This window comes from Peromyscus eremicus, chromosome 20, assembly GCF_949786415.1.
Source record: "Peromyscus eremicus chromosome 20, PerEre_H2_v1, whole genome shotgun sequence".
NCBI classification, from domain to species: Eukaryota; Metazoa; Chordata; class Mammalia; order Rodentia; family Cricetidae; genus Peromyscus; species Peromyscus eremicus.
The window spans coordinates 5,184,227-5,255,465 of record NC_081436.1 but is presented as its reverse complement, the minus strand read 5'-3'; the positions used below and the strand labels follow the sequence as shown (position 1 = coordinate 5,255,465).

Here is a 71,239-nt window from a genome sequence, read left to right as displayed (position 1 = left end):
GGAACTCACAGAGATCTGTCTGTCTCTGCCTTTCAAGTGCTGCGGACCACCATGTCTGGCCTAATGGGTAACTTTAAAAAAGATATTTCAAAGATACCATCCTATTATTTCCTTGCTTGATGGACATTTCTGTTCTTCAGAAGTCAGTCTGGTAGTTAAACGTCTCCTTCTCTGGAGTTGAGAATTTTCCTTTTACATTCTCCCACTACTTTTTTAATGTTTTCTGACTTGACTTCCAATACTGCATTTGATACGATAAAATACGGACATTTTCACTTATTATAAACCTGCTGTGTGTGTTTCAGGTTATTTTTCAAAAATAAGGAGTTTTGAGTTCAAAGGTGCCATTTGTACCGTTCCTAAGCTCCCTCTTTATATACGTGATACTAAAGTCAAAATGCAGCTTCTAGCCGGGCGGTGGTGGCGCACGCCTTTAATCCCAGCACTCGGGAGGCAGAGGCAGGTAGATCTCTGTGAGTTTGAGGCCAGCCTGGGCTACCAAGTGAGTTCCAGGAAAGGCGCAAAGCTACACAGAGAAACCCTGTCTCGAAAAAACAAAAAAAAAAAAAAAAATGCAGCTTCTGAAGCCAGCAGGATGTGCCCTCCCAAGAGATGGCTACACCTTAACCTCTGAAGCCTACAGACATGCAAGAAAAGGTCCTGCCATGGGAAAGGGACTTTGCAAATGGCATTAAGGTTACAGGCTGAGGGAGAGGGAACAGCAGCTGCACACAGACTCTGGCCAGCTGAGGGCAGCCAGAATGTGAAATCCAGGGATGTGAAGCTCTGGAGATCTCTTTCCTCCCTCCTCTAGCCCAAGCTGAAAGGGTTGTTGGTGAGGCTGAGCACTCCCCATCCCTGCTGTCCTCCCCCTGGCTCCTGCTTCTGAGGCTGTGAGGGGAGGCTGCTTTCTGAGTCCTGTACCATGCTGCTCTGAGGAGCTGAAAGGCCCCTGTAACAATGGCCTTACAGGAATCAAGTTTCAGGATTCTTGGAATGCACCAATAGGATTTCTCTTACATCATGCCTTCATCCAAATGCACAAACAAGAAATAGGTTTTATTTCTAAAGATAATGAAGGGCTGTGGGTAAACATTGACCCAGACCCAGATCTGATGAGTATTTTAGACATGTTTATATAGAGAAATGGGCTCAGACAGAGGTCATTCCTCTTTTCCTTCATCTGCGAGCACTTGCCTTCAGTCAGAAAGATATTCATCCCCAAGAAAAACGTCAACAAGGTTTTCTGTTTTATAGGAAAAGGGACAACAGATGTAACTCCAAAAAAAAAAAAAATGGAGAGGTGGACAGAACGCAAGTATCAGAAGCATGCATTGTGAAATGTGAACTGGTTAGAACTCCATTTTCTTTACAATATCACTTCTGGCAATGTGTTAACTCCTGCATCAAACTGAGAACTTTAGAGCGTGCCCTTTGTATGTTTTGTGGCATTGTAAAGACATTTCCCAATGTGACTTGTCATCACAGAGCTCTCTAGCAGGCCCAAACATGGCAAGCATGGCTCTGGCAGGTTCTGCCCACCCCCCTTCCCTCTCCCTTGCTAAACCGTTAGATTACATTCCTAAAGATAGCCCCCAAGGTCTAATCCCTTATTTGGCTACTGACTCATTCCTGAGACTAAACAAGGGGTCCAGCAACCAAAATTCATGATTTGTCTACACTGACTATCTGTCCAATCAGGACCTATCAACCCATCCTAGCAAAGACTCCCCTTTTTCTCCTTAAAAGCCACTTCTGCAGAAACACCTGCAGCTGCCTTTGCTCAGTCTAGAGGCAACCCCCTAGCTGGTCCCTCTGGGGTAATAAATCTCCTTCGTGCTGAGAACTTGGTGTCTGAGTGTGTTCTGTGCCAGCTCTGAAGGGCCGCCCCTAGAGAGCTTGTGTGGATTGCTCACAAGAGTGTTGGGATGATCTTTCTGTGCACTGTGTCTCGGTCCTTCCTCACCTGCCTATGGCACCTTCTGATTGGTTTAAGAAATACCTGAACAGCCAATAGCTAGGCATGAGAGGATAGGCGGGACTTCCAGGAAGAGATAGGAACTGTGGGAAAGAATGGGAAGCCTGGGAGATTCACCAGACAGACACAGGAGGTTCACAGCCAGACACAGAGGAAGTCAGACAAACAGTACTGAGGAGAGGTAGTGGGCCACGTGGCAGAATGCAGATAAATATAGATGGTTAATTTAAGTTTTAAGAGCTAGTTGGGAACAAACCTAAGCTAAGGCAAAGCTTTCATACTTAATAAAAAGTCTCTGTCATTATTAGAGAGCTAGTATCATAAGAAAGGCCTGTTATACAATAATACCTAAGGATAGAAATCTCTGGAAGCAGTTAACACTGTGTGTTAGTTCCTTTTCTGTGGCTGTGATGAATAACAGTGCCAAAAGAAACTTAGAGATGGAAGAGATCATTTGAGCTGATGGTTCCTGCAAGATAAGAGTCCATCCTAGCATGGAAGCGTGGCAGCAGCAGAAACTGAGAATTCATATCTCAACTATGAGTGTGGTACAGAGAAGACTGAACTAGAATTGGCATAAGGCTTCTTCTCTCAAACCTGGTCCCAGTGACATGCTTCACCCATCAAGGCTGCACCACCTAATAATAACCTCCCCAAACAGTGCCACCAACTAACAACCAAGCATTCAAATGCTCAAGACTGTGGGGGACATTTCTCATTGAAACCACACATCAGTTGTTCAGAGTATAATGACCAGTTTAACTCCTGTGACATTGACTTGCTATTAAGGGCTGATGTCTTGATGGTAAACAATGACGGATTGATGACCAGATGGTGGCTTGTTGCGGGCACCATTGTAAGTGGCATCCGGCTCCAGACTATGGATTTACTGTGGTAGCATTTTGATACACCAACTGTTCAAAATTCACTTGTATTCACTTGTGGGCGAGAAGAGTGGGACAGGGTTTTGCTGCCACTGTAAGTGGATCTGGCATCCAAGCAAGCCCTGTGGTATTGCTCCACAGGAGAGAGTCCAGAGTTTACAGTGAAGGACTATACCCTTCACTGATTAGTTAGAGTCAAGGGGCAGCAGCAGCGGATGATATAAAGTCACGTACGTGATGTGTTGACAGTACGCTAAGCATGAATAGCGATCGTTGTTGTGACATGGCATGTTGTCTGTGGTTGTGAGTTGTACTGGCTGTGAATGAAACAAATCTCCAGCTTACACTATTTTAAGTCTACCAGGTGGTACTCTGGGGATGAGGGAAGATACCCTGAAGTGGAAAGAAGAGAATCCTGTGGCAGGTGGGAAGCTTTGCTGGTGCTCCTGTAAAAATCACTTTAATGGTAGACATCGCTATTCTATTCATGACGTGATTATTGGCCTTCTTGGGGGTGAGCATTGTTAGGGTCCAAGAGAAGGCCCCAAGAAAGCCCATCAGTACGTATGCAATCAACAAGAGCATTTATTATTTCCAAGATGTTGGGGTGGCAAATAGTAACCCCGAAGGGAAGTCACAGGCTCCTTTTAAGCAGAGTTAGGGGGATTCCAGGGAGAAGGGATTAATCTGGTGCTGATTGGTGGAGGAAAGATTAGTCTGGGGGCTGATTGGTGGGAGGTCCTAGTGGTTAGGGACCTTCCAGCTGCAGGGTAGGAAAAACTATCTTTAGTTAACAGAAGACTGTGGGGGCGCTCCTGCTGAGGCAGCAGAAGGCTGGGGGGGGGGGGTGCCTGCTGATTGGTTGCCCCTGAGTTGTGATCTTCCCAAGAACAGCTTGCTCAGCTCCAGCCTGTACCAGTAAATGGAAACTAACGCCTGATCCCTGGTAGGGCTACTAGAAACCTGTGATGGTTCTGGTCTGGCTCCCCGGCCCTCTCAGACATAAAGCTCATAATTGATATGAAGGAAATGATGTTTCAAAGGAGATGGGCTCTGGGCACAGCTCCCGGTATAAACTGTCTGTGATTGCAGTGGTAATCTGTAACCCCCAGTGGCAGCTGCAGTACCTGTAGGTAGTGTGTCCTTATTCTGTTAGCTTATGTCTAGGACACTGGTCCAACTTCTCTCCGCTCAAGGGGAAGACAGTGGAGGCTTAGCCAGCAATGGGAAGAGTCAGGATTAAATTTGATAATGAAAATGACATGGCATTTATTACTTTCCTGTTGTCACGATAAAACCACGACCCAAAGCGACTTATTGGAAGAGTTTAATTCATCTTGTGGTTCTAGAGGGATGAAAGTCCGTCATCATGGGGAAGAATGGCAGTAAGTGACCCGGCAGCTGGAGCAGGGAGCTGAGAGCGCACATCTTTAAAATGCAATCACAGAGTACGGAGTAGCGGAACCAGAGGTGACCTGCGGCTTTTGCTCTCAAAGCCCATCCCCAGTGATGTACTTCCTCCAGCAAGACTGCACTTCCCAAATCTCCCCAAACAGCACCACTGACTCGGGACCGAGTGTTCAGATGCCCGAGACTGTGGGAGCATCTCCTTCAAACCACTATAGATACAGATGTTGTGAAACTGATACAGCGGCAGACAAATCACCAGCCGCAGAACAGAGCACACCTTGGTGTAGTACTGAAGTCTGACTGGTTCATATACGTATATGTGTATACACGTCCTGAAGTTCACAGAAACTAATTTATCTAACGTCTCATAGCTAGAAATTTACAGACAGTCAAGAATCGGGTTTATCCTCAAGTTTATTCACCTCTAAAATATTTTGCATGGTACCTGCTTCACACACACATTAAACATGGGAAAGAACACATCAACTGGTTATCTAATGACAAATGGTCAGCCCTGAAAACATACATACAAGTAACATTATACACATATACACATATATGCATGTCATAACAGTGGATGAGATAAGCCATGAATTGGAAGAGAGCATGGAGTAGATATAGTGGAAGGCTTGGAAGGAGGAAAGGGGAGGGGGAAATGCTGCAATTATATCATAATCTCAAAAATTAAAAAATAAATGGTTTTAATACAGGGTTGTGTAGCCACTGTCACTTTCTGATTAAACATTGCCAAGTGAAGGCTATAAATGTGGCAAGACAGGAGAATAAACATTCCAGCACCTTCAGCCCTCCTGCTAGGCTCCCACTGCCCCCTAGTGGCACACCTTTAGAACGACAAGTTCCCACAATTACAAGCTCACTCTTCAAAGGGGTTTTGACAGGTAGTCACAGAAGCCATGTTAGCACACTGGAAAAACTAAGATCTTAGAGAGAAATAGACAGGGACACCGGCAGAGCATTGAAGAAGGTTTTGTTTTGGGTCCCCCAGATCTGTGCACGGAGAGACTGAGAAAATCACCTAAGTTGTGAGAGAACTTGGAGTTGAGAAGTCCCAGAACAGTGAGCAGCTCACATGTGATGACTGACTGTACAGAAAGACTGATGGACATTTACATCAGGTCTGGACAATAGGCTCTGTTCTTCTTGTGTTACATAAGATTCAGTGTGTGTGTGTGTGTGTGTGTGTGTGTGTGTATGTATGTGTGTGTGTGTGTGTGTGTGTGTGTGTGTGTGTAAGTTACTGGGCCTTTTATCACTCACTTTCCTTATTTATAGAATAGTCATGGTCATAGTAAGTACCTCACTGAATTTCACATTTAAATAGCATTTTTAAGTTCTTTTCCATGTTCCACGTTTTCAATGTTTTGCTTTGCCTTCATCTCACATCTTATATAAAGCACACAAATCTCTGAAGTACTACTGTTAGCAGCTCATATTCATTAAGTCACAGTTTTTAAGCCTATGAAGTTCTCTCTCATCTCAATCAAGGAGGACAAGCACATTTATTTAAGCATGCCAGGCCACAGTGATTTTTTTTCTAGGTTCTTGGGATATAAAGGCGAATGAGACAGGCCGTGCTTCTAACACACCTACCACACAGTGAAGAGGGAAAATACACTGACAGCTATAACTATAATGCTATGTAAGGAGTGTGTCGAAACTGTCATGTGAGCTCAGGGAAGGAAGATCAGTCTGTATCAGATGGTGAGAAAAGTCTATATACATGAACAAGTGTAAGGCAGATGGATGAAAGAAAAATCACCCAGGCAGAGACCATAGTTGAGTGTGCACTGTTAGGGGTCAGCGGTGTGGATGTCGGTGGTCAAACAGGGTCAGATAGGAATCCCATCTCCACTCCTCACCCTGTGTGTGACTCTGGGAAGCCAGTTTCCCGTTTCCTTGTCTAAAACATGCCTCCTATTGACAGGATGCTGTCATCATTAAGAGGACCAGTCAGCAAAGAGTCCTTAATGACTTGCTGACGTTTGGGTTTGATCCTATTTTTGGAACCTGAGTTCTTTTGTGTTTGTTTGTTTGTTTGTTTGTTTGTAGCATGTCCCAGGCACACATCGAACACCCCATAGACTGAAATTAAATCAAATCTGATCAACCTAGGGGCGCTTGGGATGAGAGATGGTCATTAGGACCACATACTAGAACTCAAAGGAGTGGGCCTTAAGCTTGGTACCAAATAGCGCCAAAGAAAAGTCTCTGCCTGGGTCTTGAGGACACCGTGCTTGCATTGGACAATACAAAACAAAAGCAAATGTTGCATCAGAATGTAGCATCCAAGAAGTCATCAGAAAGGCAAATTCTCGGACTCACTCTAGACCGACTAAACCAAGAACTCCAGGGCAAGGGTGCAGCAATCAGGGTTTGAGCATGGGATCCAAGACTTGGATGCTTCCTAATGACCTCCTGGGCTGGGCTGGGCTGGGCTGGGCTGGGCTGGGCTGGGCTGGGCTGGGCTGGGCTGGGCTGGACTGCTGCTACTGGCCCGAGAGCCGTCAGAAGCACTGAGCTTCAGAAGTCAAGCTTCTGTGCTATTGGCCAGGGACCAACAGGCACTTGGCTTACGTGAGTCTCTCTCTCTGGTGGAATAGGCAAGCCTGGCTCAGAGCTCCTTCAGGCCCTGCCTCCTCTGGCGTTAGCCCATCTTTCTGTTTGGCACTCTCTCCAGCCACAGTGGCACTAACCTTCTGTCCTGGAGAGAAACAACTGTGGTCCCACCGAGCATCATTAAGTAAAGGGCAGGATGCGGGGGTGCAGCTCTGTCCAGGTGTCTTGGGGTCTTGTTACCACAGATCCACATTGGTTTCTTCAGGCCTCAGCAGCTTCTGCCTTTGCTGGTAGGTCTCAGGGAGCCTAGCTTAAGGAGGCATGTGGAAATGCCTCCCCAGAGTCTCATCTCAGGAACAACTGCCAGGGACAAGGAGAGACTGTGTGTTCCCTCCCTCATCTAGAGACTTCCAAAGGAATTGGCCAGATGCCCACATTGTCTTCAGTGTCCTCTCATCAAAAGTTCCAGAAATGCAGAGAGAGAGTGGGAGATGCCCTGGGGGCTGTGAGTGAGCCTCCACTTGGAAGGCCACGTCCAATTACCTGTGCAAATTGCTGAAAGCCTCACTCTGAAATTATTCATGCTAACTGGGAGAATAGGCTGGGTTTAGGGAATATTTGTTGAGTGGTATAGAAGAGCCATTAAAACAGAAAAGCCCCGAGCTACCAACATCAAAATATTTGAGTTAAACATATACAGGATTTTATCACTAGGGTGGTAGAGAGGACAGGCTCGTTTGTGCAAACGCTCATCTGCTGCTGTGCTTCTGTGACCGCCAGCTGTGCCCACCTCCATCGCTGCCCCGTGCAAGCATTCACTGCATGACTCTCCCAAACGCCACTGGTGACTACAGAGCAGCTGCTTTCTCCTGCAGTTACCTTTGTCTCAGTCCAGTGTATACAGCAGGAGCTTAATAAATGCTAACAGAACAAAGCAATGCTAACACCAGCCTCCAGATAGCTGGTTGTTATTATCTTGCGCCTAACACTCTACATCTTCTTCACCGAGGCCACCTCAATTGACTTTTTTGTTGTTACGAAATACCATCCCTCATCTTTGTGACCCTTCATACTTAGGAAGGCTGAAATGGTTCAGTGTGTGTGAGTAGTACTTCTTCAGGATTCCAATATGGACTGAAGACCAGCTGAGACATCCAGCTTTGTGGACTGAGCAACTACTGGATTCTTGGCTTTTCTGTAAGGAGACAGCCATTGTTGGACCACGGCCTACAAGTCACTCTAATAACACACACACACACACACACACACACACACACACACACACACACACTCTCATCCATCAGTTCTATCTCTCTAAAGAACCCTGACTAATACACAGGAGCTTAGAGGGAGAAGTGAGGGTGAATACGATTAAAACATATTGTATAAAATTCTCAAATGAAAACCTAATACTATTGAAGCTTCCTAAAATATATTCATATATAAAAATGACTTAAATGGAGCTGCCATATAATAGGGGAGGCAATACCCCAACTAGATGTCCTATGCTACCAAATAAAAGCCCCAAGAATAAGAATGGGTTACATCTTTTTGATTCCTAGGCCAAAGGGGTCCCGTCAGGCCCTCACCCCCAGCTCTCCAGGATACTGGCACTGCTGGTGGTTTCCAACCACAACCTGATAATAAGACCTGATTGCTGAAGATGCCACCTACTAATGCCATCCAACATGGAGAGATTCAGCTGGTACTCGACTGGAAGCTTCTCCCCTGCTGGCTAGTGCTCATATGCTAGAAGGTCAGTAAGTCCTGTTGGAGGATAAAGGAGTCACCTATAGATGAACAAATGTTAAGGGTGTAACCCATCATGTTTTTATATTATTGGATTTAAGGCCATTTCATGAGATGGAATTCACACCTGACAATGGTAAAGTGGCCAAGAATAGGTCATGGTCTCTAGAGGAAAACCTACTTGTATTACTCTACCAAATGAACATAGCAATAAAATTACTCCCAATGACATATAGATCAGTGCCTCTCTCAACCCTCATCAAAGAAGCTACTTGAAGAAAATGGTAATTAACACAGAGACCCACATTTGATCAATGTGCAGAGAATGGGAGACTTTGGAGTGTTCATCCCTGACGGGATGTCTATCATATCTCTTCCTTCGGGGCTTAGGGATCTCTGTGGAGGAGAGGGCAGGAAAATTTTAAGAGCCAGAGGTGATGAACAATGATAAGGAAACCACACTTTCCAGACATAGCACAGAGGAGGGAACGTGGGCACAAATAGCCAAGAAGCTATTCACAAATAACAGCTGCTGTGAGAGAAGGGAAAATCAGTCTTCTTCACTGGAGTGAAACTGGGTCCATTAACCACACTCCAGGGCAGGCCCCATGCCCAGGAGCAGTTGGCAAGAATAAATCAAACTCATTGTTTTTTAGTAGGGTTTTCTTTATTTTTGTTTTTCCAGGGAGAGGAAGAAAATGAATTTGCATGGATAGGGAAGAGGGGGAGGATCCCAGGTTGATGTCCTAGAACAAATCTTCAACAGAACCACAGGAGAAAAACTCCCCAAACAAAGGAAGTATGTGCCCATTCAGCTACAAGAGACACAGTGAACACCAAAAGACAAGACCGAAGGGAAATCCTTGTGCCGTATTATACTTAAAAACTCTAAACACAGAACACAGAAAAAGTAGTGAAAGCGCCTAGAGAAAAGACACAATCATATGTAAGGAAACTCTATCAATAATGACAGCCGACTCTTCAACGGAAACTGGAAAAGCTAGAGGAGCTTGGAGCCATGCAAGCCCTAAAGGACCACACATGCCAGTCCAGACTACTGGACCCAGCAAAACTACCTGCCATCATTGACACAGAAAAAAAACTCTCCGTGATGTAAGAAGGCTAAAAGAATTCGTGCCCACCAAACCAGCCCCACGGAAAATACTGGAAGCAGGAATCGGCATAACCAGAGGCCACGCAAAGAAAACCAGCGACACACAAATGGCAGAGAAGAAACAAATGGCAATCAACACGAACCTTTTAATAATAACTTTCAACGTTAGTGCCCTCAACTCACCAATCAAAACCACAAGTGAGTTTAAAGAGTTGAGAAACTAGATCTGTTTGTCGCCTTCAAGAAACCCGTCTGACCTTAAGGATGGGCACCGCAATTGAGTGGACGGGCGGAGGAAGGCGGTGGGACCTTGAGACAACAGGCGACGCTATCCTGATATCTTCTGACAAGACAGACTTCAAACCAAAATTAACCAGAAAAGACAAAGGACACTTCTCTCTGATAAAGGAAAACAGTCAACCAAGAACACATCACAATCCTAAGTACATATGCACCAAACTCAGATGTTGTGGGAATTCACTCCGCCAATGACCTTGGGGTATCTGTCCTGATAGAGGCATGGTTTTTCTGGGTACCTGGCTGCTTAAAACTGAGGAGGGAGCGCTCTCTCTCTCTCTTTCTCTCTCTCTCTCCCCCCTCCCTCTCAGATGTTCGGAGACTGAACAGCTGGTTCCATTCACCCCTGGGCAGAACGGAGAATGTCGATGGCTGTTTACTTTGTTCTGAATCCATAGTTCTCCATTTTATATCTTAATAAATCCTTGTTATCCTTTGGCAGACTCTCATGTGTAGCTGGAGTTTTCTCCAGTCCCACTCAGACCCAAGTAAACACACAGAGACTTATATTACTTATAAACTCTATGGCCATGGCAGGCTTCTTGCTAGCTAGATCTTACATCTTAAATTAACCCATTCCTATTCATCTATAAGTTGCCACGCGGCTTGTGGCAGCTGGCTGCGTCTTCTAACTCAGCCTTTCACTTCCCATAATTCTCTTTTGTCTGTTTATCCCACCTATACTTCCTGCCAGGCTACTGGCCAATCAGACTGCTTTGTAGGGGCCACTCCACTCTCCCCACCTCCATTCCCTAGGGACTCCACAAAACCCTGCTGCAATCAGCTGTCCTTCCTCCCCCATCCCTTTGTGTCAGCTGCCTATATCTAGAAACACTTTCTGCCCTGGGTCCCCAGCAGGGCAGGGACTCAGGAAGTGAATCACACTGTCCTTCCCGTTCTCCTTTATGATCTCTCTGTTCATACCCTGGCCCTATAATGACCAGCTTACAGGTGCCCTTCCTCCTGCCCCAACTCCATTCGCTGGAGACTACAACTCTTGGTTCAGACTCGGAGTCCCCCTAGCCCTTTCATCCCTATTTCTCCAGATAATTCATTTCTTTACTGCAACCAGCTGTGGGATCCTCTCTTCCCACCACACCTCCAGCACCCTGTGGCCCCCATCTCCAGGTGTGAAACGATCCTCTTAGCTCTTTCCTGAAGGCCCTCTCAGCTCCTAGCTCTCCTCTTTCCCTCTCTGTCACCCACTGACCTACAGAAGTGTCCTCTACCAGGCAATCCTCAGCCATCACACTTTCCTAAGATCCAGAGAGGGCAGCAGAAACCAAGGAACAGAACAGCCACCCAACAAAGACAAGACCAGATATCAACATCTACAATCATATCATCATCCCAAAGTCTGATACCTCAACACTAGCCAAAAACGTAATCAGTAATAGGCAAGACAATATGTCTCCACCAGAACCCAGCAACCCTACTATAGTAAACTCTGAGAAATGTAATATAACTGAAGAACAAGACAAGGACTTCAAGACAACAATTATGAATATGCTTCAAGGACCTTAATAGGATATGAATAAACTCCTTAATGAAGTCTGTGAAAACACAAACAGTGGAATGAAATAATGAAAACAGTTAAAGACATGAAATTAGAAATAGAAACACTAGAGAAAATCCAAACTGAGATAAAACTGGAAATGAAAAATATAGGAAGTGAAACAAAACCTTAGAGGTAAGCCTCACCAACAGAGTACAAGACATAGAAGAGAGAATCTTGGGCATTGAAGACAGGCTGGAAGAGAGCCAAAGAAAATGTTAAGCCTCAAAAGCTCCAGACACAAAACATCCAGGAAATCTGAGACACTATGAAAATACAAAAGCTAAGAATAATAGGAATAGATGAAGGAGAAGAAACCCAGGTCAAAGGCACAGAAAAGATAGTCAGCAAAATCATAGAAGAAAATTTTCCTAACTTTGAGAAGGAGATGCCCATCAGGGTAGAGGAAGCATAAAGAACACCAAATAGACTGAACCAGTAAAGAAATTCCTCATACCACATAATAATCAAAACATTAAACATACAGAATGGAGAAAGGTTATTAAAAGTTGCAAGAGGGGAAGACCAAGTAACACATAAAGGCAGACTCATTAGAACAACACCTAACTTCACAATAAAGTCTCTAAACGCCAAAGGGGTGGATGGATGTTCTACCCACTCTAAGAGACCACAGATGCCAGCCCAGACTACTACACCAGCAAAATTCTTGGTCATAATAGATGGAGAAAGAAAAAATATTTCAAGATAAAAAACAAGTTTAAGCAGTATATATTTACAAATCCAGCTCTACAGAGGGTACCAGAAGAAAAACCTCAGTCTGAAGAGGTTAACAACACCCAAGAGAACACAAAGAATAAATAATCATAGAACAGTAAATCAAAAGGGGGAACCCACACTATAGTCTTGTTATAAAAATAACAATAATCAATAAACACTGTTCATTGAAAACTCTCAATATTAATGGCCTCAAGTCCCAATAAAAAGACACAGAATAACAGATTGGATTACAAAGCAGAATCAATTTTTCTGTTGCATCCAAGAAACACACCTCAACATCAAGGATAAAAGTCACCCCAGGGTAAAGGGGTAGAAGAATATATTCTAAGCAAATGGGCCCAACGAGCAACAAGATGTAGTCATCTTAACATCTGATAAAAATAGACTTCAAACCAAAACTAATCAGAAGAGATAGGAAAGGACATTTCATTTTTATCAGAGAAAAAAATCCACAAAGAAGACACTGCAATTCTGAACATTTATGCACCAAATGTAAGGACCCTCAAGTTCAAAACAAGAAACACTACTACAGCTTAAATTACATATTGATCCCTACACAGCAATAGTCGGAGACTTAGGTCACCCAGACAAAAACTAAACAAATGCTGGAGCTAACTAAATAAACCAATTGGACCTAACAAATATTTACAGATCATTTCATCCAAACACAAAAGAATATACTTCTTCTCAGTATATCCTGGAACTTACTTTAAAATTGATTACATACCCACAAAGAAAGTCTCAACAGATACAAAAGAGAAAACAAAAGCTGAAATAATATCACATACCCTATCTGATCACCATGGATTATAGCTGAATATCAGCAACACAGAAAGTATGTCAACTCATGAAAACTGAACAACTCACTACTGAATGAAAAAATGAGTCAAGACAGAAATTAAAACTTTTTAGAATTTAATGAAAATGGAAACATAATATACCTAAGAAGGTTCTAAGAGACAAGTTCACAGCACTAAGTGCCTACATAAAAGAAATTGAACAGACCTCATATTAACAACATAATGGTACATCTGAAAGTTCTAGAACAAAAGGAAGAAATAACACAAAAAAGGAGTAGATAGAAAGAAATAATCAAATAAACTGAAAATTTAAAAAAAATACAAAGAACCAACAAAAAAAGAGTTGGTTCTTTGAGTAAACCAATAAGATTGATAAACCCTTAGCCAAATTAACTAAAATATGGAGCAAGAAGATTCAAATTAATAAAATTAGAGACAAAAAAGAGGAACATCAAAAGGACACACTTTAAAAATCTGTAGTCTAAAAGAAATGGATAAATTTTTTTTAATATATACAACCTTCCAAAAATTAAATCAAGATCAGATAAGCAAATTAAAGAGACCTATAACCACTAGTGAAATAGGTCAGGAACTGAAAGTTTTCCAACACAAAAATCTCCAGGGCCAGATGGATTGGCACAGAATTATACCAGACCTGTAAAGAAGAATTAATGCCAATACTCCTCAAATTATTCCAGAAAATAGAAACTGCAGGAACTTTGTCGATTCTTTTTACAAGGCCACAACTATCTTGTTACCTAAACCACACAAAGACTCAATAAAAAAAATTACAGATTATTTTCCTTATGAACATAGATGCAAAAATTATCAATCAAATGACTTATAAACTGAATCTAAAACTATCATCCACCACAATCAACCATCTCAAAGATATAGGGATGGTTCAACATACATAAGTCAATAAATTAGATCCACCACATAAAGAGACTGAAAGACATAAACCATACAATCATTTCATTAAATGCAGAAAAGGCCTCTGACAAAATCTAACACCTCTCCCATGATAAAAGCCCTGGAAAGACTAAGGATACAAGGAACATGCCTCAGCACATTAAGGCAGTTTACAGCAAGACCACTGCCACTATCAACCCAAATGGAGAGAAACTCAAAGCATTTCCACTAAAAGCAGAAAGAAGACAAAGATAGTCACTGTCTCAATCCCTATTCAATATATTATTTTTAGTCTTAGCTAGAGCAATGAGACAATGGAAGGAGATCAAGGGGATAAAAATAGGAAAGACAGGAGCCATAGTAACTTTGTTTGCAGATGATATGATTGTATGCATAAGTGACCCTAAAAACTCCACCAGGAAACTTCTACAACTGATAAATATTTTCAACAAGGTAGCAGGATACAAAATTAAAACAAAAAATTAGTAGCCTTCCTATGTACAAATGACAAGTGAACTGAGAAAGAAATCAAGTAAATAACATCTTTCACAATAGCCTCTAGTTACTCTTGGTTAGTAACTCTAACCAAGCAAGAGAAAGACTTATGTAATCAGAACTTTAAGATAGTGAAGAAAGAAACTGAAGAAGATAGCAGAATGTGAATAGATCTCCAATGTTCATGGATCAGTAACACTGATATAGTGAACATGGTCATCCTACCGAAAGCAATCTGCAGAGTCAATGCAATCCCCATCAAAATTCTGAAACAATTCTTCACAGATCTTGAAAGGACAACTTTTAACTTCATAAGGAAATGAACAAACAAATAAAAAAGGCCAGTATAGCTAAAACACTCCTAAAAAAAGATGGCTGGATGTATCACCATCCACAAACTCAAACTGTACTAGAGCTATTGTCGTAAAAACGGTATGGCATTGGCATAGAAACAGAAATGATGATCGATGGAATTGAGTTGAAGACCCAGACATAAATCCACACTCCTATAGACATCTGATTTTTAATAAAGAATCCAGAAACACACACTGAAACAAAGAACATCTTCAACAAACAGTGCTTGTCAAACTGGATAGCTGAATATAGAAGAATGCAAATAGATCCACATTTATCACCCTGCACAAAACTCAAGTCCAAGTGGATCAAAGAGCTCAACATAAAACCAGACACACTGAACCTAACAGAAGAGAAAGTGGGAACTAGCCTTGAACACACTGGCACAGAAAAAGACTCTCTTATGTGGGGTAATGGGAATACTTACTAATCACAGGTGGAAGTGCAAACTTGTACAGCTACTGTGGAAATGAGTGTGGTGGTTCCTCAGGAAGCTAGAAATAGATCTATCTCAAGATCCAGCTATGTTGCTGGGCAGTGGTGGCGCACGCCTTTAATCCCAGCACTCAGGAGGCAGAGGCAGGTGAATCTCCGTGAGTTCGAGGCCAGCCTGGGCTACAGAGCGAGTTCCAGGAAAAGCACCAAAGCTACACAGAGAAACCCTGTCTCAAAAAAACCAAAAAAACAAACAAACAAAAAAGATCCAGCTGTGTCATTCATGGGCATATAGCGACTACTACATCTCACTACTGAGACACTTGTTCGACCGTGCTCATTGCCTCTCTATTCATAATGGCCAGAGATTGAAAACAGTCTAAATCAACAGGTGAATGGATAATGAAAATGTGGTACGTTTACATAATGGAATATTATTAAACTCTTAAAAATTATGAAATTCATAGGTAAATGGACAGCACTAGGAAAAAACATCCTGGCTGAGGTAACCCAGACCCACAATGACAAATATGGTATGTATTCTCTTATATGTGGATGTCAGCTTCTAAGCCTTTGTAGGCATGCTCAGATCTGAATAACCACAGAGGTGAGGTATAGAGTGAGGAACTGAGAGTCGAGCAGAAGCATCTTCCAAAGCAGGGGAAATAGCATATATAGAGATAAACAAGGGGGAATTGGAATGGGGGTCCTAAACAGAGGGGAAGAAGAGGAGTAAGGGGGGATGCAGGGAAGGACAGTTAACACTGAGGGCCACTTGAGGCTCATCTTGTTTGTGTGTTTTACCTGCCTGTTTGTGTTCTTCAGAGAGAAAGAAGGTGTGGTATTCGGAGGGTGGGGAGGTGGGGAGGATCTGGAAGGAGATGAGGGAAGGGGAAACAGTGATCAGAATTTACTATACAAAAATAATTTTGTAAAATAAAGTTTTGATAAAATAAAATTTCCATAAAAAATAAAATTTTAAAAAGACAAAAAAATTTAGAGTAAAGGCTTTTAAGTGGCTGTGGCTGCCGCATTAGATGGGGTTATAGGAAGAACCCTCTGTGGTTAGATGGGGTTATAGGAAGAACCCTCTGTGGTTAGACGGGTTATAGGAAGAACCCTCTGTGGTTAGACGGGTTATAGGAAGAACCCTCTGTGGTTAGACGGGTTATAGGAAGAACCCTCTGTGGTTAGACAGGGTTATAGGAAGAACCCTCTGTGGTTAGACGGGTTATAGGAAGAACCCTCTGTGGTTAGACGGGGTTATAGGAAGAACCCTCTGTGGTTAGATGGGGTTATAGGAAGAACCCTCTGTGGTTAGACGGGTTATAGGAAGAACCCTCTGTGGTTAGACGGGGTTATAGGAAGAACCCTCTGTGGTTAGATGGGGTTATAGGAAGAACCCTCTGTGGTTAGACGGGTTATAGGAAGAACCCTCTGTGGTTAGACGGAGTTATATGAAGAAGCCTCTGTGGTTAGACGGGGTTATAGGAAGAAGCCTCTGTGGAAATGTCATTTGAGCAGAGGCCAAATGAGTGTTTGGAAGAAGAATGTTCTGGGGAGAAGAGAGAAGTACACTCTTGGCACTTGGAGGGAAAAAGTCAGTGTAGATGGGAAATGAGCAGGATCTGGTGAGGAGGAAAACCCATCTGGATCCAGCCTGGGTATATCCTGGGCATGAAGCAAAGGAAACACAAGGTTTAAAGGCAGAAGTCATGTGATCTGTGTGTCGGGCAGAGCCCATTCTGACTACTGCAAAAATATAAAATGGCCCTGTTGAGAGGCTTTGGCAGCAGCTCAGGAAATAAACACGGCTTGTCTGGAGGCTATGAGAAGTGATCAGATACACACACACTTTGAGGTACAGCCAGTAGGAAGAGCCAATGCAAGACAGGAAAGGAGGGGGTGATGAGTCCCTGGCTTTTGACCTCAGTTGGCACATGCACCATCTCACGTGACCAGGGAGAATGGGTCTCTAGGGGGGTGGAATTAAGAATTTAATTTTGGATAGAGTAGAAGTTTCTGTTGGTTTGTGGGATATGTCTGGCCAAAAGGGATAAAGGTTTATATGATAAGGGAAGATGGAGGAGCTTGGACTCTATGGACACTGGGGTAAATAAGGAGGGCTATCATGAAGGGAAGGGTCCTGGTGCTCTGCTGGGTGACAGACTCTAATTAGACTCTTCTCGGCACTAATCCTATAAGCAATTCACACTAGTGGGGAGGTGGTGTTCAGATATTATAAAGGGAAGGGTCCTGGTGCTCTGCTGGGTGATAGACTCTGATTAGACTCTTCTCGGCACTGATCCTATAAGCAATTCACACTAGTGGGGAGGTGGTGTTCAGATATTATAAAGGGAAGGGTCCTGGTGCTCTGCTGGGTGATAGACTCTGATTAGACTCTTCTCGGCACTAATCCTATAAGCAATTCACACTAGTGGGGAGGTGGTGTTCAGATAGTCTATGGTGCTCTCGCTAGTAACAGCAGAAGTTCTAAAATCAACCCAGCCTTTTCCACAAATCCTGGTGGAAACAGGCATAAGGGTGACCAGATGTCCAAACTTCTATCGCCCGGGTCTGTCCTGCCATTTCATCACGGAGTTAAATGCAATGTGACTGTACTTCAAATTCCAGATAGATCTTTGGGGATTCTGCTGAGGCATCTTTGACTCTTTCCCACCATCACCTAGGAAGATGATAGGCTCTGGAATGCTCTTCTACCTCAGCTCCTGCCTTCCTGGACGCATGTCAAAGTTCCTACTTTGCTGGGAATGTCCCACACTGACACAGGGCTTCTTTGAGGCTGCTCCTCCTCAGGGTCTGATCACAGAAGCAGCAAGACCTTGGTCCTAATGCATCTTAGGATTTTTAGGCATATTAGCTTTATATTCATTATTATTCACCAGTTTTTGGTGATTTTCCAAGTCAAAACCTTCTGGAATTCAGAACAAAAATGTTTATCTTTACTGAAATCTTGAAGTCAGATTTTCCATGCCCTCTTTTGAAACTCAAAACAGAAGATCGATTCTACATTGGGGCTCACTCTGGGGATCAATGGATGTTTCATAAAATTAATAGAGGAAAACAAAGGAGCCAAAGTCTCCAGAAACTAAACCTAAAATTTTATATCATCTCTTCACTTCACCATTTTCATGCAGAGGTAAGAACACCTGAGGTGAGTCTAGGAGGGCGCCTATTGCCCCACATCTATGATGTCATAGCTGACGTCACAAAGTGTTGGGAGGGATGGGTTAACAGCAGGGGGTCTGCTGTGATATGGGGCTCAAAGGGGAGAAGGCTTAAGGGGGGAAAGGGTGCAAAGTGTGCCCAGGTAAGTGTCTGGGCTACGTGGCCTGGTCCCTGATGGTTTGAAAGATGAGGAAGGGTGTCAGTGAGAGAAGTAGAATGGGACCCATCAAAGTAGGGTTTGTTCCGTATCCAGATCTGGGCCTTACAGGCTCAAGTGTACTGACTACTGTTCTCCTTCCCCTTTTCGAAGCACTTGAAGGCTAGAGCTGACTGACCGCCACCCATGTGTCCACCCTCAATAGATGACTAATTTTGAATTTATCATATACTGTTTTCTGTCCTTGCCCTGGGTCCCAACTCAAGGAGTCTCTGGTCAGCCCCCTACATCTTAAATGTGAGTTCCTCCAGTTATGAAGGTGAGCTTTCCTAGGTCAAATGCCTCCTCTACTCACCTTTATCTTTCTTTATACATACTATACACACACACACACACACACACACACACACACATACACACACACACACACACACACACACACACTGACCCACTCAAAACAAGGACATTTCCTGGAGTACTTAAGCCATGACTCAGCTTCCTGCTCAGAGAGTAAGTGCTTTCTTCTCACCATCCATCTAAGGGAGTCTCCTCTTATTTATTTCAGGGCCTAAACGGTCTCCATCTTCAACTCCAAAGGCCTGGCCATATCAAAAACATAAGCAAGAATGGCATCTGAACAGCAGAGAAGGTAGGTGGGGCCACCAACATCCCTCCAGGGCCCTTTGGTTAGGTGTATCTATGGGAGGAAAAACGGCTCCCTGCTTCCCATCTCCATCTGGCTGCACCTAGGGTGGAGTAAACGGGGACTTTTTCCTGTTCCCCTTCTCTCCTTGGTAGAAGGGGCAATCAATAGTCTTTGCGTTCTATTCAAGAAGGTGGGCTTGTTATGCCAGTCCTCCAAGGGTTGGCTGAGTACGACATGCTTAGAACACTCAATCATTTCCAGGGCCAATGTTCTCTGAGTCTTTTATGTCCTCTCCAGTGTGAATCAAAGGCAGACATTCAACACCATGCTTCCCTTGGACTAGGATAATTTAAAAAAACAAAAACAAAAACAAAAACAAAAAACAGACATTTCTATTAAATAAAAGAAGCTAAATACAAGACCCAGAAAACATTAGCTAAAGTAAGGGGAGAAAGTTTGCTGAGAGCTTATATATCAGAAAAGCTTCAGAAAGGAACTGGAATTGACTTAAGTCCTTGAAGCACAGGACAGATGTGTCAAGGTAAGAGTTTGTGTGAATTAGGAGAGAGAGAAAGAGAGGGGGATCTCTCATCGGTTTGTAGACTGCCTGTCCTAAGTGCTCTCAGTGGTTAAATTTGTCTCAGGCCTGAGATTGCGCAAAGAACCGAGAGCCTGAATCTTGGCAGATGAGAAGAGTTGTCTTCTGGACAACGGCTGACCTCAAGAACAAAATGGTGACTCTCTTGTGATTTTATATGAGCAAGCACATAAGCCACGCAGACTCTTGAGTTCTCTACTAAGAACAGACTTTTTGTTTGGTTTGGTTGTGGCAGCAGACATGGACAAGACACTAAGGTAACACAGATCACAGTTATACTTGAAATGAGCTTTACTGTTAAAAGGCTTTCCATCATTCTCCAAACCCCAGAATTGAGGGCATTCCCCTTGCTGTATAGATGGGAAACAAACTCATCCAGGCAAAGGGACTTGACAAAAAAGGTTAGAATTCTGGCCCTAAATTCCATTCTTCTAACTGTAATATAATCAACTTTCCAAGAACTCAACCACAAAACAAGCAGGTTGTGGTGACTAACGCAGTTTACAGCAATCGAAAGCCTACGGTGGGATCAAAAGACCTGGGTTGGAATCCAAGCTTTTCCCTGTTAGCAAGCACGTGTCACAGCCTGAGTTTGCTGCTCAGCAGAGTAAGGCCACCCACAGCTGCTTCATGGGTGACAGAACATGGATCAGTGCCCAGTTCATGAAGGCTCAATCTTTTTCTGCCTTACGTTCAGGTAATTCTTCCATGAGTCTGCCTCTGTCCTGCTCCTGGTACACCTCTCTTCTTTTCTCTGTTCCCATCTCTGTCACTCTGTCTCCTGTCAATACCACACACACACATACACAGAGAGAGAGAGAGAGAGAGAGAGAGAGAGAGAGAGAGAGAGAGAGAGAGAGAATTTGTCCCACTATCCTTACCAAGTACAATTAGTCATTATCTCTGTTTAGAAGAATTTGGATTAAAAATCAACATGGGCTGGGGAAAAAAACAGCTCAGTGGTTAAGAGCATACACTGCTCTTGCAAAGGATCCAAGTTCAATTCCCAGCACCCATGTCAAAACAGCTTACAATCACAGAAACTCCAGTTTCAGGGTGATCTGATGCCTCTGACCTACAAGGACTCCCACACTTGCATGAAAAGACACACACACACACACACACACACACACACACACACACACACATCTACACATAATTAAAAACAAAATACCTCTAAAAACAAAGCCCGAGTGGATCCTACTTCTGTTCTCTCTCTATACCCCCTGGAGCAGATGCATAGATCCCCATGGGAAAGAATTGGGGGTATTTTATAATAAGGACCATGGCTTGAACTGGAGTGAGGAACATCTGTCCTCAGGTTCCATGGAGAAATAACAGTCTAGCTAGCAGAAGTCTGCCATGAGTCACTCGATGACTCCCAGGGGTATTTCTACCCTGTTCTATCCTGAAAACATGTTCATTAAGAGTCCTCTCTTAAGTAGCGCTCTTCTGGGCTCAACATCCTTTGGGGATCCTTTGCTATCCTCTGTGTTCCTGGGTTTCCTGGGGTTATAGGCCTTCATGCTGTCCCTTGGAAAGGCTACATTCTTGTGGCAGGAACAGTTCAAGCAGGACCTCAGATAGAGACCTCAGGGTCCTCAGGTTCTTAAACATGTTTTTCCCTCCATCATCTCCCCCTCTTCAAATCCTATCTGAGGGGCTCTATCCAGAGGTGCCTGAAACCTTGCCTCTTCCAGATCACTTCCAATCCCCTGGTTCTTTGGTATGTCATCCCTACACAAATCCCCATGTGGCCAGGAGACCTGAGATGAGTTTCTTTCCTTAGGAGCCAACAGAGCGGTAGCTAGTGATTGCCCATGATTCCCCCGTCTCCATTCCTCTCCTGTCTGCCGGTTCCTTACCCCACACTCATCCAACCCCTCTCCAGGGTGACTCTGGCTCTCTAGTAGTACTTAAGAATAAGACCTTAGTGGACCATTGATGTGCTACCGGCTTTTCACCTACAGCTCACTTTATTTTGACACTCTGCCCCTGACTTAGAGATGTCTATGCACTGTGCCACCCACTTCCCCTTGTATCTTCTTTCTCCAGAATTGTGTTTTCTAATAAATGGCACTTGAGGAAAACAATAAGACCTTCAGTTCTGCTTCCCAGAATAGCAAACTTTTTCAAGTTCTTCCTCAGCATGGCGCCTTGACCCCATCAGAAATCATGGAGGAAAAGTAGAACGCATTCCAGAACACAAAGGCAACAGTTTTATGACTGCATGTACTTCCTCAAAAGGGTCCTAGGCAGTTCAAAGACAAGAGTGGGGTGTAGCTATGATGGGCAGGAGGACGGTGAGGTGCCGCTTCCCCACTACTGCCCTGTAGGGCTCTCAAAGTTCTTTGTAGTAGCCATGATACCAAGAAGATGGAGTCCTGAGGGGGATATAAGAGGGGGGGATCATGACTTTTCCTAAAATTTTAGAATTCTCACTAGTCCAGTGCAATTAAGAGAAAACTTTGAATTACCTTCCCTGCTTCTCATCACATTTCGATCATCTTTCTTTCCAGTACATCTATTGAAGAGACAATAAAGGCACAGGTGGGTGAGACAGTCACATGTGTTGGTTTCTTGGTGGGGAGTGGGGGGAGGGGGGCTCCTGGATTCTGGGGAGAAAAGAGAAGAGGTGGCCCTGGTCAGGAGGCAGAAAAGCTGTGTGGCAAAGATTGTATCTTTGTGGCACATAGGTTTTGTGGTTCAGGAGCTTGAAAGGCTGGCAGGTCACTGATACCAAGGCCAGGTCATAATTCCAATGCCATTTCTATACATGACAGTCCCAGGGCAGGCTCCTGGATTTCGATAAAGCAGGTCAATGTAGACTGGGTGTTTATAAGGCTCTGCGCTACCTGGGGAAAAAATAGAGTAACTTTTAGAATTTCACCTCAGTTCCAAGAAATACCTTTTATTCCACCACGTCCATGTTACATCAGGTCAGATTCTTGGAGAGTTTGGATAATGTTGCCAAGATTTATCTTGCTATTTCAACAGGAAAGGGAGTTGGCAATAACTGAAACCCTGTGGGACCAGGTAAGTGCACAGGGTTGCTTTTGACAACACAGTGATGGGGGCGGGGCTAATTTCTCTTCCTTTAGGCAGATTAGTGCTGAAGGTCACCCCGTTCCCTGCTGTCTTTTTCTATCACTCTTTGAGCCCCAAATCCTCAAAAGCACCCACACCTGTACATCTTTGTGCCGCTCCCGACACCCACCAATCTGGCCCTGATCACAGTCCTTGTTTGCATTGTTTAGTCTCAGCTGTTGAACCCCTTAGGGCTGAGTGGCTGCCACAGACTTGTAAGAGCAGGTTTGGCCACTCCCGTGGGCTCAGTGTGATGCAGCGCTGTGCTGATTCTGCATAGTAAACACTAATGGGACTGCATTTCCAAGCCAGTTTAGAGAACTTCTTTAGATGTCATTCACTACCTCCATCTACAAGGGTTTAAGTGAAAACCCAGGGTGAAGAAGAACACTGCGGGTGAGTCCAGTTCTCTCCCTGCAACACTCCCCCCCTCACCCCCCCGTAACAGGTCGTTGGAACCCCGTGGAAAAGAAGCTCCAAAGTGTTTGGGATAAGGGTCAGGATATAAACTGAGTGTAGATCTTCTCCTCCTGGATCATGGATAGAAAATACTCCAGCTAGTGGTGTTCTGTATAGCAATGTGTTTGTGTACCACTATGTGGAGACTGATGGAAACCAATGTAGTTTTAATTTCCCTGAAGGCTAAAAATAAGTACTGTTTGAACTGTTTGCGGAATATTTTGTCCCTCCCTTTGAGACTCATCTGTTCAGTTTATTAACCATTGTTGATTGGAAGATTTGGGAGGGTGTGGTTCTTTCTAGATATTAGCCCCTTCCGGTGTAGAGTTGGCAAAGACTTTTCCCAGTCTGTAGCTGTCTCCACTCTACAGGCCCTTTCCTTTGCTGTGCGGATTTTGATGTATGTAATACCATTTGTCAACTCCTGGAGTTATTTTCTGTGCTGTTGGAGTCCTTTCAGAAAGTTTTTGCCTTTGTCTATTATGGTTTTTGGGTCGTTTGCTTTTTTTTTTTTTCAGACAGACTACTTCATGTAGCCCAGGCTATTCTCAAGCCCATAGCTTCTCATTAGCAATGCTAAGAGCCAGGAAAATGTGGAATGATACATTTGAAGTCCTGAAAATAAATAACTGCCAACAAAGATCACTACATACGTCAATGGTGTCTTTTAAAACTGACAGAGAAAAAAAGAACAGATCAAAATTCTTTTTATATTCATACTCATTTTATATTTATATAAGAGAAGGGGGTGGTCTTTTTGAGACAGGTTCTCTACTATGCATCTCTGGCTGTCCTGGAACTCTCTATGTAGACCAGACTATCATACTACATTGGTTGCACTGTAGTTTACAGGGTTCACAGCTGGGTAAGATTGTTGATGCCTTTCCCCTAGCAGCCTGTGTAGACTTTCTAGTACTGTGAAAGCTAGCTAGTGAGGAAGTATTCTGGTCAGCACCAACTTGACAACCCCATGTCATATGACCAAAGAATGTGGTCTTCAGCAATAGGGCTCTACCACCAGCTTCTGGTGGGCACTCAAGAGCAATGGTAATAGTTTTATTGTCTTGAGGGCTCCTGGGATGCCTCTGACCAACAACTTGGAGGGGTTACAGCACACCTGGCCTTGGGTTTTTAATCTGACACCTATGTCCTCTGGGAGAAGAATTATCCCCTGTGCAAGATAGCTCCCATTAAATTATTTTATACAAGCCCACAGTGGTGGTACAAACCTTTCATCACAGTACTCAAAGCTGAGGCAGGTGGGTCTCTGAGTTTGAGGCCAGTCTTGTCTACACAGAGAGTTCCAGGACAGCCAGAGCTGTGGCTGAGGTTCTGTGGGATGAGGAAGGCCCACTCAAATTCATGTTCACCTTTTCTCCGGGTCCCCTCAGGCAGATGGCAGCGGGGTTTTGTCACCAGAGACGCCCATTGTGCCTATTGTGGGGACTGCAACAGGTTCAGCCTGTGTCTCCCACCCCATGTTCTCACTCGCCAGGTGGTAGTGCGAGTACCGTTTCCTGTGCATTCCTCGGGACACTCTTAGCTTTAGGCTCTTGGGTCTCACTGATGCCAGTGCCTTGAGGCCAGAGCTGTCCCAGCCATCTTTCCATCTGGGTATGCCCAGCTTATTGTGTTTCCACAGCCTGCTCAGCCTCTCTCCAGCTTGATGTTTGTGGTGGTTTGAATGAGAACAGCTCACATAGGCTCATCTGTTTGCGTATTTGGTCCTCGGTTGGTGGAACTTGGGGGGAAGGAGTAGGGAGTGTGGATTTGTTGGAGGAGATGTGTCACTGGGGTGTGGGCTTTGAGGATTCAAAAGTCTATGCTATTCCTAGTTCTCTCTCTCTCTCTCTCTCTCTCTCTCCCTCCCTCCCTCTCTGCCTGCTGCCAGGCTCCCCACCGTGATGGTCTAACCCTCTGAAACCTTGAGCCCCACACAAATGATTTCTTCTATAAGTTGCCTTGGTCACGGTGGCTTAACACACCAATAGAAAAGTAACTAAGACATTACAGTGCTCCTGTCTGGGGATGGGGTGTAGGTTAGAGCACCTTCCTGGCACCTCTACTGACCTCAATGTTCCCCTCAGGCTCAGATATTTGAGTGTTTGGTTCTCAGTTGGTGGACTGTTTAGGAAGGATTAGGAGGTGTGGCCTTGTTGGAGGAGGTGTGTCTCTATGAATGGGCTTTGAAGCTCCAAAAGCCCATGCCAGGCCCAGTCTCTCTCTCTCTCTCTCTCTCTCTCTCTCTCTCTCTCTCTCTCTCTCTCTCTCTCTCTCTCTCTCCCCCCATCAGATATAAGCTCTTAGCTCCTGCTTCAGTGCCCTACCTGCCCGCTGCTATTCTCCCTGCAATGACGGTCCATGGACTCACCCTCCGAAACCATAAGCAAGCCCAATTAAAGGCTTTCTTTTAGAAGTAGCCTTGACGTGCTGTCTGTCTCTTCACAACAATAGAAAAACAGCGTCTACCCCATCCCAGTGTGATCAGGTGCCATTTGCTGGCTGGTGCCGGCTGCTTCTCTGCAGGAGATTTTACAGAACTTTGTGTGTTTCCGGTGCTCCTCAAGTTCTCTCAGCAGAACAGTCTGTTCTTATTCATCCTGACCCTTCTCCCTGACCTGTCGCAGAGAGGCAACTTCTAACCCTCCATCTTACCCAGAGGGCCTTAAAGGTATAGCTCAGGCTGACCTCAAATTCAAGATTCCTCTCCCCGCCCTCTTCAGCACTGGCCTACTAGCAGGCACCAGCATGGCCAACAGTATTCATTTTAATAGCTGTGCTCAGTTTCAACAAAAGAAGGACTGATTCAACAGAAATGAAATATTGAGTTTCACTAACATTCTCTTCAGGCCTCCTTAAATACATTACTAACATTCACTCACCACATGGAGCAATGGCCTAGAGATCTATGTAGAGTTGAAGTCATTGTGGGTTATTACTGGGGCTAAAAAGTCCCAGCCTGTTGGTGTTCACACTACACACAGTGGAGCAATTAGATCATGATATAAAATAATATACTATAAACTGGGAGGTTAGGTCACTTAGTGTTATACATAAGTTCCCTGTGTGATAAGGTGATAGTTTGTAATACTAATCTGTTCTGTCTGTCTGTTCTTCTTCTGCCAGGTGCTAACAGCCTTTAAGGGCATCCAAAAGGAGGTGAGATTAAGTTTTGACTCTCTAATTCCCTGCCTTTTAACATCAGTTTTCCTCCATGTTCTGCTGAGATGTGAACGCTTACCAAGGTGTTCATTTCAAAGAATATGACTGACTCGTCACCCCAGGCAACTGAGGCGAGAAGATGCCTAACAACTCCCTCCAAAGAATTATAGTAAAATACTAGGGTCAGGAGGGTTGAATTTACCAGAAATTCTCTCAACAGAATTCTTGATATAGTCGTATGACATGCTGATCAGGGACCACACTGACAGGAACCCTCTGAGTAGCATGATAAACGGCCTTGAGAGATGATGTGCCCGTTAACTGTGGGAAGATATGAATTACAGCCCAGGTCTAAACTTTTGTCCTCTCTGCAGAGTTCAGTTGGTTTTCTAAACACTGATCAACTATTTAAACATTTTAATGACGCAGATGCTATATTGCTGGCCTTTCCCCAGAGGCTGAGCTTGTCCAAAATGCGGAGGCGCCTCAGAGCCGTCAAGTACCTGCTGTGTGTCTGTCCCTTCCTCCCTCTCCCTCCCTCCCTCTTCTAGCCTTCTCCCTACCCCTTTCCTCTATCTATATAATAATATATATTCACAATTACCTATTAACAGACTGTTCGCATAGGCTACAATCAGAAGGAAACATAATTTTGAACATGTATAGTATCATAAAACAAATATCATATAATGAGGGCAAACAAGAAACTTCCTTACACACTTCTTTTGTTCCTCGAAGGAAGACATAACTTCATTAAAATTAGACTCTAAACACACTATGAGCCCCCTGGGGTCTTAGAACAATCGTCCTCTCTTCCTAGTTGGAGAGGAATACTGGCAAGGAGGCTGAGAAGGCACTAAAATATTTCCCTAATTCCCCATCACCTCTGGTCCCTGGAACTCGGTCCGGTACTGTAGTCCGGTACTCACACCGTGTGTCCTGCACAGTGTCTGGAACCGATTCTCCTGAAAGTCACAGCAGGCTTTGCTTCTGGCTAGGTAAAGCTAGCGCTGGACAGAGATCAGAAACGTCATAGTCCCGCCCGTTTTTGCCTCTCAGGTCAGGGCACTTTCTCCCTACCTAGACTTTTAGTTTCTTGAGACCACAGTCTCCTGCAGACAGAATCTGAGCTAGTGGAGGGGGAGATCCTTTTTTGTGTTGACTTGTAGCTTCTCGGGGTGTATATGAAGTTAACAGTCCATCTGCTCCCCGCCCCCCAACCTCACAGAAGGCCTCTGTGGTGCCTCCTCTTGGAGTGATACCGACATAGTCCCACCTTCATGTTGGTTCAGACTAGATCCCCTAGTCATGGTATAGGGGAAATTTTTTAACTCAAATATTAAGATGACAAGCAAGGTGCTGGAGAGACGGTTCAGTGATTAGGAGCAGTTATTGAGGTTTCCCAAAACCCACAACGCAGCTAACAAAACTGTAACTCCAGTTCCAGGGATACGATGTCCTCTTCTGGTCCCCACAGGTACTGCATGCATGGGATGCAGCCATACATGCAGGCAAAAAACTCAGTAACACATAAAATAAAAATCTTTTTTTAGAAAGGAGTCAAGCAAAAGAGAGTGTAAAAGCTACCTGGCGGTGGTGGCGCACACCTTTAATCCCAGCACTCGGGAGGCAGAGCCAGGCGGATCTCTGTGAGTTTGAGGCCAGCCTGGTCTACAGAGCAAGATCCAGGACAAGCACTAAAACTACACAGAGAAACCCTGTCTTGAAAAACCAAAAAAAAAAAAAAAAAAAAAAAGAAAAGAAAAGAAATTCACCAGGAGAGCCAGGCATGGTGACACATGTCTTTACTCCCAGCATTCAGGAGGCAAAGGCAGATGGATCTCTGTGAGTTCAAGGCCAGACTCTCTACATTGTGAGTTTCAGGCCAGCCAAAGTTAAATAGTGACACCCTATCTCAAAAGATCAAAAAGAAAGCTAGGTGGAGGTGGCACACACCTTTAATCCCAGCACTCAGGAGGCAGAGGCAGGTGGATCTCTGTGAGTTCGAGGCCAGCCTGGTCTACACAGCGAGATCCAGGACAGGCACCAAAACCACACAGAGAAACCCTGTCTCAAAAACACCAGAGAGAGAGAGAGAGAGAGAGAGAATAAAAGGTGGGAATTAGGACAAGCCTTATTTCCGATAAGACAACTAAGACCCACACTAGAGCAGCCATCTGGGTGCCTTACATGAGTTCAGTAGGACCACAATGAACCAGCAGCAGCTGTGTACGCTCAGGCACGTAGACGTGACCTGCAAAGGCCCTTCTCAAGTCTATAGGGAATCACTGGAGACACCATGAGGAAAGCAAAGGGGGGAAGAAAAACCAAAGCAGAAAAGCTAGGAGACAAAATAAGTCAGTTCTCTCTATGCACATTCGGGCTGTTAAGTAATGAGCTGCAGCTCCCATCTCTGTTAGCCACCATCTACTGGCCACTTGTTGTAGGGAAGGATTATCTGAAGCAGCCAGCTTTGAAAGATATAAAGGCAATACAAACTCTGCTTTTAGAGAATGTAGAGTTCCATCCCATATGTCTTAGGGTTTCTACTGCCGTGAAGAGACATCATGACCACAGCAACTCTTATAAAGGAAAACATTTGGTGACTTACAGTTTCAGAGGTTTAGTCCATTATCATCACGGTGGGACATGGCAGCATGCAGGCAGACATGGTGCTGGAGAAGGAGCTGAGAGTTCTACATCTTGCAGGCAACAGGAAGTGAACTGACTCACTGGGCGTGGCTTGAGCATACATGAGATCTCAAAACCCATGTCCACGGAGACACACTTCCTCCAACAAGACCACACCTGCTCCAACAAGGTCACACCTCCTGGTAGTGCCACTCCCTTTGTGAGCCATTTTCTTTCAAACCACCACACCATACATCTGTGTTCCACAATTACCTCTACTTCTGGCTAGTCTGTGGCCAACACACTGAAGACCTAGGGGTACCAACCTTGTAAGTCTCTCATCATGAATCCTCATTCTCTTTCAGCTTCAGGAAGATGCTCGGATTCGAGGTAAAAAGAAAGATGCCAAGGTTTGGATATGGGAATAAGGGGTGGAGTCTGAGAATAAGGGGTTTATCCCAAGTCTCAAGTGAAGATCGGCCATCTGGATGATCGCTGGACTCTGGCTTCCTTCACATCAAGCGGAACATTGGCTTTCCTTGAAGCCTCCATAAACACGCTTCTCTTCTCCATCCAGCCCAATGACCTGGTATCTTGGTCTGTTAACACTGTTGTCATAAACAACAGACGCTTATTTCTCATGGTTCTGGAATCTGGAAGATCCCAGAACAATTTGCTGGCAGATTTGATGGTTGATGGGGCCTAATCCTCTGTGTTAGCTGCCTCACTTCTGCTGACCAGAACCAGGCTACTTCCTGGATCATGGCTCGCCTTTTCACTTTTTTTTCCACCTTGGAGGTGGCATGGGAGTTGTTTTTCACAAGGACACTAATCCAATTTGTGAGAACTCCAGCTCCCAAAGCCCTGCTCCCAAAAATCATCACATTGGTGTTTCAATATGTGATTGTGGAGGGACCACAGCATTCCGTCTGTAGCCCTTGGACAGTGATGGAAGGATCTTGAGACAGAAGGAATGACTCCTGAGAGACTGTGAACTCTTAGCATTCAATTAGTCATGGCTCCTTCCAAGAGTGGAGAGACAACTAACAGAGCAGAATGGCTTTTCAGTTCCGTGGGAAGAAGGGCTTAGTAGGGATAGGGTAGTGGAGAGTTTACACAGAATTAGTGACCAAGTTGCAATTCTTTTTAAGGGGTGTGTGTATGTGTGTGTGTAGGTGCCCACAAGGGCAGAAGAGGTCATCAGATCTGCTACATGCTAGAGTTAGAGGTGGCTATGAGCCACCTACTGTGGGTACTGGGAACCGAACTCTGGTCCTCTGAAAGAGCAGCAATTGCTTTTAACCACAGAGCTATCTCTCTAACCCAAATTTTAGTTCCCAAAATATTCAAGACTCTGGAGTTATCATCAAAGCCACACTTGGGGTTCCTTCCTCTATTCCTGCCAGAACAGAGCCCATCAGTCATGGTTCATTCAGTGTTTGTACTTATTCAAATCATCCAAGTCTCTTGCTAGGAAGCAGGAGTCTTAGGGTGGGCTTGAGTTCTGAGGATCCAGATCTGTCTCTATCATGATGCCAAAGCTGCTGATCTGCCTGTCAGGATGAAATGAGATTAACTGAGGGACCTCAAAATGCCATTAGAGGGTTGAAGACACTTTGCCCGGGTACAGTAGGCAAAAGGGCAGTATCATGAATATTGGGGTGGGGGCCTTCCACAAAACAGAACTCATGGAAGTACAAATCTTGGGGATATTTAAATATGGGCAGTTCAGAAAAGAGTCCCTCTGATATGTCTTCAAACTTAGTCCATGACACCCACCCAAGTAAATACGTTCTGGTAGACTCTGTTATAAGACATTGTCACTGAAGAGTGTTTTCTTGGATAGTGACCTCTAAGGTCAAAAGGCAAAGGGCAACACTTACTCCTACTTGAAGGATGTCCTTCTCTATCTAAGCAAACTTGACTTCCAAAGAAGTCAAGGTAGGAACTTGGGAATCCCTCTATGAATGTCAACACTCTAAAAAATGTGGGTTTCTGATCTAACTGCTGCTATTGCAGTTCTGTTTCCTAAAGGGGAACCCGGGATCAGTTTTGAGTGATGAGAATATACCCATTTCTCCACAGCTTGGAATGTAGCTTACTGGTGACAGTTTTCATTTAGCATGCACAGGGCCCTGGCTTCAATACTTAGCATCACAAATGTCTATAATTCAAGCACTCAGGGGGCAGAGGCAGGAGGACCAAGAGTTCAAGGCCATCTTTGGCTACATAGTGAGTTCAAGACCATTCGAGGATATGTCGTATCCAATTCCAAGTATTATAAAATCCACAGGCTTGGGAGAATTCTGTCAGTAAAATCCTTGCCATCCAAGCATGGGGACCTGAATTCAAGCCCAGAATCCATGTTTTAAAAGCTGAGTGTGGTGACATGTGCTTGTAACCTCAGCGATGGGGCACTGAAGGCCAGTAGATCCTTGGGGCTTGTTGGCCTACCTTTACTTGGTGAGTTCTAGGCCAGTAAGAGATCCTGGCTCAAAAAGCAGTGTAGACAGTACCTAAGGAACAACATGTGTGTGAGTTCGACCTCTGGTCTACACACACACACCACACACACACACACACACACACACACACACCACTTTCCCATTACCCTCCCCAAAATGCTATAAAAAGGGCGAGCGTAGGAAATGGCTCCTCCAGTGTCTGAGCCTGAGGCAGTCGACTCAGCAGCACTGGTTACTCAGATCTCCAGGGCCACAACAGACTATGCTTCACAGCTATCTGGTGCCACATCCCACCTCCTCTGACCGGTTCTATGTTAACGTGAGTCTGGTCCCTCCCACTCTGCCTGGCTAGACCCGGAACTGGAGATAGGAGCTTAGCAACTGGGGAGACATTTCCAGACCCCTGTAACAGAATGTCTCCTTCCTCAGGCATGAGCAACCGTTCTGTGACATCCATGCCACCTGCACCCCCCAGGACTGGGTAAGTGACCCTATTCTAATGGTCTGAAAAATGGATGACATCCACCTACATGTGGGTGCTGTGACCTAGCTATGAGCCTGCCTTCGAAGCCTATAGTTGTGATACATGCCCTCCTGAAAGAGCATGAACTGGTAAGCAGAAGCCAAGGCTTCTTTCTCCACCCAGAACCCCCATCAGGAATTCCTGAAATCCCACGGTCAGATCTGGACCTCACTAGAACAGATTTTGGAAATTCCCCTTATTGAACCAGGGAGTGGGCTTGAGTTCTGAGGTTCTGTCTCTCTGTTTCCCATGTGATGTCAAAGCTAATGATAAGGACACATAGAAAGACACCAAGTCGGAAAAAAAAAGTCATGAAGAATGACAAGGAATCAAGGGCTTCCTTAGCAGGTTGTAAAATAAATTAATGGAAGCTTGTACTCCAACACTGGGCACAGACTAGAGGACAAGATTCAGCTGCCATCTAGAGATTTAAGCATCAGGAATGATTTCCAACAGTGACACCTGAAAGTTTTTCCATGAGTAGTGAAAAAAGACTACAGCATTAAACTTCAGGTGGATTAAAGATATTTTTAAAGTATCTGGTTGACATGTTTCAGGTATGGCCCTGCCTAAGCCAAGAACTGGAAAAGGTGAGCTCCCTAGACTCTATCTAAACATAATTTGTCCCTCTCAGAGCACTGACCCTACAAAATAAAGCCATTCAGCACTGGGGCTCGAACCCAGGCCTCTATGCTTGCCAGGCAAGTGCTCTACCACTGAGCTATATCCCCAGCTCTCTTCTTGTACTTTTCATTTTGAGACATGGTCTAACTAAGTTGCCCAGGCTGGCCTCAAACTCACTCAATAGCCTGGACAGGCCTTGAACTTGGAATCCTCCTGCCTCAGCCTCCTACATGGCTAGAATTACAGGTCTACACCACCATGACCAGCACACACATACCTTGTAAACAGATTGGCAATTACTCTTGATCAGTGCTGAACATGTAAGGAACACTGATATGTGAAAAGTTTTTACAGAAACTCTGAATTGAATTATCATAGACCTTTGCTATGAGGAACAACGATTGGCCAAAATTCTGCTAAAGCTATTGTCTAATCTTAATACTCCTCTGAAGCAAGCCAGAGGCATTTTCCCGATGAACATTTGGCTCTGATGAGTTATGACTCTTAATCCTAATGCCCAACAAGGGTTTTTTTCCTCATGGAATTGGAAGCCCAGAATCAGTGAGGCTCATTTCCACTGGGGTAAATGCTCAAAGACAGTAGAGAGTGTAAAGGGGCACAGGACTGGCATTTCCTTCCTTTATGATTTACCTTTCCTCTTATTTGGTACAGAAGCTTCAAGCCTCCAGATTTCTCTACAGCCCCAAATAAGGATCACAGGTCAACTCTGGAGAGTAGCCATCAGAAGCAATTCTTACAACCCAAGGATGTTAACTAAATGACCAGTCAACCTTCTACCCTAGACTCTAACTCTGTCATCAAGGAAGGACTCCCGTGTTTCTTCCAGGTATTTACTCAAATACCCTTCCCCGCCTACTCTTCCTGACTACTCTGCTATTTATAGCAGGAACCCAGACTTCCTAGATACTCTTAACAACATGGCAGAGGAAGACCTTAGCAAGCAGGGATAGTCCAGAGCAAAGGCTGAAAGAGCAGACAGATGAGGGCAGGACCAGCCCGTGTTCTTTTGATCTCTCTGGTCAAGACAAAGAACGAAACAGAATGTGCCAGCCATAGGTGGTTCTATATAGGAAAGAGTGTTCAAGAATCAGAGAAAAACAAGAGATAGAGATGGAACTGTGGAGAGGTTAAAATGCTAATGAACATGAAGCCCATAGTTTCCTTATAGAAAGTATCTTAGAAACTTGCAATTCAGTATCAAGAGTCAAACACTAGACAGACATGCATAATGGACTTCTTTTTAACTTTTATGACAATGTCACACAGCATATAACCCCCTCTAGTCTTTCCCCCACCTTACAATCTGCTCCTCCCTACATCCCCCTACATCCGCCTACATCCCCCTTCCCACATTCATGACGTTTGGTGTTGCTGTTGCTGATGTTTTGCTGAGACGGAGTGAGTTTATCCAGAGTTGTTCGTGTGATCACAGCTTTGGACTTATCCATTGCAGCCTGGTGGCCTCTTTAGTGTGTACAACACTGAAAAAAAAAATGACTGTCTCTCCCCCAGAACCCGTCGGCAGTTCAGTAGGGAGAGGTAGGGGTCCTATCTTCCCCAACCCATGATTGACTCTAGATTGACCAAGTCTTGTGTGGGTTTACTGTAGGTAGCCATAACTGCTGTGAGGTCATGGCCATACTGGCTGTGTCATATGGGCCCACAAGACAGTGTTTGACGGCCATTTCCCTGTCTTCCAGCTTCTACATTCTTTCCTCCCCCTTTTCTGCAACATCCCCTAAGCCTTAGCAGGGGTGGTATAAATATCCTGTTTAGAGATGAACACTCAACTGTCACATTCTCTTTGAGCACCTGGAGTGGCCATGCATCTTTTCATTGATCACCATTCATTGCAGAGAGACACCTCTGACTAAAGGTGAGAGTAGCAGTTGTTTGTGGGTAAAAACATAAATATGGAAAGGCACTCAACTGCCTTCAGATTCTTAATAATGCAGTTGAGTGTGGTGCCCCCTGGTGGACGCTATTTAACCAACAGGCCATTTCCTCAACACTCTTAATGCTCCTTTACCTTAAGCTCATCTGAGTCTTAAGCCCGCATGCAGGAGACTTCCTCAGTTGCTTGCCTCTCCATGGCTGCCTCTGGGGTTCTCAGAGAATCCTCCTCAAGACACAGCCTGCGTTATGGGTGATGGAAAAAAATTGACTTCATCTGCCTGAGTCTCAGAACAGGGACTATGTATCGTCTTAAGTGTCCTCTTTGAAATAGTTTATCCCATTTCCCCCAATAAATAATCAAAATACACAAAGATTCTAATATTCAAAATAAGACTACATCCTTCTAAAAGAACAACTTCAGTCAGAAAGCTTTGGTCATCTCTCAAAAACCTACTTTTGATTCGGATACAGAGGCAGAAATCTTTCCCATTAGGGCAGCAAGTACGCAGCACCAAGGGTGCTGAGCTGGGCCTGCTCCACCACACAGTCCATAGTAGTAGCTCTCTTCCCTTGACTTATGTTGGATGCCTGGATGGGAGCCTGAAGCTAGTCACATCACCACAAGCACGTCTTCCAAGTCACCTGACCAGTACATTATCTTTCAGGGCTCAACTCAGTTGCCTGATAAACAAAGCATACGAGACAGACATCCTCATTACCAGAGTCTACAGCAGCAACTGGGAACTTGGAAATCAACTGAGAGCCAGGGACATCTTAACTGCCAAGCAAAGAATCCATCAGATAAACAATGAAGCAAATAAATGTGATGTAAACAAGTGTCATCTTGGTTCTTCCTGGGTGGTGGGATGTGAGGACAGAGTTGATAAGTCACAGCACTGAGCGATGGGAGAATACCTGAGTCAGCTTGGGCACTCATCCTCTGTCTCTTGTTCTTTGTGGGGTTGAGTGTCCTTTTGTGTGCAGAAAAAAGGCATCAGGAGTGAGGACTGAAGACTCCTTTCATGTCTAACACACTGTGCCCCAAATAGTCTCAAGGTACCATTCCACCATAGTCACCCCCACCTATGGGAGGACGCCTAATCCAACAGAATTTCCTATATTATTTAGAATTTTGTGAATAGAAATACATATGCTACATGGCAAGAAAGACAGCTTTTATTTCTTTTCTAAACAGAATCTGAATACATGGAACACAACATATTCAATAACTATAGAGCACAGAATGTAATCCCAGGTATAAGAGCTTGTCACTGGACTGGCTGGTTTTGTGGGCCAACTTGGCACAAGCTAGAGCCATCAGACAGGAAGAAAGCTCAGTTAGGGAAATGCCACCATGAGACCCAGCTGTAAGGCATTTTCTCAATTAGTGATTAATGGGGGAGGGCCCAGCCCATGGTGGGTGCCATCTCTGGGCTGGTGGTCCTGGGTTCTATAAGAAAGCAGGCTGAGCAAGCCAGGGGAAGCAAGCCAGTAAGCAGCACTCCTCCATGGCCTCTGCACCAGCTCCTGCCTCCAGGTTCCTGCCCTGTTTGATTCCCTGCCCTGACTTTCTCAAAGGATGGACTATGATCTGGAAGTGTAAGCCAAATAAACCCTTTCCTCCCCAACTTGCTTTTTGGTCATAGTGTTTCATCACAGCAATAGGAACCCTAATAAAGATAGTCACACAGCCAGGACAACAATAAGCAGAATACAATAGAAAGATATAGTAAGTTCTTAAATTGTCAGCTCCTTATATACTGGCTTGGTATTAGTTAAAATGCAAATTTTAACTCATTAAAATAGAATTACTAGGTGACATCACATAATAATCGACAGTAATTGCTGGTTAAAAACAAAAACCAGATACAGAAGTTCTCTATTTTCATGTTAAACAGTATTTAAAATATGCTCTGATTCTTCTATTTCTAAAAGTGGAGAGTTGTCGAATATGATTTTAAGGTGTGTTACTTTTGTTTATGTTGCATTTGTTTAACTCTGTGCAGCTGTGTTACTGTGCCTGTCTAAAACACCTGATGGTCTAATAAAGAGCTGAACAGCCAATAGGAAGGCAGGAGAAAGGATAGGTGGGGCTGGCAGGCAGGGAGAATATATACAAGGAGAAATCTGGGAGAGGAGAGACCTAGGAGCGAGAGAAGGAGGAGGACACCGGGGTCCAGCCATCCAGCTACACTGCCAGCCACAGAGTGAGAAAGAAAGGTATACAGACATAGAGAAAGGTAAAATCTCAGAGGCAAAAGACAGATAGGTTAATTTAAAGTTAAGAAAAGCTGGCAAGAAACAAGCCAAGCTAAGGCCGGGCATTCATAAGAATAAGCCTCCATGTGTGATTTATGTGGGAGCTGGGTGGTGGGCCCCCTAAAGAGTAAAAGAAAATCCAACAGCAGTGGAGTCTAGGGACGAACTCTGAAGAAGAGGAAGGGAAGTGACGGTGGGGGGAGGGGGGAAGAGAGGCTTGATGGGGTGGATATGAGGAAAGTATATAACGTACAAATGCCATCGTGACACTCCTTATCCAATGAGTGTCCATGCTGACACGATTTTAAAGAAGTACCCATTTCAGAGGTTAGACAAAACCAAAGTCTTTTTCTGCAGTAAGAGAAACATAGTGTTTCGGTTGCATTAAAAAATGTCAAATATTCCTGAAAATAGAATCAAGTAACCAAAAAAGAATGAAAAAAACTATAGAAGCAAATTTATAAGTGACTCATATTGGAATTAGACTCTGATTTGTTTGAGAGAGGACAGAGCAAACAGAGGGTTTCTCTAGAGACCTGGAATCTACAAAATACAGGAAAAAGAAAACGTGAAAATATAATAGCCCAAAGTAAGCAGATTAGGAGCAAAAAGCGAAGCAGCTGAGAAAACTGTCGAGGAAGTACAACATACAATGACGAAAATCTTATAGAAAACAATAAAGGCTAACATATATTTAGAGGCTCAGAATAGATTGTGGGACAAAAAGTGCAATTTTATATAAAAGCCAAGGTAAACGTGAGCATAAGGTTGGTAGATAGATAGATAGATAGATAGATGATAGATAGATAAATAGATGATAGATAAATAGATGATAGATAGATAGATAGATAGATAGATAGATAGATGATAGATAGATAGATAGATAGATAGATAGATAGATAGATAGATAGATGATAGATAGATGATAGATGATAGATAGATAGATAGATAGATAGATAGATAGATAGATAGATAGATAGATGATAGACAGACAGACAGACAGACAAAAATAAGGAACCCGTGTGGTGATGCTAAGGTCATGAGTAACGGCTACTGCCATCAGGGCTGGGGAACCAAACTGATAGATAGACACCTGACACTCATTTCTAAAAGATTGTTTTATTTTGTTTGCTCTCTCTCTCTCCTCCTCCTCTCTCCTGCCTCCTCCCCCCCCTCTCTCTCTCTCTGTCTCTCTCTCCTCTCTCCTCTCTCCTCTCTCCTCTCTCCTCTCTCTCTCTCTCTCTCTCTCTCTCACCCTCACCTCTCTCCTCCCTCTCTCACCTCTCTCCTCCCTCTCTCTCTCCTCTGTGTGCATGTGAGTATTGGTGGCACAATAGCAAGAAGGCATCAGAAAAACGCTGGCACTGGAGCTCCTGGAAGCTGTGAACCAGCTAGCGTGGGTGCCGGGAACTGAACTCCCGTCCTCTGAAAGAACAGCACGCTCTCAACTGCTGAGCTGTCTCTGGGCCTGGACACTCAGCTATCAATCTGTGGAGCCATCATCAATAAAAAGTTCAGGGCATTGCGGAGCTGGAAAGGGACTCTCTTGCAGCTGTTGTTTCCGAGAGACGTGAGACAACTGGCGGTGGCCGTGCTGAGACACACGCCCAGGCTGGAGTGTGGTACCCAGGAAGCCTGATGGACTGAAGCGGTTGAGCTGTAGCTCTAACACACGAGAGAACCGGGGGTGCGGAAGTAGACTGGGTCGTGGGCCTTCATTTGTAGTTTATACTGGAGAACTAAGCAGCCATGGGTCTGCCTTGAAGGAGCAAACGCAAGACTAAAAATCTGTTTCCTGTCAAAAATAGCTTGGCATTTTTAAAACAAATCAAAGAAAGTAAATGTGAGTTGTAATTCTATACCTTAGAGAAAACAGACAAGTGTTTTGTGGGGCATGTGTGAGGAACTCCTTGGCCTCCACCAGAACCTGGTTAGAAACATCTCTCCCACTTCCCAGGTGGGCTATTCACTGCAGTAGGTTGCAGGAGGTGTCACAAAGGCTCTTCCGGGCCTCGTGGCCAGTGACTGGGGCATAGCCCAAAGAACAGGATACCTTGTCTTTAAAAAGCATCATCAATAAAAAAAAAAAAAAACTCATCATTAATTTTACCAAACTTTGAACTGTGTGTTAACTGCAATAACATGGCAGGATACACCACCGGATGAAATAGCGGCTTGGTTGTTCTGTAGTAACTAGCTGCTTTCTCGTTGGATTTAGAGCCCACTCCACATGAAGAAACTTGTACCTGGCACTACAGATATGTCCAAGACCCCAAGGTTGGGGAACTCAGAGCCCCCAAAGGCTGAACCCGGACTGGTATCAAACTTCTCTCTAGACTCACATCTCGTTAGCTCTAGATTCCTGCAGCTCTTAGACTCCATCAGAGAAGTTTCTTTGTGTGGTGGCTGATGGTTAACACAAACTCACAACTGGTTAAAGTGCAGAGAATAAAGAACTGTGGAGTACTAAGCCATAAGTGGGACATCCATCACACCCCTTCCCCGGGGCTAAGGCAACAACATCTCTAAAGAGGGGACAGAAAGATTACAAGAGCCTGAGGCAGGGGAGGATGAGAGATAAACAGTGTTTTCTGGACATGATGGGACCACTGCACTCTCAAGCTCTCGGCACAAGATCTACAGAAGATCAAACCAGTCACTATTCTATTGTGGAAGACAGAGGGAGAGGCTTAGATGCCCCGCCCACAACTGAGGATCTAGGAACAGCTGATAGCTTCTGGGGAAGCAAGAATCAGTTTTCTTTAAGGGTGTGGCTCCTGGCAGTTGACCAAACTCCAGTGGTCAGCCCGGGAGTATATGGGTTACATTTTTTATGGGTTACATTTTTTAAAGGACACAAAATCAGGGGTCAGGGGTGCAGGGGTAGATCTAGAAGGAGTTTTGAGGGAGTAGTTGGGGATGAAAATGATCAAAATACATTGTATAAAATTAAGAATCAATGGTTTTTAAACACCCTGCTTAGTTTTCTCTTTTCTGGCCTCCAAGTGTGCATTCTCCCTGGGTATCCACTCTGCACTGAGCACCGCTTTCTGGGGCTTCCCTGATCTCTTCAGTGGTGGATTAAGCAAAGGTGATGGGAAGAACTCATGGAAAGACCATAGCTGATGCCATCAATCAATGCCCATGGGCACCAGCCCACCGTCCTGCCATACTAGAGCATGGCTTTTCAATTGGCAGTGAAGAGAACTCCAACTTCTTAAACATGATGGATCACTTCTTCAGCCATGGTGCCAAGCATCACGGAAGACAAATTAGGAGAGGTCATCGAGACCCAGAAGAGCAAGGAGCGGAAGTAACACAAAATGGGTGGCATCTTGCAGATCACCAAACCCTGCAACCGTAGGCTAGGCCTCTCCTTCCCCAACCTCCTGATGAAGGTTCTTCAGAAAATGTTGAGGTCCATCGGGCCCAGTATAGTATACTGCCTGTGCCCTACAAGGGGGGTATCTGGTACAGCGAAGGCATGAGTGTGGATGAAGGCAAAGCCTTTGCTTCTCTGAGGAGACGGGAATGTGCTGTGTTTATTGTACCCATTGTGGGAGCCGAAGCTGGTGGTAGGATCAACCCCTAAAACTATTTGATGATAAATCAGAAAAGATCAAGAGGTTAAGTGTACAAGTTCATTACTTACAAGTTATGGTTTTTCTAACTATAGAACATAATTCAGCTAAACTTTACGGGACTATATATAGATGTCCTTTTTTTCCAGTGTCCAATGGAGAAAAAGTATGTCTGATCCAGGAACCTTAACATGCATAATCCTTCCAACTGCCTTCATAACGAAACAAATTCTTTAACCCAAGAGAAGCTGTTTTCACTGAGCCCATTTCAAACTGACCCTCATTAGAATAGCTCTGAGCATCCATACCTCAGATTCTTTAAGAAAATTCAAATCTTTTCTGCCTTGTGTTTCACTTCATCTGGTATTTAACCATTACTCAATTCTGATGCTACTAATAGAGTTTACGTTAGCACCCCACTTCTAATACCAAAATCTTCTATACTCATTTCTGTAGCTACTATAACAAGCTAACAAAACCTTAGTCACTTAAAACAATGAAAAAATGTCTTCTCTTGTGGTTCTGGGGTCCAAAAGCAGAGATTCAGCAGGTTTTGACTCCCACTGGAGATTCCTAGGTGCTGTAGTTCTATGCCTCCCCCAGCTTCTGGTAACTGTCAATATTCCGTAACTGGCTACATGCCCCTAATCTCTCTCTACCTTCATGCTTACGTGTCTTCTTCCCTTCCTTGTATCTTCTCTCTTCTGTCTGTTTCAAACGTCCTTCTGACTCTCCTTTGCAAGGACACTTGACATTATATTTAGGACTTACAGGGTAATCCAAGATGATCTCATCACAACATCTTTAATAAAGTTTTCCAGGACTTTTTCTAACAAGATAACAATTACAAATTCTGAGGATTGAGGTTTGGGTGTATTGTTTGGAAGCCAGCATTTACCCACTACATAATAAGATACAATAACATAGCTATTAAAATAGGATCAAATAGCATCTCATGTTAAAGAGACAGATTAGTACAATTTGAATCCATTCTTTTTTCAATGGCCATAACTTGGTTTCTTTATATGAGCCAAACTACAGTATATTGAAACAAAGCAGGAAAAGTTTTACTTTCATAGAGCTTGAAATGCTTTCATTTAATAAGAGGAATCAGATAATAAGATAATAATGACCAAATAAATAAGAAAAGTCTATGTGGTGGTTATTGCATAAGAAAATAATATTGAAGCTCAGTAATATGTCACAGTTCAGCTCACTTTGGAATCCCCCATGTGATCATGAAGAAAATAAACTTAATTGAGAATAAATTTTTCTAAGAAGATACCTCCTTATTCTTCCCTAATAATTCCTATCAACCTAATAAAAGTACTCTTCTAGGCTTTAAATTGTCTTAATTTAGAAAGTCCAAATACTCCTGTTCTTCCCATTGCTTTCCCTCTGGTTAATGAGGAATTGTGTAATTAGTGAGTCCAGAAATTGGCTTCAATCTGAGGCTTCAGGGGATATCAGCCCAGCATCCCCTGGGAATCAAACACAGCCTATTGATACATGAGCACAGATAGCCTTCTGATTGGTTCTGCTAGAGAATTCCTTAATTAATATTCTTAAAATAATAGCACTCAGAATATCACAAAGGAAAGAGATATTCAAATAGCCCAGAGAGATGGCAGTTCACTTGATCTGAGATCCTGTGATGATGTCTTAATGAAATATGAGCTTCTTTAGAAGAAATATTTGTGTTTTTCCTTAGTGTTTTGCACTACAGAATGACACCACTCTGGGGTTCACTCCAGGAGAGTAGTCTCAATGCTGTAGCATCTCAAGTGTTTCTAGAGTCATTCCAAACCCAACATTTGTTGACAGCAGGAAAAGAACTGTCTTCTCCCAGAGCAGTGTTCTTGTGACAAGGTGAGCATGCCCCTCCTCTCTCTCTCTCCTCTCTCCTCTCTCCCCAGGAAGACTTTACCTGTGGTGCATCGACTTCCATAGCAGAGCCGGAGTGTGAAGAAGTTGCCTCCTTCAGAAGACTCCAGAAGCATGGTCATATATGCCAGGACAGCTGATGCTCCTCCTAATTTTTCTCTCTGAAAGATAATAATTGTATTTTAATTTTGCTAACCATCCTTTCCTCCATCCCTGATTCATCCCAACAGCACTAGATCCTGACTGAATCTCCCATTCTGTCTATCCCACTTCCTTCAGGAGAGATGGAAACACCCCAGTCCTCAGGAAACCTTCTCCTTCCCTGAGTTAGCCCCTGCTTTCTGTTTCTAAATGCATCACATTTGTTCCAAATGCTTTAGACAGCTTCTCTCCCCTCACTGCATGACATGGGGAAGGGACATCTTAAAGCCCGTGCATAAATCTCTCCATGCTTTAGGACTCCAAAAGACTGCAGAAAATCTCCCACTGCGATGCAAGAATATCAAAAACTATTGGAGCTACTTCTCCACTTGCACAGAACCCTCATTAGCAAGCTTTTCTGTGATTAAAACTATCAAACTGTAAGACAGTTTGGATCATACGGATGAGCACAGGAGATGCCTGGAGATATCCTCATCCTAAGTCCTACAGTCTGCTCCCAGCTCCAAAGATACGCTAAGCTACCTTGTCCAGGCTGACCTTCTAAACCTACACTTCACTCACCTTCTTATTCCAAATACATCTCGAAACAACCAGCGGGCGAGAAACTATCTGGGACCCTTCTAAAATCCTCTCTTCCTAATTTTTACTCTTAATCATCCCTTCTTTCTCAGTCTTTTGTTCTGACCCATCTATGTATAAATCCAGCGTGAATCTAAGTGTCAGTATAAAATTAAGCCCAAATATTTCATTAAAATAGTGAGAGAAAGCTGAGATATTTGGCTTGGTTGGAACTTTTTATCTAGAATTTAGAAGAGTTTATATGCTATCATTTCTAGAATCTGACCTAGGCTGGTTCATCCCTTAGGCAACCTGGTGGTAGACCAATAGCCAACACAAAGTGAACTCAATGGCACTTTTGGAGATGTTTTGTCTCACGATGCTTTATTTGGATATTGTTTTAGCCTTACTGGTCTTTTGTTTATATATTATAGTTCCCGATGATGTGGTTTTCTGGGGTTTGTATGATACACGTGTGTATGTGGCTGCATATGGATGTTTCTTGTGTTTTTTATTTAGTTTTTCCCTCTGTTTGCTTTGTTTTATTCTGGTTTGATTTTTTTATTTACCTGCTTGTTTTCTAGAAAGAGATAGAAAGAAGGCATGGAGTTTGAGAGGTGGGGGGAAGGTGGGGAGGCTCTGGGAGGAGATGAAGGAAGAAAACCATGTCAGATTATACTGTATGGAAAATTTTTATTTAATTTAAAAAGTCCCTAGAATCCAGGTGCTGGGGAAATGGCTACATTGGTAAAGCGCTTGCTGTGTGAGCACCATGTTTGACCCCAAGCACCCACATCAAACGCTCCGGCCAGTGGTGCATGCCCGCAATACTGTGTTGGAGAAACGGAGACAGGATACCCAGTCTTCTTGACAGCCACTAGAGCTGAATCAAGGAGTCCAGGGTTCAGTGAGAGACTTTGTCTCCAAAGACAGAGAGCATCTGAGGAAGACACCTCACATTAACCTCTGACCTTCACATGCACATACGCACGCACACACAAATATATATACAATAAATTACTTTCACATGCACACACACATATATACAATAAAACAAAGGAACTCTGGAATCAGTTTGAAATGCCCTTTGAGATGATGAGGGGGGCTGGATCCTTTCTTTATGATGCTTCTAAAATCATTGGATGTAAAAAGATGTATTCTTTCATCCATACAAAACATGAATGTTATAAGGAAAAATATTCCTCAGAAATACTACATTATTCTTGGGTGAGACTCCATGCTCCTCAGAGACACTGTTGGCATCTCCTTGTGACTAACAGTGAAAGAATAGAGTTAATCATCAGGAATGCTCTACCCACAAATGATTTTACAATGTCCAAGTCCTTGAAAACAATAGAACAAATGTATCACCTCACATTGCTTTTGTAGACCTTCAACAATGTTTATAAACTTGTGGGAGCCCGTTCTCGGGTTCCTCGTGGCTTTACCCAGCAGGTCCACATAGAGGATGATTAGGACCACGGGCCTGAGTGCAGGTGTCTGAGATGGTCTGCACTTGGCTGTGCTGGGGGGGAGGTCTTTTGCGCCACTCCTTGGTGTCTCTATAAAAACCCTGGGGCAGAGACAGTCGGGGCCCGTTGGAATAGGTTCCAGGCCCTCTCGAGGCTATCCTTTATTTTCTATCTGTTTATCTCCGCGATAGTCTCCGTAATAAATCCTTCTATCTAATATTTCCTGCTGCTCGCACTCAAGAAAACTCTGGGGAACTGTGGGGGTGGTTGGGTAAACGCCCCACAGAATGGCGCCATGAACAGGGACTAAAGAAAAAAGAAAGGGACTAAAGAAAAAAAAGGGGACTAAAAAAAGGGGGGACTAAAGACAAATGAACAGGGACTAAAGACAAAGTAATAGGGACTAAAGATAAAGGAAAATAATAGTTTTATTACAGAGTTTTTGGCGAAAGTGCTGAGTTCAGCCCTGCCAGTGGATGAGGCATGCCGGTGTTATGGAAAATATATATTTTTTATATATATATTTTTTGAGAGGCAGGGGTTTTGTCCTCGAGAGAAAAGGAAAGCGGACTGGAAGGATGTCCGATGATGCAGCGAAATTCTCTTCTGTCAAAATTTTCTATCTTCTATCCCTTTCTCAATTTCTGTGAAAAATAAGTATAAGGCATAGGGTAGTAATATAGTTTAGGAAAAACTTAGAAGTGTAAGATTGTGTAGGAAAAAATAAGGCAACTATACAGAAAAACTCTTCAATTTTCTAACTTTGGGGGCTATGAACGCAAACTGGGAAAAAAAATCTTTCTTTGGGCTTTTTGGGTAGTAAAAAAGCTCTTCTTTGAGCTTATGGGGAAGAAAAAGTTTCCTATGGAAGCTTTTGACCTGGGGACAGCTGAAATGCTAAGTCCAAGCGGCAGGAGAAAGTAATTTCTCCCTGAGGCAAAAATGGGGGTGTAAGAAGTCAAAGTTTAAAGTTGGGAAGTTTTGGGAAAAGTTGGTCTTTCTCCTGGGGAAAAAAATCTTTCTCTTAAACTAAAAGCTTTTCTTGGAAAACTTGGGAACTCTCTAAAAAGCCTTCATCTTTCTCAAAAGCTCTCAAACTTAAAAACTAAAGCCTTTAACTTTCTCAAAAGGACAAAAATTAGAATCACCTGAAGATATTAATATGGGGACCGCCTGTGATTAGCTCAAAGGGAAAACAACAAACTTAAGACAGCAAAACCTCTAAGTTCTCTTTCAAGCTTTAAAAATCCTCCCTGCAATGCAGGAGGCAGGGACAAGTTCCTAAAAAAACCTCTTCTAAGCTCTGTCTCTTTAAACTAGTAAAAGACAGTGGGTCAGAGTACCCTGAGGGAAACGCTGGGAGAGTGTGGGTAAAGAGCTACAGAGAGCCCAAAAGGGCAGGAAACTTTACCTGAGAAAAGCAAAAAAGTCAAGCTTCTCAGTTACAGCCGAGCTGAGGCATCAAGGGTTTTGTTTCTGAGTGAGCGTTTCAGAATGAAAAGGTGCTCCTAATCGTCCTAACGCAAAGATCCCCTGAAGCATTATATCCTCGATTCTGACCAAAAACCCAGAGGTGACTGGCCAGCGTCTCTGAGTTGGGGTGCATTTCGGGGATACTAGGGTTCCTGCAGTGGTAAACTTCCTGGAGCACAGAGCTGAGGCAGGAAGGTGCAGGACCCAGGGGAAGATTGCCAATGAACAAAACTAAAGCCAGTGGGAACGGCACAGTTGTCCACTTTCCTACAAGTCCCGGGTTGGTAGGTCCACAGCTGCAAAAAATCTGAGAAAAGCTTTCCTATCAGAGTAAGGACCTTTCTGGGAAAACAGTAAAGCTGAACTGTGTCTGAAGCAGTTGTGCTGCTGAGTCAGAACGCTGTCTGGGGAAAGAGCCCAGCTAGGGCAGAACAGAACTATCCAGGAGTAAAGCTTTCTTTTCTGTCAGAGAAAACACCTCTTAGAGAAAAGCTTTGTTTCAACTGACTCCCATGAGATGAGGGAGTGTAGCCCTGAGGGGTGATTGCCTCTGGCATAAGCTCTGTCCTTGAGCACCCAGACAAGCAAACGCAACCCACTGGGGGACTGGGTCAGGTGAAGGCCTGATGAAGTAAAACGCCTGTCCTAATGGGAGTTTAGAAATGGCAAAAACCTCCCTTGTTAGACTTTCAGTCTGTACACAAACCACACAGACCCTTAAAACAGAAACAGACAAAAAACTCCTACCTTCAGTAGCAGGGAAAGCCGCCACTGTAGTGTCGGAAACTGTTTCTGGGGTAGAGGGGATAAACTGAGACCAAACTGGGAACTGTCTGGGAGAAAGACTCTGAAGAAACAGAAGGGACATAATCCTCCCCAGAAAATGTGACCTGAAAAAGCTGCTAGAATTTGAGGCAGATTCGGGGGGGGAGAAAAAAAGCCCCTACTTCCAAGGGCAGCTAGCAGAGGTACAGAGCTGCAGATAGATACCTGAAACTCCGCATCTGGGGGGAAAGGATCAAGCAAAATGAGATAGATCAGTGGGAGAAAATCTCTCTGAAGGAGCTATGGAAAAGCTGTTGTATGTGATCTTGTTTTTCACTGACTGGCTAAAACACAAGCCCCTAGGAAAGTTGCTATCAGAAATGCCAGCCTCAATGCCGGCTAACGAGGCAGGTGTGGTTCTGATTTGGGGCCAGTGTCAAATGAAGGAGAGACACCTGTTAAAGCCAGCTGAGGAGAGAATAGGAATCTCCCAACGTGCCATAACTGAAAATGTAAAATGCCTGTTCAAATCTCCCGTTGCAAAAGCAAAAAACTTTGTTCAAACTTCCCGGGCAAGAATTTGTAAGCAAGTCTGGTAAAAGAGAACCAGTTGACTCTCAGACCCAAAAAGAACTATGGGAAATGACTGATATAATGGAAATGATATAAAGGACTGATTTAAGGGACTGATACTATTATGGACGGATATAAGGGAAATGCATTCTGGGAAAGGTAGTTTTTCTGCTAAAGATGGCGACATTGCCCTGAAACACTTTTGTCAGCTCGAAAATACGTTCGTGGTAAACTTTAAAATACAGCTTTTAAAAGAATAAGGAGGAAAATCATCTAAGAGTTTTAAGTGTCAGTTCCAATGAAACATTGAAAGGATATGGAACTAGGCACTTCGCGGTTTGGGGGTTGGTAAAATGACTTATTTACCCTAATAGCTGTGCAAAGTTTTAACGGTAGTTGGATGACAGAAAGCTACCTATAAGATCAAACAAGCCACTTTAAAATCCTTAAAGCAAAAGAGAGCAGTTTATACACTGAACGTTGTCTTAGATATGAAGGAAACTTATGCTATCTACAAAAGAAAGCTGCCATGCTTTGTGGGCCATATTAGAGTTCACTCCAATCTTCCTGGTCCTTTAGCTGAGGGTAATGAGAAATGGAAAGATCCCTGCTCGGGATTATGGAAGGGTCCCGATCCTGTGTTAAATTGGGGTTGAGGACATGTTTGTGTTTTTTCACAAGAGGAGAATGAAGCTCGGTGGTTACCGGAGCGTCTGGTAAGGAGCGTGGAACTAAGGAAGGGTCAGCTCCAATGACGTTCCTATAAAGGAACCAGAACGAAAGTGGCTCGATCAATGTTTCTGAGGTTTTGTCACTGGTTAATGCAAACAGTGAGGAAATAGAACAGTTCGGAGCTGTGCCGCTTGTGGCTTTACTAGCTTCTTTAGAAAAATACTTTATATCACCTAATAGCTGTGCAATATTGGCGAAGAGCTTTACAGCAGCTAAATATGGTAACTTCACCCTCAGTGTGAAGTGAAGTTTTTCCGTAGAACAAACCAAAAGTACTGCTGTAATAGAAACATTTGTCTGAATTGAAGCACTTAGGGGAACTATTATGAATCTGGGTGAAGGGACAGCCTCTAGTTAAAAACCGTCTACCGCTGACAGTGCATCTCTGCCGGTCCGGAACGGCTGAGAGAACTGGCAACTTTGGAGTGTGGCATCATCCTGGGAAGGTTACAGTCCCCTAGCAACAACTATCACAATTCTATAACACTCACTAAATCCCAGTGTTTTATAACAAAGCTGACTATAAACTCTAAATGTTAGCAATGATGTACGTATTTCCTGTCTAGTTAAGAATCTTTCTAATAGAGATAGTGATAATAATTAAGAGTAAGAAATAGAAAAAGATGAAAATAAAATATGTAAGTTTATAAAAATTCTCTTGTTAGATCTGTGTTAAAAAATCTTTAGGTGTTTGCTAAGTTAAATATATGCTAATGGTAGCCCTATATAAGTTTGTAAAATAGATCCCAGCACTCGGGAGGCAGAGGCAGGCGGATCTCTGTGAGTTCGAGGCCAGCCTGGACTACCAAGTGAGTTCCAGGAAAGGCGCAAAGCTACACAGAGAAACCCTGTCTCGAAAAACCAAAAAAAAAAAAAAAAAAAAAAGAATATAAGCTTGCAAGAAGTATCTAAGGTAGTCTTAAGACATGTAGTGATAAGCTTGTAAGAAGTAAAGATGTTAGCTGTAAATGTAAGTTTAAATAAGAATAAGATGGAATGAATATAAGAAATATATAAGTAATAAGAAATATATTTGCTAAAGTAGTTCTATAGTTTCCTTAAGGAGTATAAATAAGTAGATGTTAATACATTATATGAGTTTGTAAAATGTAGATGTTCAATGTGAGTCTAAATGCTTTGCAAGGCAAAAGGTTATATGTGAGTTTGTAAAGTGTAAATGTTAAGTGTGAGTCTATTCTTAATGTATATGGTGAAAGAACCTGAGACATACAGAAGTTAGTGTCCTAGCAGACTGCAAAGCAGGCAGTCTGAGCGGTTTTTCAAAAGCTCCAGAAGCCGCTAAGAAGCTAAGAATGGCGGACGCCAGAACTAGCACAAGGCATCCGCAGCTGAGATTCATGGAAAATCAACGCAACACAGAAAAACCTGAGCTAACATCAAAAACGGTGCGGTTTAGAATGCTACTGTACCTAAAAAGGTCTGTCTGTGAGAACAAAAGTTGCAGAGACGCTTGTTTGAAGTAAAATTGTTAACGGCAAAAAGTTTTGGTTGAAAACCATCTCTTCATATTTGGAAGTGAAAGCCTGATACTAGAATTTATTTCTTGTTTGAACTTTTTGAACTTAAAATGAGATAAAACTACAAAAATTTTGGTTGTGGATTTCTTCATATTTGGAAGGCTCGTACCAGAATTTATCATGTGAATTTTGGGACTTAAGAAATGAAATGAACAGTAGAGATTTCATTGCAATGGGACAATTTTGAGTTTATTCATAGTAATGACCTAGAACTGTTTGCTGGAATTGGGTTAAAAATGGAACTGTTTAAATGAAGAAATTTATTTCTACCTAGAATCAAGATGCAGTTTTGTGTATGCATATATGCTTTATTAACTGGTGATTCATGAATTGTTTTTTGGAACTGTTTATGTAAAATGGAATTACTTATGGAACTGGTTTGTGTTACAAACGGAACTGTTTAAACAGAAGTTTGGGTTTTCTAACTAGGCTTGAGATTTTGCTTAAATTATAAAGAAAAGGGGGAGAGTTAATATTCCTTAGTCTAATTTCAAAAGTTGTTTGAGTGGATTAATGTCATGTTATTGTTAGTAAGAAATGCAAATGGGGTATATTAAGAGACTACTTTTAAAGTATAAAGAGTTTTATTAAGAAACTGCTTTTGGATGTTTTGCTAAGTTTTCAAAGTGTTAATGGTTAGATTGAGAAGACTGCTTTTCAATATGGGTTTGTAGGAATTGTATGAGTTTCTTCTAACTAGGTTTGAGGTTTTCTTTAAAAAATTATAAAGAAAAGGAGGAGCTAAGAGATTGAATTATGTTTGCAGAACCCTATTGATATTAATGCACCCTGGTTTTGTGGAGTTAAGGAAATATTTAAGTTTGATGTGAATACATCGAAGTTTTTCCTATGTTCTGTTAACAAGAAAATTCAAATGATTGAGTTAAAGTTGTAAGACAGAGAAAATTGTTAACTATATATAGCACCATATATGCTAATTCAAATGGTTCTGTTAAGAGTTTGCTTTGAGTTGTAAGACAGAGAATTGTGGCTATGTATAGCACTGTTTATGTTAACCTGTTAATGGTAATGATGAAGCTAAGGGATTCTTTAAGTTTGTAGTTGCCTTAAGAGTTTTTGGCTTAGAAAGGGCTTGAGGCAGCTAAGACTGCTGTAGTCACCTTGGACCTAATTCAAAAGAGAAATGCCATCTATATCATCCTCTACTCCCATACTAGGAGGTGTAACAGCTATGGAGATTGCTGTAAGCCATTATAGTTATTTTTTTATATATTAAGAAAGGGGGACCTGTGGGAGCCCATTCTCGGGTTCCTTGTGGCTTTACCCAGCAGGTCCACATAGAGGATGATTAGACCACGGGCCTGAGTGCAGGTGTCTGGGATGGTCTGCACTTGCTTGTGCTGGGGGAGGAGGTCTTTTGCTCCACCCCTTGGTGTCTCTATAAAAACCCTGGGGCAGAGACAGTCGGGGCCCGTTGGAATAGGTTCCAGGCCCTCTCGAGGCTATCCTTTATTTTCTATCTGTTTATCTCCGCGATATTCTCTGCAATAAATCCTTCTATCTAATATTTCCTGCTGCTCGCACTCAAGAAAACTCTGGGGAACTGTGGGGGTGGTTGGGTAAACGCCCCACATAAACTTATTCATGCAGGGTCATCAAAAGTTGTGACTATCAGTGTCCAAGCTTCAGCATCTGTGGACCAAGCTGAAATTGTACACACACATACACACATGCCTCAGTTTGTCTGCACTCACTGGTGACCGTGACTGGGGTCTCACACACACACACACGCACACGCACACGCACACGCACACGCACACGCACACGCACACGCACGCACACACACACACGCCTCGGTTTGTCCGCAGTCCGAACTCACTGGTGACCATGACTGGGGTCACACACACACACACACACCTCGGTTTGTCTGCAGTCCGCACTCACAGGTGACTGTGACTGGGGTCTAAGATGCTCTTTAGCTTTAGCTGATGGGTCTGCCCTTGGGAGCAGAATTTAAGCTATGGCTGAGGAAGAAATAACAAGGTATGCATTGAGGTTGAAAGGCAGATATGAGTTCCAACCAATAGAATAAAAGAGGACATTGGAATGAGTGGCAGTATGGGTGAAGCCCCAAGAGAGAAGCTTTCTGTTCTCAAAGAAAATCAATGAGCCAGCATGCTGTAACTCCAGCATTAGAGAAGAATCAGGAGGTCAGGGTCACCCTCAGATAAATAACGAGCTCAAAGTCAGCCTGGAGTATATAAAGACCTTGTCTAAAAAAAACAACATGGAAAATCCCACCCTCCATGCAGGCAGTCCAGAGCCACCATGAACGTCTGTCGGGTCGCCTGTCTACCTTTCAATGTCCTGAATCAGGAAGGTGTGACCTGTCCTTTTTCGTCTTTTTCTTTCTGATGCTGGCCAGGAACTAAGCAAGCTCTCTCTAGTATTTGGGGTTCTCACTTTCTCTAAGACTCCCCTCCCCAACTCGTGGCTGCTCGTCCACCAGGTGGCTGACCTCCAGACCTAACTCAAACGTCATGGCTGTCTTCTTCCATCTCCTCCAGGGAGCTGCGGGGATTTGCAGCTTGCTGTCCTGGGGTTTCTCGTTTTTAATTCTAATAAAATTTTCCTCAAGCTTCAAAAAAATGTAATAAAAGACAGGAGGAAATGACTGGAAATCAAGTTAGAGTAAGTGAGGAAAATTCCATTATATTGTGGTTGGAAAATTGGTCTTTATCTGTGTGGAACCCACCTAAAATACTGGACTAAGAATTAGGAAAACAAGGGGATATTCCCCCCTGGCCCCTCTACTTGATGTCAACACCATTCACTGTCACCTTTCACAAGGGTAGAATGAAAACAGCTTGCGGAGACTGGAAATATTTCCCGGAATTGCTGCGAGAACAAACAGGAAGAGGAAGAAAGCCCTCTGAATACAATTTTTAATGTTAATAGATTTCATATACTGGTAAGTATCTTTGGCTTATCCTGATGAGGAATGCGGGCGAGTGGGAAGTTCGGAACAGCCACTGTATATGCAATACAATGGATTTCTGAGCTACTGTAGACCATGTAGGGAAAGCTACATGTGTAAGTAACGCAGCGGTATTACATGTCTAGTCAAGCCTGTGGAGCAGGAATGGGGTTCTCTGAACTGTGTAAACACTGTGAGCAGAGAATAGTGAAGAAGCGTAAAACTCATCCCAGGGTGTCCGGAGAGCAGCCTGATGCACCGGTGCTCAGGTTCAAACAAAGCAGGGGGAAATGTAGGTGCAGGCGTGATGATGCCCCAGATAACATGAAAAACCATAGGACACTTCACCTCTCTTTCCACTTTATTCCAAGGAAATAATCACAAATGGCCTGGAGGAACCACAGCGCCATCACAGAGTTCCTTCTCACGGGGCTCTCCGACGAACCCCTGATCGAGGCTCTACTTTTCGCGCTTTTCCTGAGGATTTACCTCCTCACCATGACGGGGAACCTGATGATGCTGCTGGTGATCGGGGCTGACTCCCACCTCCACACGCCCATGTACTTCTTCTTAAGCAACCTATCGTGTATAGACCTCTGCTTCTCGTCGGTCACGGTACCGAAGCTGCTGAAGGACCTCCTGTCTGAGAGGAAAAGCATCTCAGTAGGGGGCTGCCTGGCTCAGGTCTTCTTCGTGTTTTTTTCTTCTGGGACTGAAGCCTGCCTGCTGTCGGCCATGGCTTATGACCGCCATGCTGCCATCTGCCATGCACTGCTCTATAGCCAGGTGATGAGAACTGAGTTGTGTGTGAGGCTTGTGTTGGTCTCATGGGGCGTGGCCTCGCTCAATGCCACCATCATTGTGCTCTTGGCGGTCAACCTGGACTTCTGTGAGGCTCAGACCATTCACCACTACACCTGTGAGCTGCCTGCCCTTTTCCCCCTGTCCTGTTCGGATATCTCTATCACTGTTGATGTCCTGCTTTGCTCCAGTTTATTGCACGGGCTGGGAACCTTTATCCCAATCTTCTTCTCCTATGCCCGCATTGTCTCCACCGTCTTGAGCATCAGCTCCACCACGGGGAGAAGCAAAGCCTTCTCCACCTGCTCGTCCTACCTCACTGCAGTGACCTTGTTCTTTGGGTCAGGCTTTCTCTGCTATCTCGTGCCCCCCTCTGGGTCCTCCCTGGATTTGATCTCGTCTTTGCAGTACAGCGCAGTGACCCCCATGCTGAACCCCCTCATCTACAGCCTGAAAAACAAGGAGGTGAAGGCGGCTGTGAGAAGGACACTGAGAAAGTACCTACGTAACATGGCGTGGTTATATTCTTTTATCCCACATCCTTCAAACACACAGTGTCAGGTATTTGGGGGGGGGGGGAATCTTCCGTGGCTTGACTGACCATCTAATCTCATCATTCCAAGGTATGAATGGGCTCTAGATTCGGATTTTTATTGGGAAAGTGTACACTCTGTTCAGAATGTGAAGACAGAACTCCACAGAGGAGAATAATATGACAACAAAATAATGGACAGATACGTGTTGGGGACACGGTATGGTGGTAGAATACTTGACTAGTAAGTCCACAGCTCTAGCTAGGTTCAGGATTTCCTTGCTCCCACAAAAAAAAGGAGGGGATCCAACGACCACTTCAGGAGATTCTCAATCTAACCCTGAGGACTTAGTGAATTTTCTAATGAGAACTTGACAACTTTACTAAAAAGAAAAGAAAATTGTAGGTCAACAAAAACTCAAAACTCTGTGTAGACTATTGTAGACATAAAAATGTTGCATGCTAAAACCATGAAATACTGCAGTGAAGTCTTCAAGGAAGACAAAAATCTATCATCAAATGGCTATTAATAAACAAAAACTCAAATGTCTGCATGTTCAAATCCAGACCTTGGAAAGAGGACAAGACCTGAGCTCAGGGAGCAGCTCAGTTGGTAGAGCACCCACGTAGCCTTCATGAAGCCTTGGGTTTGGTCGCCAACACCTCACAGACTGTCATGATGGCACACATAATGAGGACCTTTCATAAATAAAATACAATAATAAAATAAAATCCTCAAAAGAGCAGAAGCACTGATAATTTCTCAAGTTAGTCTTACTAAACTTTAATGCTATTTACATTCTCTAGACTAGAATACTAAAATGATATATTTTCAGGGCTAAAGTCATTATGATTCAAAATCTGAAAAAAAAAATATTCTCAAGTGACTATATGAAACAGTAATTCTAAATGAAGTATTGATTACTGAATCCAAAAGTATACTGGAAGATTGCTAATCTGCATTGTAGTCCATGACCAGGTGAAACTTATTCTTGATTTGATTCTTCAGATCTGTATGTCAAACAAAATAGTCTTATTTTATCTGATAAATTTTTTGAATACTTTTTATTTTCATTTTTAATTATGTATATGTATGTGTGTCTGGGGTTCCAAAGAGGCCATATGAATTAGGATCCCCTGGAGTTGAAGTTACGGGAGGTTGAGACACCTGGTGTAAATGCTGGTATGGAATTCAGGTCCTCAGCAAAAACAGTATGAGTGTGTGTTGTTACCTGACTAGCCGTGTCTCCAAGGCTCCCCATTCTTAGTAGGCAAAAAGTCAACAATTATTTTGACCTTAACTACTTAATATAAATTCAATTCATTATTTCTTTCACAAAAATCTTTACCTTTAGACAACAAAGTGGATGGGAGAAAGGCCACAAGACCTCAACTCTACCTAAAGAGCAGCAGGTAATTAAGGAATTTTGAGAACCAAAAAAATAGTCTTCACCAGGCATTGGTGCCACATGCCTTTAATTCCAGCATTCAGGAGGCAGAGCCAGGTGGATCTCTGTGAGTTCGAGGCCAGCCTGATCTACAGAGCAAGATCCAGGACAGGCACAAACACATGAACCTATGGAGCCACCCTCACTGAAACTACCACACTGGCCAGGCATCCATCAGTTGTTAATAGCTCCTCAGCTAGGGTAGGACTTCATGAGCATCTCCCTGATCATGCTGAGATTTTGGCTGGATTCCTCTAGCGCAGCTTTTGTCTGTGAAGTCACAGCCATCAGAGAAATGCAAATCCAAAGTACTTCGAGGTTTCATCTTACACCCATCAAAATGGCTAAGATCGTAACACAAATGACAGCTCATGCTGGGGAAGATGTGAAGTAAGGGGAACACTCATCCAGTGCTGGTGGGAGTACAAACTTGTAAAGGCAACGCAGAAATCAGTGTAGCAGTTCCTCAGGAAGATGGGAATCTGTCTACCTCAAAATCCAGCTATACCACTCTTGGGTATATACTCAAAGGATGCTTCGTCCTACTATAAAGACACTTGCTCAACCATGTTCATGGCTGCTCTCTCCATAATATCCAGAAATTGGCAACAACCTAGATGTCCCTCAACAGACGAATGGATAAAAAAAAAAGTAATACATTTACACAATGGAATATTACTCAGCCATTAAAAAGAATGAAATCATGAAATTCACAGGTGAATAGGCAGAACCAGCTGGGCAGTGGTGGCACACATCTTTGATCCCAGTGCTCAAAGGTAGGCCTCTATGAGTTCAAGGCCAGCCTGGTCTACAGAGTAAGTTCAGAAACAGCTAAGGCTATGCAGAGAAACCCTGTCTTGAAAAACCAGGAAAAAAAAAAGAATAAATGGAACTAAAAGTAAAATCATCCTGAGTGAGGTAATCCAGACCCAGAAAGTCAAATATGATATGTATTTGCTTATATGTGGATATTAGCTGTTAAGTCAATGACAACCAAGCTATAATTCATAAACCACAGAGGTTAGATATAGAGTAAGAGACTAGTGGGGACAGATAGATCTTGTTAGGAAAGTGAAATAAAGTAAATAGATGAGGTTGGATGGGGGGGGGGCTGTAACAGGAGGATCAAGTGAGGGGGTCCAGGAAGGGGGACAAAGAGAGAATATGAAGAGAGACAGCTGTAATTAAGGAGCATTCGAGGGGTAGTAGATATAATACAGGAGAAGCTCCCTAAAAGATACACATACATGAAGGTGATCTAAATGAAATAGCCAGATAATGGAGGAGACAGAGTTCCCACTGGCCATCTCTCATCACCAAACGAAGCTTCCAGGATTAGTTGCATCTAGTTGAGTTGTTGGTCAAAGGGGTCCCATGGGGATGCCCAAACAACCCAGGCTGTTGGTGAGACGACAGGTTGCTCTCCATGACTGACAGCACGGCCCCGTTGCTGAAGACAACACCTAGACAACGCAGTGAACGTGAGACATTGAGCTGGTGCCTACACAGAGCCTTCGTCCCTATAGTAAAACGACTCCTGCTGCTATTCTGCTACACCCATAGATCAGTGCCTTGCTCAGCCATCATCAGAAAAGCTTCCTCCTGCAGGAGCTGGGAACAAATACAGACACTCACAACCAGACACTATGCAGAGAGTGAGAGACCTTGGAACACTCAGCTATAAAGGGGATCTCTCCATCAAATCCCTCCTCTTGGAACTCAAGGAACCTCACAGAAGAAGAGGAGGAAAGAGTGTAAGAGTCAGAAGGGGTGGAAGACACCAAGAAAGCAAAGGCAGATGGTGCAGCAGGCACTGGATGCATATAATGCATGTACCTACATGCAGACACAACACTCATATACACAAAAATACAAGTATTATATAATCCAGTGCCCCACACACACACCTCTAGTTATCTACTGAAGGGAATTCAAATAAGTATCTAAAAAACACATCCATATGTTCACTGCAGCCAAAACACAGAAACAACCTAAATATATATTGATGAATGAGCAAAGAGTGTGTGTGTGTGCATGCATGCACGCGTGTGCACGTGCATCACATACACACACACACACACACACACACACACACACACACACACTACAAAGTTGGCTCAACCAGTAAAGTGATTCCCTATGACCCACGTACCATCTAGGAGCTGTGTCATATGGCTGTAAGCCCAGCACTGGGAGATAGGCATAGAGACAGGCAGATCCTCGGCGCTTACCAGGAGCTAGCCTAGAAGAGACCATCGAGCTTCAGGTTGAGACTATCTCAACTTCTGGCCTCCACATACATTCACAGTCATGCACATGCATGCACGTGAATAGGTACATACCCACATACAGATAAACTAAAACATACATACATACACACACAATAATGAAATAATATTCTGCCTTCATAAAGAAGGGAATCCTGGCTTAGGCAACAACGTGGCCATGCCTGAGGGACAATCTGCTTTGTGAAATAAAGTAGGCTCAGAAAAACTGCTGCTGCATTGGGAAAAGAAGCAGAAAGACTGGCAGGTGTGAGACTTTTGGCCAGACTGGGTAAGAAAAATGGGGAGTTGCTGTTAAAGGGTACAAAGCTTTTTTATATATTAATGAAAGCAGTTGGGGTCCAGCCCCAAATAGCCTTCTCCCAGAGTCCCCAGAAGAATCTACAGCCAGCTGGGAAATCTACTTATCTATGAATAAATCTACTTATCTAAGGGTATATCCATAAATCTCCGCACACTGTGCTCTTTCAGCCCATCCACTTCCTTGTTCTAAGTAAGCTTCCTCATCTCTCTGCTGCTCTCTTTGTTCTACAGCTTCTCTAAATCTACAGCTTCTTTTCAGCTCTCATTCTTAGCTCCTCTCTTGACTGACTCCTTACATTTCTAACAGGAGATTCCTTGAAGTTCTGAGAAAAGTTTCAAAACCCTCAAGGTCATAGCACATTCCTAGAATAGACAATAAGTAGCAGAGCCATTGCCATGGTAACACGAGGTTCCAAGGTCTCAGGACCAGAAGGAGGGGGCACAGTGCCCAGTGCAACAAACTGAGACATAGCTTTTCATCAGCAGACTTGGCAAGCGAAGAACTGGCAGGCTTTTCTTAGGATGTTTTGTGTTAGTAACCTTGGCGAGACACCTGAGAGTCTGACCTTGTGCATAACTGTAAAGTTTTTTAAATGGTTTATCAACAAAAGCCTTTGGTCTAATTTGAACTTGCTCTGAGGTAAAAATGAGCTAAATGCGTGCAGTTTGTGTTAGACTGAGGAGAGATTATTAATTTCTGTGTTAGTCTGAGCAAAAGGAACAAAGCAGGCTGTAAGTGTCTACAGTCTCATGGGACGATGGATCTGGCTATGAAGCACATCCTAGTATATTTCTATATATCAAAATTGTACAACTAATGAAAAGTCATCTTCCTGACCTCCCACAGATCTATGTGCCCATCAGATTGAGATGTAGTCATGAGATTACATATACACATTACATGAAGATGCATGGAATTGGGAGATATCATAGCTGTTATTGCACGAGAAGTTTACAACAAGAAACAGCCAATTCATTCAACAGGCAATAACTCCAACACACCTTGCATGATGGCTTAGTCCTTTACCAGAACCCTTGGTTCTGATAGGTTGACCTTTTAAACACTAGCTGTCCCCTGCTGTACACTCCCATGGCCTATTACTACCAGCAGCTCCCAATAATATAAGATATGAGTAAGTTCAAGCCGGGAGTGGTGGCGCACGCCTTTAATCCCAGCACTCGGGAGGCAGAGCCAGGCGGATCTCTGTGAGTTCGAGGCTGGCCTGGGCTACCAAGTGAGTTCCAGGAAAGGCGCAAAGCTACACAGAGAAACCCTGTCTCGAAAAACCAAAAAAAAAAAAAAAAAAGAAAAGAAAAATATGAATCCTGTGAGGGTTTTTTTTTAAATACATCATATACTTGAAATGAAATTCAAGGCTCAATGATTTTTTTTCAGGGCAGAAAAATAAAGAAAACTTAGGACTAAGGTTCAGTTGGTAGACTGCTTGCCTGACATTCAACAAAGCCCTGGCTGCTATTTCTTGTACCACATAAAACCAGGCGTGGTGGCACATGCCTCTAATCCCAGCACTCGACAGTTTGAGGCAACAGGATGAGAAGTTCCAGGTCATCCTCAGCTACGTGTGAGTTCAAGGCCATCCTGGGATCCCCGAGACTCTAACTCAAAAATAAGTAAGTAATGGAAGGACAATGTGCGCTAGAAAATGGCCTGGGGTCTGTAACGTGTCTCAGCTGCTTGACAGTGACCAGCAGGCACTCTCGGCCCCATGCTGCCATGAAAAAAAAAAAAAAAAAAAAAAAAAAAAAAGCCTGTTTTCCGGCTGAGTCGTTTTCCTCAAGTCCTCTCTTTCTCCACCACCCGCAGTCTGCTGAGAGCTGACTTCTAGGCTTTAACTAATTGCCTTGCATCACAGGTTCAACTATTGCCCTGCAGGCTGTTCTCTGAGCCTCCAACCTCAACTTCTCAGCATACTGGAAGCCGAGCTCGGCTTCAGGCTGGGACCTCAGGGAACCTGGCTCTGGCCCAGTTCCCCTTGGGTACCTGCCTAAGCACAGAGAGCCTTCTCATTGGTTCTGTTAGGGGAAATCTTTCTCCTTAAATAGTACTTCTCCAAGAATATTCCAAGTCGCAGAAGAAATAAATGAAGTCAGGTACTGCACCTAGAACTGCTGGAGACGGTTTGAAAGCAAGGCATGCCTATTGTTCAAACAACAGCTTGGCAGAAAATGTCCTTGTCTCTCCCTCCGGGGCCCTGCGCTGCAGAATGGCACTCTAAGTTGAGATCCTCAGAATAATCGTGGTTCTGTGAGGTAGCCAACAGTTCCCAAGTTTATATTGTTCTAGCATCTTGTGCTCATTGAGATCAAAGAGAAATCCTGTCTTTTGTGCAGAATCAGACTCCTAAGGTTGGGATTACCTCATATGAAGATGTTTTATTTCCTGTGAAATGTCTGTCATGATGAGAAATACAGAACACTACAGCTACTTCCTCCAGGAAAAGCCAAGAAAATGGTAAGTGGCCGACTCTGATCCTGCTGTGCCCTGATGTTTCTGTGCTTTAATTCTGCTGCTAACTGCTCCCCTTTTCTGCATGCTTCTCTTACTACTTCCTGATTGGCTCTGTCCATCCTGGTCCTCTGAGCCCCTTCATCCCTAGGCCAGAGACGGGCACCTCCTAACCCCTGGCAGACCATCTCCTCCTCACAGGACCCAAATGTCCCTGTGTTTCCAAAAAGTCTATTTGTACCCGCTGCCTTAAATACCTTATCAGAAAAGTCTTTATTCACCCCCTGATTGCCACGGAGGACAGCAAGGCCTTAAAGACTGAGCATAAACCCTTTCACTCCAAAGGAGCGCAGACCCCTAGAACACAGTGAATGTATAGAAATGGATGTTGGTCTGTTGGGGCCACCTGTTTCCCAGCTTGCCCCCGTCTCCAGTGAGGGAACTGCACTAAAGCTTCGCTGTCATTGAAACCATCCTCAAATCTGCTCACCACAGGCACAAGTGTGAGTGTGTGCAGAAGAGGACAGTTCAGAAAACAGCCCTCCTGTCCACCCCCATGCCGAGTCCCCAAGTGTCTACAGCCTGAATGGCAGTCTTCAGCCCCCAGGACCCTCCCATCACCTTCCCATAGCTCACCTCCTACACATACCCCTCGCTCCTTTATTTCAATAATGTCTTCAAGCAACTAGTGTAAGAAAGCCACTTTTTGTCCCACATCCTTGTAATAACTTGAAAAGCAAATGAGAGATGTAGCCTCTGTCTTCTCATACAAAATGTGGATTGAAAGACAGATCGGAAGAAAAAAACAAACAGGATTTGAAATTTTCACTGAGATACAAGGGAGGGCAGCCCTGAGATACCTGAGCAGAGTCAGGCAGAGTGGAGGGATGGATTAGATGGGATGACCCCCAAAGGAAAAATGTCCTCCAGAGAACCCAGTGTTCTTGACCAGGTGCAGCTGCTGTCCGCACCAAGACCCCTTTTAAAAAGAAACAGGACGGAAGAGATTTTCAGGATAGCTTTATGTACAGACACCTTGAAATATCCGAGTCCTTACAGAAAATATCTCCCACTTGACTAGCTTACATGGATTTCAAAGCATTTGCTTTCAACGGGTGTTTACTGTTTCATCTGTGCAGAATCCTCAAAAGTAACTTCTCCAGCTGCCTGCGGTTCCTCATCCTTGGCTCTAACCTCCCACACAAAGGTAGGTGTTTGTCCAGGCACACAGGTGGCCTAGACTTGGATCTAAGATGGGCCAGAGCTCAAGTTGGTAGATTTGTTAATATATCAGAATTTACAATTCTCTTAATGGTTTATCACCTATCACCTGTCTAAAGATTCCCGGCGAGGATAGAAGGGTTGGAATCACAGCTGCCTGAATAAGCAAGATGAAAAGTTTTCTATAAAAGCAGAAGCCTGCCATAGTAGCTGATTACAGAAACCAAACAGAAGCAGAATGTTGGTAAATTAGATTGCAAAGGGCAAGTGAACAGGATCTTTACCCAGGACGGTGACTTCCTTACACAGCCCATAATCAGGTTTCAGTTATTTTTAGTATCACCGTTACCATAAGCATTGTACTCTTAGTCTTCTTGGACACAGAGTTTATGTAAGTAAACTAAAAAAAAATAATAATAGTAAGAGTATTATGATGATAGCAGATGAGAAAAGAATAATACAATGACAACAAGAACCCTGCAAACATTATTCTGAACTAATGCAATATTGTTTGCAGCCTCTCCAAAGCTGAGGGCATCAGAGGATGTTGCAGGATTCACTCTGCTGATGAAAGCATCTATGAAATTCAGCAGCAGTCACCTCTGCCGGGAACTAATGCTGTTGAGGGATTAGAGGATGAGATTACAGCTGAAGTGGTCCAAGGCTCTTGTCCAAAGCATGCCACCGAGTGTGGGCTTCCAGGACAGTGTGGGAGGTGTGGTCTGGAGCCCGCAGGAAAGGGTGCTGACGGTGACCAAAGAAAGCTTTGCTTTAAGACAGCTGTTACAGTAAGGTCTGCGTCACAGTCTGGGGAAGGAAACTGAAACGCATGTTTGACCTGAGGGGAGAAACACAATTCAGACCATGACTAAAGCGAGGCAAAGTGTGAGCTGAAGAAGAAGTCACCAAGATAGGCTATTTTTATGTAGTCTTTGAGGTGACATTGGAAAGCCCATGGAAGTTTAGATTCGTAAAATTAAAAGGAGGATATATTTAAAGTGCTAGAAAACACCAACCGTGACACAGAAAGAAGCAAATCTTTTATATCGAAAGTAAGTAAAATGGCTGCAAGATGGAAGGTGGATGATGAATATCAAAGTAAGAAATTGTAACCCATCACTGTGATCCCAGCGAGGCAGAGTCCACAGTCGAAGGAAAACGGTGTCATTATTTTTTTTTAACGTGTTGCCAAGCTGACATTACAACATACCCCTGGGTACTAAAGTTCTCACGGGAAAGTAGGAACAAAACTCTGTATCCCAGGGATGAGGGTTTCCTGCCTCGCTCACGGGTTTCCTTTGAAAGCAGCTGAGAGAGCGACTGAGAAAGCGTTCTATGTGCATCTCTACTGCAGTGTGCTGTCCGTGAGGTCACTGGGACGTCCGTGCATGCCGGCTGCTTTGCCTTTATGGGTCCCTCTTCCCATAAAAATAATTTGTATTTTTATTACAGTGTCATAAAGACAATTGAATTAGTCTTGTTACATCCATTGTTTCCCTCTTTCTTTTTTTTTTTTTTTTTTTTTTTTGAGGTAACAGTTCATTCTGTACCTGAAATTAGCCTAGTAATACATATGTAGCCCAAGGCCTGGAACTCATAGCCATCCTCCCGCCTTAGCTTCTAAACTGCTGAGATCGTAAGTCTTCATTACTGCACCCAGCTACTTCTAATCTTGTAGAAATATACTTTCACCTTCCACTGAAAGGTCGTGACCCCAGGCACTGTGTCAGAGTTGGCCCTATTGGAGTCGGCCCTGGTAAGGAGCCATTAAATTACTTTGAACCAAAAAGGAGAGAGAGATTAGACCCTGCAAACCTGTGTTATACACTTTCAAATTTTTGAACTGAGTGCAGGAAAAAACTAAGACTATTAGTAAGTGGAGGACCCAGAGATGCTCACGCCCCCTGCAAATGCCAGTGAGGAATGGAGAGAGTCCTCTTGAAGCCTGTGAACACTGTGAACTGCCATCAAAGACGACAAAACAGAGTTTGAAACTTCCACTGAGGGAGGGCAGATACAAGGGATACGCTGAGACAGCTGAGCAGAGTCCAGGCAGAGTGGAGGGATGGACCAGATGGGATGACCTCCCAAAGGACATGGTCACAATCTTCAGAGATGTAACCTCTTTCCACTTTATTCCAAGGAAGTACCATCCACAAATGGCCTGGAGGAACCACAGCGCCATCACAGAGTTCCTTCTCACGGGGCTCTCCGACGACCCCCTGATCGAGGCTCTGCTTTTCGCGCTTTTCCTGGGGATTTACCTCCTCACCATGACGGGGAACCTGACGATGCTGCTGGTGATCGGGGCTGACTCCCACCTCCACACGCCCATGTACTTCTTCTTAAGCAACCTGTCCTTCCTGGACCTCTGCTTCTCGTCGGTCACGGTACCGAAGCTGCTGAAGGACCTCCTGTCTGAGAGGAAAAGCATCTCAGTAGGGGGCTGCCTGGCTCAGGTCTTCTTCGTGTTCATCACTGCGGGGACCGAGGCCTTTCTTCTCTCAATGATGGCCTACGACCGCTATGCAGCCATCTGCCACCCGCTGCTCTACGGCCAGATGATGAGCAACGAACTCTGCCTGAAGCTGGTTCTGCTCTCCTGGGGCCTGGCCTCTCTCAGCTCGGTGGTCATCGTGCTCTTGGCTGTGAACCTGGACTTCTGTGAGGCCTACACCATACACCACTATACGTGTGAGCTGCCCTCTCTCTTTCCTCTCTCTTGCTCTGATATCTCCATCAACGTTGACATCTTGATCTGCTCCATCTTGCTGCATGGGCTGGGAACCTTTCTCCCGGTCTTCTTTTCTTATGCCCGCATTGTCTCCACCATCCTGAGCATGAAATCCACCACAGGGAGGAGCAAGGCGTTTAATACTTGCTCTTCCCACCTCGTGGCCGTGGTCCTGTTTTTTGGGTCAGGTTTGGTGCGTTATCTCGTGCCCACCTCTGGGTCCTCCCTGGATTTGATCTCGTCTTTGCAGTACAGCGCAGTGACCCCCATGCTGAACCCCCTCATCTACAGCCTGAAAAACAAGGAGGTGAAGGCGGCTGTGAGAAGGACCTTGGGGAAATGCCTGCATTGCCTGGAGTGATGGCATGGAGTGGCAGGAAAGGAGTCTGTGTCGCCAAGCACTGGAACTTCAGGCCGCGTTTTAGCCCACTGACTTAAAGGGCGGCCTGTGCCACTCTCTCTGGCTATGCTAAGAATGAAAACGTATATAAAACTATATTAAATAGATAGAGTTTATATCTAAAACATATGGCCCATCTTGGCTGGGCTGTACCCTCTAATATTTCTACCACAACTTTCTTCCTAAGTTACGTAGTTAAGAGTTATAACCCCTGAACTGGTGTCTTATTTTTCTAAATATTTCTATTAATTCTTTAGGAAGTTCATAAAATGTTTTCTAATCATGTTCACCACCCCCACTCTTCCTCCTAACTTCTTCAATACCCACACCCACCTTCCCATCCCATCCCCAACAACGTGTCTTCTTTTTTCACTTAAATTTTTAAAGAATTTCATACTGAATTTATATTATTTCCATCCCTCCTCTCCCCCTTCCAACTCCTCCCGTGTCCCCCAGCTAAAATTCATGGCCTTGTCTTCTGTAGTTACTATTGGTGTGTGTGTGTGTGTGTGTGTGTGTGTGTGTGTGTGTGTGTGGTGTTATTTAAAACCTACTGAGTCCATTTAGTGTTACTCATGTGTACATGTGTTTAGGGATGGCCACTTAACAGGGAGCTCATCTCTGGAGAAAACTGAGTCTCCCTTCTCAGGAGCCATTGATTGCCTATAGCTCTTCATCTGAAGGTAGAACCTTGTGGAATTCCCCCATACATGTATGTATGTAACAGGTCCATGCAGGTCTTGTTAGACGGCCCTGTGTTGAGATCTCATCTGTATCATGTCTAGAAGGCCTTATTTCACAGCAGGCCTGCCTCCAGGTCTGCTCCTCTGGCTCTTAGCATCTTTTCTCTCCCTATTCCCTGATGTTCCCCGAACTTTAGATGTAGGGGTTGCATTGTAGATGTATTATTTTGGGGTTGCACACCCCTAAAGATATTATCTGCATTCTGACCAGTTTGGATTGTTGTGATCTGCTTGGCTTAAGGACTGACCTATCTTTGGTGACAAGGGAATGTAAAACCAAAGACACAGAACAATGTGCTGGCCAGTTTCATATCAGCTTGACACAAGATAGAGTTATCTGAAAGGAGGGAACCTCAATTGAGAAAATAATTCCATTAGATCTGGCTGTAGGGCACTTTCTTAATTAGTGTCTTATGGGGGAGGGCCTGGCCATTGTGGGCGATGCCATCCCTGGGCTGCTGGTCCTGGGTTCTATAAAAAATCAGGCTAAGCAAGCCATGAAGAGCAAACCAGTAAGCAGCACCCCTCCATGGACTCTGCATCAGCTCCTGCCTCCAGGATCCTGCTGTGTTTGAGTTCCTGCCCTGACTTCCTTCAGTGATGGACTGTAAGTGTAAGCTGAAATAAACCCTTTCCTCTCCAAGTTTGTTTAGTTATGGTGCTTCATCACAGCAATAGTAACCCTAACTAGGAACAGAGACTGGTACCAAGACCATGGGGCACTGCTGTGACAGACCTGACCATCTTGTTTGGGAGAGGATTGTGGAAAGTCTTTGGAACTTTGGGTAAGAAAACCCATTGAGTGTTGAGAGCTCTGTGGGATGTTCTAGAGGAGTCTGGAAGATAAGAGTGTTGAGAACAGTGCAGAAGGTAGAAGCCTGGCTTATGACGTTCCAGAGGGAAGCAAAGACTCTGCCAGGCCTTTTGTGTGAAGAATCTCTGGTGTCTGGCCAGCAGGGGCTGAAGACTCAGCTGTGATTAACAAGAGACCAGCGTCTTTGAGGTGAAATCTTCTGGGAGGTGTTTCTTCAGGGTCAGCACACAGAAGCTGTGTTCCAGGGGCAGCCAAGGTTGTACCTCTTGCTGGCAGCTGAACTTGGTAGTGTAAGAGTCTCCCAGGTGGTACTGGTTCTAAAGGCATGAGGGGGTCATGGAGAGCAGCTGAGGCTCGGCGCTGTGAGAGGCCAGGAGAGGCCATTGGTGAAGGTGCAGCCTCCCCGGGATTAGTTGAAGCCCCACAACTGAAGGGGTCATGAAGAGAAGTGGAGGCTTGGCACCCTGAAGAGAGCCTATGAGAGGCTATTGGTGAAAGTGTAGCCCAGTTGCAGCAGGAGACCCCAAGTGTTTTGGAGATGCCAGTACCGTGAGATGACCTCCAAGGACAGCAGCAGCAATGGAGTGGAGCCTAGAAGACAAGCTGCGTGTGCTGCAGAGGACAGAGCCGAAGAAGTGACCCAGGCTCCTTGGAGGAACCCAGAAGATCGTGAGTGGATCCCAGATAATCAGACATTGAGTCACAAGCACTTTTGGAATTGGGTTTGCTTTGTTCAGATTGTGGCTGTGTCCTGGTCCTTCCCTCTTGAAGTAAAAAGTATTTATTTTTTTTATTTTATAGGAACCCACAGTTGAGAGACTTTACATTTTAAAATACTTTGGATTTTAAAGAGACTGAATTTTTTTAAGTTCTTTTTTTATTAAATTGTTTTATTTATTTTACATGTCAACCAGTTTTCCCTCCCTCCTCTCCTCCCATTTCCCCCCCCCAACTCCATTCTATGCACCCCCCCTACCCAGTCCTCAGAAAGGGGCAGGCCTCCCACAGGAGTCAACAAAGCATGGCATATCAAGTTGAGGCAGGACCAAGCCCCTCCCCGCTGCATCAAGGCTGAACGATACATCCCACTATAAGGAATAGGTTCCAAAAAGCCAGCTCATGCGCCAGGAACAGATCCTGGTTCCACTGCTAGGGCCCTACAAACAAACCAAGCTACACAACTGTCACCCACATGGCAGAAGACCTAAATCCAGGCTCCCTAGCTGTCAGTCCGTCTAGAGTTCTTGAGCTCCCAGTTCAGGTCAGCTGAAGGGACTGAATTTCTAAGTGTTTGAATTTCTAAAGACTGTGGGACTTGAGTTCAGACAGAGAGCTAGGGGGTGCGGCCTCTTTCCTCTGGGCCCCCTACAACCTCCGGCCTGTAACTGGATGAGGCCCTCGACACCCGCCCCACACCCCAGCCCAAACACTCACAGCAGCCCCGCCCCGGCCGAGCCTCGATCCTGCAGCGACCCTTCCTGGGTGGCGGTGGCGACCTCTGCGCACGGCCTCCTTGACTCCACCGGCCTCCGAGGACATCTCCAAGCGTCTGTAGTTGTGACATGGCGACCACCCAAAGGCCGAGGTTGGCCCTTCAACTGGGGCCTCCTGCGCAGGAACACTCAACCATTGCTGGGAGAGGGACCTGGATGAACAGAGGCCTCCCTCGACCGTCCTGGAGGAAGGTGAGCCGAGCCCCACAGAAACCTATCAGGGCCCTGGAATGCCTCCCACGTGAGAGAAGCGGCTGAGATTTACCCGCTGCCCTAAGGGCCTTGTATATAATATGGAAAAGCCGCTCTCAACCTTTCCCCCCACCCTTTCAGAGAGACCTTTGGCTAAATCTGGACATCTAGCAGTACAGACTGCCCACGCAGGGTAAAGCAGAGGTAGGAAATCACATGTGTACCCAGTCGTCTTTGAAAACATCGTAGATGTGTCTTCTAGAAGTGGTTTTGAAAAGGAATTGTTTAGGCCACCTCTAGAAAGACCCCAGGGGTGACACTCATCCTTGTGTGTTCAGTAGTTAGAGGACCCAGCTGGAGGAAGAAGAGGTCCAGAGCCAGATTGGTTGTGTAAAGACGACGTCTTTTTTGATGTTCTATTATATTGTTCATGTATTTTATTCATTTCAAGCCCCACCCATCCACCCCGTGTGTGTGTGTGTGTGTGTGTGTGTGTGTGTGTGTGTGTTTGACAATGCCAAGTGTTTTTTTGAAGTATCTTTCTAGCTGTTCTAAAGTGCCTGACATTTTATAAGTAGTAGTAAAAACAACACATTCTGTAAATATGTTTTTGTTAGGATTCATTTGAAATATTGCATGGGGAGGAATAGCCGCACCCCTCCTGAGCTGACCACATTGCGTTTGTGCCCTGGTTCCCAGGAGAAGGACACACAGAGCTCAAGCCTTTGTGCTCCATGGTGGAAAAGAAACCATTGTCCCATTGTGTTTGGCTTTGCTGTGTACACAGTACATGTAAAGGACATAGGAGTCTTAACTTATAACATCTGGTCGCTCTAGATGGTAAAGAGGTTGCCAGGGTATGACAAAGTAGAGGTAGTAGAATAATACATCTTGTATTTTTGGTTAAAAATTTTTTGTGTGTTAAAAATTTTTAATTATTACTCTCGTTACATGTGTGCCATTTACTGAACTGCTGTGTACATGGTAGACAATGGTCCTTGAAACATCTGGTCTATCGAGATGTTTAGAAGTGCCCAACGTATGTTAAATGTAGAGGTAGTAAAATATCACTTTGTAAATTTTGCTAAAATTCATGAAATGCTGTCTTTGGGGAGTAGAATTTGAACCCCTCTGTGAGCAGGACTGTCTGGACTTGCTCACTGGTTTGGAGGAAGTGCTGGGAGGCAGCACGGTCATGTGCTAGTGTGTTTATCTGGGACCTTTTCAGACGCCCTTTCCATATACTTGCATTTTGTTTTGCTGGGTATGTACTGTAAATAATGGACAAATCTGTCTGAAAGCTTCAGCTTCTAGTCTCTAGATGTTAGAGAGGTTGCCAATGTATGATAAAGTAGTAAAATTAGCACATTGTATACACTGTTAAAATTTATAGGAAAGATGGTTCTGTAAATGATTTGGGGATATGAATTTGTGCAGCTGTTTCTAAGCGTTACATATGCCTATGTGTACTGGTTTGAAGACAGAGAGGAAAGTAGGTTGATACCCAGATGGTTATATATAGAAGATACCTCAGATAATAACCATTGCTTTGCATACAGTTATTTACCAGTGCAGTGTGAGTAACAGAAAAGTTCTTACATGAAATATCTAGTCTTTCTAGATATTTTTAAAGTGCTTGATACATTACAAGGTAGAAGTAGTAGAATAATATTTTGTGTCAATAGTTTTGAGAAACTGGAGAGATACTATGTTTGCAAACAGAATTGTTAACCCACCTCTGAGAACAGTGTACCAGCTGTACTTGCTCAGTGGATTGAAGAGGTGGGAGAGAAAAAATACTGCAAAAAGATTCCATTAGTGTGCTAGACATTTTTAGCTTACCCATCACCCCGTATGTTAGACACATTTCATTTAATGTTGCTGTTCTGTGTAGAGTGTACACACTGGACGAAGGAGTCCTCGTTTTATGATCTCTAGTTGCTAGGTGTTGAAGAGGTTGCCAATGGATGACAAACGTAGAGTTAGTAAACTAACACATTCTGGATACTCCGCGTTAAAGTTCGTAGCAAGGTTGTCCGCTGAAAAGAGTTGTGAACGTATCATCCAAGCGGCAGGTGCCCGTGTCACGTGACACGGGAGGGGCTGGAGGAAAAGAAGGTCGGAGACCAGAATGCTCTCAGCAGAAGACATGTGGAGATCTACCCATTGTTACGTTGTGTGTGGTTTCAACACTACTGTGTATACAGGGGACAGATTTATGTCCTCATCTGAAACATCTAGTCCTTCTAGGAGTTCAGAAGTGCACAAAGTATTTAAAGGTAGACGTCATAAATAATACATGTTGTAGATTCTCCTGTTTAAACTCATGGTGACATGCTGTCTTTTGGAAATGGAATGATCAAACCACTTCTGAGCAACCCAGACTTGTGCTGGTTTGGGAGGGAGGAAGAAAGCAAGCATATGAAGGGCCTAATGTTATAGAATATTACCTTAAGATGTGTTACGTTTGTTTATGCTGTGGAACATTTGTTTAATGATGTGAAGATGTGCTGCATTCTTTTATGTTGCATTTGTTTAACTCTGGGAAGCTGTGTTACTGTGCCTGTGTGAAACACCTGATTGGTCTAATAAAGAACTGAACGGCCAATAGCCAGGCAGGAGAAAGGATAGGTGGGGCTGGCAGGCAGAGAGAATAAATAGAAGGAGAAATCTGGGAGGAAAAAGGAAAAAGCAAGAGAATAAGGGGAGGAGGATGCTAGGGGCCAGCCACACAGCCACACAGCCAGCCATGGAGTAAGAGTGAAATAAGATATTTTGGTCTAATAATAAAAACCTGGAGTCAGATATCAAGGTGAAAGCTGAAAGATCAGAGAAGCAGAGCAGCCAGCCATTAGAAAGGTTTCTTACCTCTAGGAATCCTCAGACTGAAAGGGCAGAGTATCCACCCCTGCTTATCACTTCCTGTTTCCTCCTCCCAAGTATTGGGATCAAAGGCGTGAGATCCCAAGTGCAGGTATTAAAGGTGTGTGCCACCACTGCCTGGCCTCTAGTGGCTGGCTCTACACTCTGATCTCCAAGCAAGCTTTATTTATTAGAGCACAAACAAAACATCACCACAGAAAAAGCCCAGAGGCAAAAGGTAAATGGGATAATT

General features: G+C 44.0%; 3 protein-coding genes and 1 non-coding gene across 7 annotated transcripts; 3 read left to right on the top strand and 1 right to left on the bottom strand.

The window, feature by feature from the left end:
* Positions 1 to 18,517: 18,517 nt before the first annotated feature.
* C20H12orf54 (chromosome 20 C12orf54 homolog) lies at positions 18,518 to 35,592 on the top strand. 4 transcript variants are annotated; one of them, XM_059247327.1, is made up of 10 exons: positions 18,518 to 18,629; positions 19,210 to 19,293; positions 22,408 to 22,438; positions 22,886 to 22,924; positions 26,561 to 26,593; positions 29,593 to 29,617; positions 32,122 to 32,173; positions 33,512 to 33,686; positions 34,717 to 34,736; positions 35,422 to 35,592. In XM_059247327.1, the coding sequence occupies exons 2-8, from the start codon at positions 19,271 to 19,273 to the stop codon at positions 33,615 to 33,617; spliced, it is 309 nt and encodes a 102-aa protein (XP_059103310.1). In that variant the 5' UTR covers positions 18,518 to 18,629; positions 19,210 to 19,270; the 3' UTR covers positions 33,618 to 33,686; positions 34,717 to 34,736; positions 35,422 to 35,592. The 4 variants fall into 4 exon arrangements, with proteins under 4 accessions (XP_059103310.1, XP_059103309.1, XP_059103307.1 ...); XM_059247326.1 differs by having other exon boundaries at positions 34,670 to 34,736; XM_059247324.1 differs by having other exon boundaries at positions 34,561 to 34,736.
* Positions 32,879 to 32,944, bottom strand: Trnaa-ggc (transfer RNA alanine (anticodon GGC)). The gene has a single exon. It is a non-coding gene; the product is annotated as a tRNA-Ala (tRNA).
* A 17,483-nt stretch (positions 35,593 to 53,075) lies between the features above and the next one.
* Positions 53,076 to 62,381, top strand: LOC131897106 (olfactory receptor 8S1-like). Its single transcript, XM_059247986.1, has 4 exons — positions 53,076 to 53,997; positions 55,380 to 55,437; positions 61,667 to 61,734; positions 62,266 to 62,381. The coding sequence occupies exons 1-4, from the start codon at positions 53,076 to 53,078 to the stop codon at positions 62,379 to 62,381; spliced, it is 1,164 nt and encodes a 387-aa protein (XP_059103969.1).
* A 1,526-nt stretch (positions 62,382 to 63,907) lies between these two features.
* On the top strand, positions 63,908 to 64,843 carry LOC131897172 (olfactory receptor 8S1-like). Its single transcript, XM_059248061.1, has one exon. The coding sequence runs from the start codon at positions 63,908 to 63,910 to the stop codon at positions 64,841 to 64,843; it is 936 nt and encodes a 311-aa protein (XP_059104044.1).
* The last annotated feature ends 6,396 nt before the right edge of the window (positions 64,844 to 71,239 follow it).

Bases quoted from the DNA above. Each gene is read 5' to 3' on its own strand.
- C20H12orf54 (XM_059247325.1), top strand. From the start codon at position 19,271: ATGGCATCTGAACAGCAGAGAAG. The intron at 19,294-22,407 runs GTAGGTGGGGCC...CTTTCTTTCCAG, and splicing joins GCATCTGAACAGCAGAGAAG to TACATCTATTGAAGAGACAA. The intron at 26,594-29,592 runs GTGAGATTAAGT...ATTCTCTTTCAG, and splicing joins TTAAGGGCATCCAAAAGGAG to CTTCAGGAAGATGCTCGGAT.
- LOC131897106 (XM_059247986.1), top strand. From the start codon at position 53,076: ATGGCCTGGAGGAACCACAGCGCCATCACAGAGTTCCTTCTCACGGGG. The intron at 53,998-55,379 runs GTAACATGGCGT...CTTTACCTTTAG, and splicing joins GACACTGAGAAAGTACCTAC to ACAACAAAGTGGATGGGAGA. The intron at 55,438-61,666 runs GTAATTAAGGAA...TCATCTGTGCAG, and splicing joins CTCTACCTAAAGAGCAGCAG to AATCCTCAAAAGTAACTTCT.
- LOC131897172 (XM_059248061.1), top strand. From the start codon at position 63,908: ATGGCCTGGAGGAACCACAGCGCCATCACAGAGTTCCTTCTCACGGGG.